The sequence below is a fragment of the Peromyscus leucopus genome, chromosome 7 (genome assembly GCF_004664715.2).
Source record: "Peromyscus leucopus breed LL Stock chromosome 7, UCI_PerLeu_2.1, whole genome shotgun sequence".
NCBI lineage: Eukaryota > Metazoa > Chordata > Mammalia > Rodentia > Cricetidae > Peromyscus > Peromyscus leucopus.
This window is the reverse complement of record NC_051069.1, coordinates 19,179,741-19,240,688: the sequence shown is the minus strand read 5'-3', so window position 1 is coordinate 19,240,688 and position 60,948 is coordinate 19,179,741. Positions and strand designations below refer to the sequence as shown.

The following is a 60,948-nucleotide window of genomic DNA, read 5'->3' as shown; positions in this document are numbered from 1 at the left end:
AACGAAGGCTTCACAGGCCCAGAAAACTGAGCATGCTACATGGATGAACCATGTAAAGCGAGAGGCTCTCCAATACCCGTGTGCTGCAGAAAGGGCGGTGAAGAGGATCCTGGTAACCGGGGCAGCTGTCTCTCTCTCCAAGGTCACTGTAGCTCTCCTAGGCAGGCTGGTGACAGGAAAGGTCACTACAAGGGCTTCCCGATAGGAACAGCAGCAGTGAAGCGCTAGTGACAGAGACTGTGTGACAGCACTTAGTGACCACATGGTTTCAGTCGTGTGTGTCAGGTTCAGAGGGCAGCCCCGGGTGACTGTTCTGCAGCTTTATAGAATGAGTGACACGACATGGTGTCTGTACCGGCTAGCGTTTAAAACTGAGTATTAGTTGAAAGGACTCTGGCCAGCCCAAACATGGCAAACGTGGCTCTGGCAGGCCTGGCCCTTCTCCCTCTCCTGCCCCATTCCGTCTGCCTTGCTAAAAACCATTGGATTACATTCCTAGAGTTAGTCACAAGATCTATGGCCCCCTTTTGGCCACTTTCTCCTCCTGAGGCTGACTACCAAGGCCCAGCAATCAAAAGCTCCCTTTTGGCTGCCCTAATTAACATGCCCAATCAACATTAAATAATTCATCCTAGCTAGAGGTCGGTGGCACATACCTTTAAACCCAGCACTGGGGAGGTAGAGACAGATGGATCTCTGTGAGTTTGAGGCCAGACTGATGTACAAAGTGAGTTCCATGGCAGTCTCCAAAACTACACAGAGAAACCCTGTCTCAAATGAAAAACCAAAAAAAAAAAAAAAAAAAAAAAAAAAAAAAAATTAAACAACAACAAAAAAAACCTACCTCTTCTAACGCGGGGTTTCCCTTTTTACCTTTAGAAACTGTCATTTGCCTATGTGCCACATCTGTCTCCTCTCTATGCAGAGGCAGTCCTTTGTCATGCCCCACCCTCTCCAGAACAAATGTCCCTTGTTCCCTTCCCCGATCCCTCTTCCTCTGTCTCCTGTCTTTGTCTCTTATTTCCTGCCCTTTGTCCCTCTGGGGCAAATAAATCTCCTTTGTACTGAGAACTTGGTCTTGGGTTGTCTTCAGCTAATACTGGTCCCTTCGTTGGTAAACTATATACATTTATGGGATACAAAGGGATGCCATGACATATGCACACAATGTGGAATTATTGAATGGACTTAATACACATATCCATCACTGTATTTATTGTTCAGTAAGTACTTACTGTTCATTCCTCTTATCTAATTGAATGATTGCATCTTTCGGTCAATAACTTCTCCAGAAACTCCAATAAGCTCCTGCCATTCCTAGCCATTCCTAGCCTCATCTCTGCTTTTAGAAGTTCTGTTGTTTTAGATTTCACATGTAAATAAGAACACTTTGTTTTACTAGGGTTGGGGTGGCTAGTTTAATGTGTCAACTTTGCTGAGCCATGACATCAATGATCATTCTAGATGTTTCTGTGCAACTGTATTTGGAGATCAGCTTTTGTTTGTTTGTTTGTTTGTTTGAGACAAGATCTCTACATAGCCCTGGCCATCCTGGAACTCACTATATAGACCAGGCTGGCCTCAAACTCACATAGATCCACCTGTCTCTGCCTCTTGAGTGCTGGGATTAAAGGCGTGCACCACCACCGCCCGGTTTGTGAGTGTCGTCTAATTCATTGAAGACTGAATAGAATGAAAAGGCTGGTTTGCTCTAAGCAAAGTGGAATTCTCCAGAAGCCTGCCTTTGGACTTCATTGGCAATACTGGCTTGTTTGTTTGTGTGTTTCTAGGCAGAATGACCTCTGCAGTCCAGGGACAGAATCAATTCTTCTGAGTCTGCAGCCTGAAGACTGGACTTGACCACCTCCATGACAGAAGTGAGGCTCACTGGCTATGTAATAAACACAACATAATAAATATCTTCATTTGTAAGCATCACATTGATTCTGTCTCTTTGAATCACCTTGGTTATAAAACAGGAAGATAACCAAATGGTTTACTTAATCTATGCAGTCAAAGGAGATGAAGTATGTGTGTATTTCAGTTTTCCGTCTCTAACAAAACATTTGAGTGATTCACTTGTTAAAAGGTTTATTTTAGTTCACACTTTTGAAGGCTTCTGTGACAATCTTCATTTTAAATCGGGTAGCATTAATGACATATATCAAGTTTACACTATATTTTATTTTTCTTGTCATTCTAGAAAAAAATACCAAGAGATTATGACAACAAAACATTTATTCTTCCATAGAATGTATTCGTTAAAATTGAATATGTGGAACTCAAATTTTAAAATGTGGAACTCACATTTAGAAGGCATAATTCAACACCATAACCACATTAGTAGTCATTGAATGTCACAGTTAAAACAAATGTATTAGGCACTATTTTAACAGGGACAAACATTTTACCCAGAGAGATAACAAGGTTACTTGTTACGTGTCTTTAAAAACTCTTTCGTTTTGTTTTTTAGCATGATTGTGTGCAGCAGGTGAACTAGAACGTGTGTAGTGATTGATTCAGATTGCCATAGCTCATGACCCAGGTCTCCTGGCTCCAGTTCCTGGTGTTATCAAGAAGTATGAAGTCACACAGCACTTCATTCAGGTTCAAGAGAACAGTTCATTTCTTTTTTTTTTTTTTTTTTTTTTTTTTTTTTTTTTTTTCTTTTTCGAGACAGGGTTTCTCTGTGTAGCTTTTGCGCCTTTCCTGGAGCCCACTTGGTAGCCCAGGCTGGCCTCGAACTCACAGAGATCCGCCTGGCTCTGCCTCCCGAGTGCTGGGATTAAAGGCGTGCGCCACCAACGCCCGGCGAGAACAGTTCATTTCTTATTTCACAGGTGAAGATTGGTTGCCCAGGAAAAGACGGGTGGAAACATTTGAGGTTCGGAGAGGTTCTGAAGCATAAATGGCAATTCATCAGCTGTGGGATTTCCAAGAGTAGCTCTGGTTGGACATATACTACTGTTGATGGACTGATAAGAGATTTTGCTCTGTAGTAGTGACCCTGCTTTCCCCACACCTGGCCCTGCTACTCTACTATTTTAAGATATAAATGATCTAGCTCTAAGTGATGTTCTCCTAGATACGATGTTTCCTCTGCATTTCCAATCTACCTCTTTCCCGGCAGCTATGAGGAAAGTGATGAGTCAGCTTATCAAATGGATCTTTAGTCTAGCTCATCCTTTTTGCTTGATCAGATCTAGGGAATTATTCAAATACAGGGCACTCTGAAGCTTCCAGAGGTATGCTCTTCACTGAACCAAGGGCAGTATAAAAACAGACAACATCATTCTTAAAATGACTTTAGTAATCTAGATCCAGTTTTTTAATGATGTAAGCTCAATAAAGAGATGTGTTCACAATACATGGCTGTTTTTGGTTGCTTGATGTGTTTGGAACCCTAAACCCTCAGGTTTCCAGGCTCAAAAACTCTCTCTTACTTGCTCCTATGATGATGCAAAGAACATAAAGACTACATTGAAAAGCATTCTGATTACTTGGAAATTTTGTTTAAGCTTATATACAGTGAACCACCACACCATTACATGTTCTGAAATTATTAGCACTGTAGATGAGCCGTTTTAAATCAGGTGCAAGTTTATTATACACTGGGTAGATTTTGTTCATTTAAAAAATTCTAATGACTTAAAATATTTGGTAATTAGCTACACCATCTAGTAGTATTAAATTTAAATAAGATTTAAAAATTTAAATGTAATATTAGTATAAAATAAAATATATCTTTTTTTGAAGATAGGGTCTTACCATGTAACTCTGGCTGTCCTGGAACTTGATCTGTAGACCAGGCTGACCTCAAATTCACAGAGATCCACCTATCTCTGCCTCCTGAGTGCTGGGATTAAAGGTGTATATCTGGTTTCTAAGAAACCTGGGCAGCAGCCAGGTAGTGGTGGCATATACCTTTAATCCCAGCACTTGGGAGAGAGAGGAAGGCAGATCTCTGTGAGTTCGAGGCTAGCCTGTCTACAGAGTGAGTTCCAGGACTGCCAGACAGAAAAACCCTGTCTTGAAAAAAACCTAAAGAAAAAAAGAAACCTGGGCAAAATCTTTTTTGCCTAGAGCAAATGCTGTTTTTGCATTCTCATCCACATCCTCTATAACAATGTATAAGAAATAGGTCAAATATAAATATATATGGATACACATGTATATACACATACACACACATCCAGTATATATATGGATAGATTTGGGGTTAAGGGTATTCACATTTGGCAGTCTTTTTTTGGTTTTTCGAGACAGGGTTTCTCTGTATAAGAGCTTTGGCTGTCTGGGAACTCACTTTGTAGACCAGGCTTGACATAGAACTCACAGAGATCCACCTGCCTCTGCCTCCCCAGTGCTGGGATTAAAGGTGTGCACCACCATGCCAAGTTTATCACTCACTGTTGATACCTCCTCTGTAAGAGCAGGGGGGTGGGAAATAACTCCTCTGTAAAGCAAAAGCACTTCAGCCTAGGTTTACTTGCCCTTTTACATTCCTCAATCATGAATGCGTGTACACACACACACACACACACACACACACACACACACACACGCACGCACGCACGCACGCACGCACGCACACGCACACGCACACCGGTAATCAAAGAGTTGGGAGCTGACTGTTTCTGCTCCTTCAAGTGTCAGCTTTTGGAGGCCCCACCTTCCCTTTTGTTCTCCCAGCTTCCTAATTCTGCTCTAGTATAGAACACACCTTATCCTTCAGACCAGACTTTAGTCTTCATCCAGCATTACTATTATGAAAGGGGTCCACCGAAAATGAAATCACACTTTAAATTTCAGTTGTTCCACTTGACAAGTGGACCAAACTGTTGGATATTCGGCATTTTAGGTCACACTGATAAGCTTTTGGCCTCCTGAAGGCCTCTCTGTCATCACAACAAACCAAATCAGACCAAAAGCCCAGGTTTAATGGGTAAAGTGCTCCCGGCGATTCCTCGGCACTCAGAGAGGAGGCAAGGAGGGAAACTGGAAGAACCACAGTCTGTTTTTGGGGATGCCGCTTACACGTCCCCTCTGGGAGTCATCCTAAGCCTCTCTGGGGGAAGAGCTGTGTTTGGCGGGCTTTGAAGGGGCAGGTTTAAGGAAAGAGACAGGGAAAGGAGCCGAGGTGGATCTTCCACCAAACTCCTTCCAAACATTCCAGACTCTTTGGGTATAGGGATGCCAGGGTGCCAGGGGTTGAGGTGGAGCTCCCACCCAAACACACACCATTTTGAATGTGATGGAAGATTGTAATGTAAAATTTAGAATTGTAACAGTAAAAATAGATTGCTTTGTGTGGGGAGGGGCAGTTTGAATTCATTCCCACAAAATACCCTGGGGATATGAAAATATTGACAATATAAATATTCAAAACTTTCATAGTGACATAATTTATATTCTCTTCATAAGCACTATTAAAAATACACAAACCTAGAAAATGTACAAGTGTTAATATTTTAAAATACAATTAAATGCCTACTTCAAAGATTCACAAAAACATTTTCAGATTGACTTTTTGATTGGATTAATTTTCCAAGGGCTTTCTTCTCTGTTTTTTATGCTTTAGAGAAACAGTGATTCAACAGTGGTTCAAAGTAAAAGGACAGAGGGCAATGCCAGCCAAGGACTCCCCTGGGTCCATTCAAACACACACCATCTTCTGGTACCTCCACACAGAAATAAAGAACACAAGAAAAAAAATTCTCATCAACTGTAAATATAATGGTATGTCCAGAGGCAGCTGCATAAGCAGCACACTTGTATAATACTTTCTGCATTCAAAGCTTTTTAACACCATCCATTTGGTTTTCAAAACAGTTCTATAAAATTGAATAAATGAGTCTAGTAGATTCATTTTATAAGCCAGAAAAATGATGTTCAAGAGATCATTGGACATTCTTATGGTCGAATACTAACTAGCAGAGCAAAGGCAAGCTCAGAGCTACATTCTCTGACTTCTTGCTTAATATTCTTTACACTAGGCCATTTTGGTTTTCAAACAAATGAAGTTACCATGGTTTAAGCATAAGAGTCTTATAATCTCAAAAAGGCAATTTCGCCGGGCAGTGGTGGCACATGCCTTTAATCCCAGCACTCGGGAGGCAGAGCCAGGTGGATCTCTGTGAGTTCGAGGCCAGCCTGGGCTACCAAGTGAGTTCCAGGAGAGGCACAAAGCTACACAGAGAAACCCTGTCTCGAAAAACCAAAAAAAAAAAAAAAAAAAAAAAAAAAAAAAGGCAATTTCATTGGTTAATTAGATACCCTTCTGTGATTTATAGCATAGAACAGGTATACATGTTATAAAATATTTAACACTGTGATCAAAATGTCCTTTCCATGCATGTTCAAGCAGTAAATTAAAAATTAGGCATGGTAAACTGCATGCCTTTTATCCCAGCACTCAGAGGCAGAGGCAGGCAGATCTCTGACTTCATATCCAGCCTAGTCTATGTGTCAAGTTTGAGGCCAACAAGGGCTACCAGAGTGAAACCCTGTCTCAACCTTCATGCCAAAAAAATTAAGGAGCTGTATTTGGGAGACTGAAGCAAATGGGTTTCAGCTATATATCAAAACTGTCTACAAAAAAGAAAAAAATAATAATGCTAGTTTTTAAAAAATTGAACTTGAACATCATTTTATTTACTTAACTGAGTATTTTACCTACCCTTCTATTGATGAGATTGTAAAATGAAATGTGAGTGCTAAATCGAGTGGCTAACACCATTTTTCTTGTTCAGAACATCTTGTCCACTTTTCTTTCACTGGAAATAGGATAATTTGGAAATCTGAAAAAAAATACTTTGTATGCATATTGATAATTTTGACAATAGTTCAAGGTAAACTGCATTTTTTTTTCCTTTGAAAACATCACTATTTTTTTCTTGGCTAAATTTGTTTTTGTTTTTCCTGGCTAAATTTTGACAGTGTACTATAATATCAAAGTATTTGTTACTGAGTGATCTTTTGTGTTTACTGTGAATATTGCATAAAATATCTCCTTTGAACACTTGCATACCTTATCAAAAGTGAAGATTTCAGTGACTCTTACAATACTTGTAAGCGATTAAACCCAGGAACAAAAAGGAATATAAAACTTATTTTATTATGTTCTGAGAAGTGCAAATCTGGTACTTTGAAAATTTTTATTTCAGTCCTAGTCAGCACATCTGAGACTGCTGACAAGTACTTTGCCTCCCTGCCCAACCCCCAGTTTTGATGCTGGGGATTGAACCTAGATTTTCAGAAGCTAAGGAAACGTTCTGCCACCGAGCTATGGCCGCAGCCTGCAAGGTGTACCTTATGCACTATTCACATTATTTGGTGTATGTCCCTGCACTCACTCATGTGTATTCCTGTGTGCACATGTATGGCAGGACGGCGTGTATATTGAAGTCAGGAGACAGCTTCAAGGGAAGTGGGTTCTTTCCTTCCACCCCAGAGGTTCCAGAGATCAAACTCAAGTCTACAGATGTGGTGGCAAGCTTTATCACTCACCGAGTCATCTTGCTGGCCCTTCGAGTGCACTGTACATTTAATACTAATTCACTCAGGAGTATAATCCTGATACATTTATTTCAGCCAGACTACGTGTATACAAAAAAAATCCATTTACAACTGTCAAGAAAGATGAATAATACTGACATATCTGGACACTAAGGTCTGCTATATGCTAAGAAAGTGAGAATGGATGTAATCTTGTAGACACACTGGTTTCAGGAAAAAAGTTGCCTTCTTTTCCTCATGGCTCAGCCAACTCCCCTAGCTGTTAGCACGTGACTGGTGAGCACAGAGCCCTGTATCCGGCAGCTAATGACGGTGCTACCGTGGGTCTGTGGGTCTGGATGTTTTGCAGATGTTCACTCCTTGCGCCATTCTGCTGTACATGGTGACTCTTATCCAGAAGCGTCATGGCCTGTCTGCGATAGTTCTTTGGCATGTTGAAGTCAGCAGACGCACTCTCTCCTGGGCTTCACGGCTTCCTCAGAAGAATGCACAGTATTTGGAACAAAACCACTTTTAACCCCTTCCCAGCCATCCTGAATACAAATCTCTCCCTTCTTAATAAGGTCATAGATGTCTCTTGTCAAGATTGTGAAGGACTCCTCCACATTTGTAGCGTCTTTGGCTGAGGTTTCTATGTACTTCATTCCACAGTCTGTTGACAGTTTCTCGGCTTCTTCCCTTGACACCTGGCGCCGTGAAGCTAAATCACACTTATGTCCCACCAGTAGGAAGATGATATGAAAAGGCTGTACGTGCATTTTCGCTTCTTCTAGCCAGTCTTTCACATGTTCAAAAGACCGTCGGTTAGTAATGTCAAATACTAAAAATCCACCAACTGAGTTGCGGTAATAGGATCGAGTTATGGATCTGAAAAATAAAGAAGGTTGTGTAAGGACAATGCTCTTTTCTCCTTTGAATGAAACGCCAAAATCAAATTTGAAGATAACGTAGTGTCATTTAAATAGAATTTAAAAATCCAATATGAAGAATCTTAGGTGAACTAAAATATCTGAGGTTAACACATAGGCCCATTTCATATATGGACAGAATATTGAAGCTGCATTTCTTAGACACATAAGGACTTTGGCAGTATATCATCTTGCAGTGATTTATGGGGTTTTATTTTTAAGTATTTGACAGAAGAGTTCTTACAAAATTGGGTTAAAAACAGATAGAAGACTGGGGATGTAAGTCAGTAGAGTGCCTAGCATGCAGGAAGCCCTGATCAATCGCTAGTACCAGATACGACCTGTATGGTGGCACAGCCCTGTAATCCCTTCACACAGGAGGTGAAGGGAAGAGAATGTTCAAGGTTGGGCTGAGACGCCAACTCATTTGGACAAGGACTTGCCATGCAAACATGAAGACCTGCGTTTGGTCCCTAGAACTCGTGGAAAAAGCCTGGTGTGGTGGCTCAAAACTGTAATCCTAGCACTGGGGAGGCAGAGACAGGCAGACCCCGGGAGCTGCTGTCCAGACAGCTAGCACACTTGATGAGTTCCAGGCCAGTGAGAGATTGGTCTCAAAAAACAAGGTAGACATGAAAGAGGAACTGCTGTGGGATGGTCTGTATGTCAAATTGCTCTGATTGGTCAATAAATAAAATACTGATTGGCCAGTGGCCAGGCAGAAAGTAGGTGGGACAAGGAGAGAGGAGAATTCTGGGAAGCGGAGGCGGAGAGACACTGCCAGCTGCCGCCATGACCAGCAGCATGTGAAGACACCGGTAAGCTACCAACCACATGGCAAGATATAGATTTATGGAAATGGACTCATTTAAGATATAAGAACAGGTAGCAAGAAGCCTGCCATGGCCATACAGTTTGTAAGCAATATAAGTCTCTGTGTTTACTTGGTTGGGTCTGAGCGGCTGTGGGACTGGCGGGTGACAAAGATTTGTCCTGACTGTGGGCAAGGCAGGAAAACTCTAGCTACAAGGAACACTACCTGAGACTGACTTCAGGCCTCCACACTCACCACACACATGTGCTTGGGGACCTGCGTGCACACATACACACACACACACACACACACACACACACACACACACACACACACACACACATTCAAGTCTTCTTTGCTGGCATAATGAGATTGAGGCCAGCCTGGGATACTTGAGACAGTCAGAAACAACTCCAGACACAAAACAAACAAATGGAGAGGATGTAAAGGGAAGGGTCATACAGTAAGGCAGACTTGGTGAGTCTTTCCTGGCCTGCAGTTCAGTGAGGCTCTGTTGTAACCGCTTAGGAAAGAAATCTGTTGCGCGTTCATTCCCTCTTTTCCTACCTGGATGTCGTCTATCCTTTCTCTGTCTTTCACACTCCTGTTTCTCCTCCAATAGTTGAAGAAAGGTACCACCTGAGAAGCCTTCCCCATCACCGAGTCCTTTCTCAAATAATCCCATCAAGTGGTTAGCACACTGCTATTACATTCACATCATTTTTATAATGTGACTGGATATTGTTAGCATTCAGACCCGCCCCTTGGGGACCCAGCCAATAAGTGGACAATACCTTGGCCCACCCAGTGTCCTGACAAGGTCATCCTAGGTAAAGAGCTCTTTAAGAAAAAACCCCTCCCCACTCCCTCTCTCTTCCCCTCCCCCTTCCTATCTTCTTTTCTCTCTCTTCCCACCAGGTCTCTCTGCACCTCCTCACTTCCTCTCTTCCTCCTTCTCTTCCTCTTCTCCTCTCCTCAGCCCTTGCCCACTTTCTCTCTTCCTCCTCTCTCTTTCCCTTAATAAAACTTTAAAACTTTCCACGTGAGTGCCACCTGTATGGTGTGTCTGTCCCCGAGGCTGCCACCCTCCGTGACCGCCACCTGCGGTGTCTGCATGGCTTGTCTCTTTCTCAGCCAGCTGTGGGGCCCCTCGGCTCCAACCCACCAAGGTCTCTCTCCCGCTGTTTCACAAAAGATATGTAGGTATGTTTCTGGCTCAATCCATGGTTCCTCGAAGGTCAAACATGTTTTATACATGTGTCTTGCATCATATTGGCTGGTACAATCTAGGTATCACAAAACATTTGCTATACAGAACTGACTGACTCATCAAAAGTGCAAGACGAAGTGCTGAATGCCGAGGACCTCCCAAGTGTCAGAATCCAAGTTGTTAACGCTCTACACTAAACTCATCTACTTGCCCAAGGTACAGAGACCTCTGTGAAGGGACAGTGGGACACCCCAGACCCTTGTGCTCACTACATTATCCTCATTCCTAAAGCTACAGTGGTTCGGTGACCCAACATTATGCCTGCCTTTGCTTTTAGGGCAGGTGTTTTCAGTCACCGAGGACTTGTCTAGCACTCACGAGGCCCCAGGTTCAATACTTAAAACTGCCAGGAAAGAAAAACAAAACAAAACAAAAACCCACTTTCACTTTCTGAGTGTGAGGAAGGTATCTACCTCCTCCCTACTCCGTTTCTTCACTTGCCTCCCAGTTTTTCCTCAAAATTCATAAAATACTCCCAAGAGACTCCCCTCCTTTCTCCTGTCCTTTCATCCATCTTTCTATTTTTGAGACATGGTTTTCCAAGCCCAGGCCAGCCTAGAACAGATATGTGGCCCAGCTGTCTTCCCAATTCTGCCTTCTGAGTCCGAGGATTGTAGGCACGCACTGTCATGCTAGGCTTCAAGTGACAGTTTCTGAGAACTATGTATGGTACAACATTGATAACAAGAAAAATTGCCCGCCATCTTTGGCAGGATACAAATAACCTAGTTCAATTAAGTTGCCACTGTCTTTTTTAATTCTGTTGGATAATAAATTTGTTACCGTTCTGCCACTCATCTCTCTGGATGTGTATGAATTCAGGCAGATGTGCAATATCGTAAGATAGATGTAATTAAGGTTATGTTGTCAGGCTGAAACTTCATCAGCACCAAATCTGCCTTGCTCTCTATAACTTTACCACCAGCGTAATTTTATTACACTTATTTATTTACTTTATGTGTGTGTGTATGTGTATGTTATACATGTATTTGGGGGGGGGGGTAGGGCTGGAGAGATAGCTCAGCGGTTAAGAGCACTGGTTGTTCTTCCAGAGGTCCTAAGCTTAATTCCCAGCAACCACATGGTGGCTCACAACCATCCGTAATGAGATCTGGTGCCCTCTTCTGGCCTGCAAGTATATATGTATTTGGGGACATGCATACCATGGCACACACGTGGAGATCAGAGGACAACTTTCAAGGGTTTGTTTTCTCCTTCCACCATGTGGGTTTCAAGATCTGGTTGGTTTGAAAGAAAATGGCCCCCAAAGGGAGTGGAATTAGGAGGCGTGGCTTTGTTGGAGTTATGGTATGTTTGTAGATATGTTCTTGTTGGAGGAAGTGTGTCGCTGTGGAGGCCAGCTTTGAGGGTTCATACATGTTCAAGCCATGCTCAGTGAGACAGTCCATGTCCTGTGGCCTCCTAATCAAGATGTAGCCAGCACCATGTCTTCCTGCACACCGCCATGCTCCTGGCCATGATGATAATGGATGGAACCTCTGAACTGTAAGCTGACACTTCAACTGAATGTTTTCCTTTCTAAGAGTTGCCATGGCTGTGGTGTCCCTTCACATCAACAGAAACCCTAAGACAAGATCGAACTCAGGTCCTCAGGCTTGGTAGGAAGTGCCTTTACCTGCTGAGCCATCTCACTGGTTTTGCCAGTATGATTTTTAAAAACAAGCCTTTTGTGGTTGAAAATGCAATGTTGAGAAGATTACTTAGTGCAAGTTTTTCAAGATTTTACCAGGATATGGGAACTTGGGAGAGAGCTCAGTGGTACAAGTGCATGCTGTTCTCTGAGGACCCAAATTAGGTTTCCAGCACCCATGTTGGCTCACAACTGCCTGTAATTCCAGCTCCAGGGGAATCAGATGTCTCTACCCTTGGAGGGCAACTGCATTCAAATATACACACTTACATGTAGACACAAGGATACGTAATTAAAAATAACAGAGCCTGAACAAGGACCACACCAACAGACATGCTGATGTGAAGCGGGGAAGTTAGTGTTCAACCCTAGACAAAGAATTCCAGGCAACTAAGGAATGCTGAGAGCGGGAGACGTGGGCTTCCCTAGGAACAACCATTCCGAGTGGTCAGCCCTGAAAACAAGCACACAAGTAACATTACCCGGACTGAGCAGGTTGTATTTATATGTTTAGGAACACACACACACACACACACACACACACACACACACACACACACACACCCCAGCAACAAAAATTAAAGAAAAAAAGACCCTGGGTTTGAAAGAGAGTAAGGTCAGGGGTCCATAGGAGGGCTTGGAGAGGGAAAGCGAAGGGGAAATGATGGAATGTTTAAAAAAGAACAGGAATAGATCTTTCAAATTACTGGGATGTAATACAAACAAATTAACCGCATGACCTCATTCAATCATCAAGATATTTAGAATTATGTTATTTCAGTGAATATTTACAAGTTAAAAAAATGAGCTACCATCCAAAAAGGGAAATTCAATTTTAAAATGGTTGCACATATATATGTATATATAAATATATATATACACACATACATGTATATACACAGAAGCATGCTTTACATTGTAGGAAACACCATGTTTTCTAGCAACTTGCGTATTTTTAAAAGAAAATCTTAATTTTGAATGTTAGAGGAGGAATTATTAATCCTCTGACCAGAATGCAAGGGTTGGGGGATGGGGGAATAGAAAACCCAAAGGGAAGATCCAGGTTTTGTTTGTCTTTATTTCTTTTGGGGTTGAGGATTAAATCCAAGGCCTAATCCATAAATGTGCACTCTGCCACTGAGCTATGTCCTCAGCCCCACTGCTTTTGAATGTAAAAGAAGCCTGCTGATCTTCCCCAGTTTGAAGGTGACACAATCTCACCCACTTTCAGAGGCATCTCCTCTGGCTTGACCTCAGTCCCCGCCCCCTGCTCCCCCCCCCCCCCCACTATCCCCTGCAATCTCACTGTAAACAAGTCCTCTGCTCCTTTGAGACTGAAGCCATCTGCTGGCATCTGTCAGCTCTGGGCCATTCTCCACAGCCTGGAGATTTTAGCACTTGGCTCTCTCTGTCTCAAGTTCTGTCGTTCTGCTGATATCAGCATCCACTCTGGTGGGTTGTTCAACAGCACCTGTTTTTAACATTTCCTCATCTCTCACAGCCTAGATTTGGGGCCCAGTGAGACGATTCAGTGCATGGGGGTGCTTGTTGCCATGCATGATGACCTGAGTTCAGTCTCAGGACCCACACAGTGGAAGGGAAGAACTTCCTCCTACAGGCTGTTCTTTGGTGTGTACCTGTCCCACACCCTCAAAAAAGTAAATGTAAAAATATTTTACCTGCAAATTTGGGCTGAGGAGATGGTTCAGGGATACATCAATTGAAGTCGCTATGAATTAATTATACCTAATCCCAGGTGGGCACTCAACAGTGCCAAGGAAGCGCTGACACTTTTGTACAGGGTCCTCTACCCTCCTTCCTACTTTCTGTATCTATGCTACAGGCTTGCTAACTAACAGGCAGGAAGAGTCATGTCTGTTTTGTTCACCATCAATACCCAGTGCTCTCCAAGTGTGTAGTACAGAATGATCACCCAGTGTCTTTGTGAATGAATGAATGGATGATCTGGTCAGGGTGACCAACACAGCTGATGAGGGAAACAGAGACATGACAGAATAATGAAGACAGGGCATGGAGATAAAAGCAGTAGAAAAAATGTTGTCTAACATGTCTTCTCTCAGCAGTTGGGCCTCGTGTTTGCTACATAAAAGCATCTGCTGTCTGTACTGGAGAGGCTGATTTAGACACAGCAGTCGGTGCTCTCGGTGAAGTTTTTCAGTGGTGGTAGGGTGACTTTTAAGCTGGAGACATGTTAATGAAACCAAAGAAAGTGAGTTGTAGTGTCTTTTGTTTGTTTGTTTTTGTTGGTTTTTTGAGACAGGGTTTCTCTGTGTAGCTTTGGTGCCTGTCCTGGATCTCGCTCTGTAGACCAGGCTGGCCTCCAACTCACAGAGATCTGCCTGGCTCTGCCTTCCAAGTGCTGGGATTAAAGGTGTGTGCCACCCTGCCTGGCAATTGTAATGTCTTTTAAAATTAATTAACTGGGCATGGTGGTGTGCGCTTTTAATGACACCACTCAAGCACAGGCAGGCAGCTATCTGTGAGTCCAGGGCCAGCCAAAAATACATAGTGAGATCCTATCGTTAATTTTTTTGTCTTTTTTTTTTTTTTTTTTTAGAGCTGAGGACCAAACCCAGGGCCTGGCGCTTGCTAGGCAAACGCTCTACCACTGAGCTAAATTCCCAACCCCCTTATCTTTAAAATTTATTAATAATTACCATCATTACTATTGTCTATGCATGATGTATGCTGTGAGGCCAGAGCACAGACTCACGGACTTAGTTCTTTCCTTCTACCTTTATATGGGTTCTGGGATTAAACTCAGGTACACTACCTTGTAGTTGTAGTTATATAGCTTATGCCCCTGTTAAGAAAAAAGATGGATTTTCTTAATCTTAGAGGAAATTTGTAAAGTATAATGTATTTCTCTGACCCATAAATGTGAGACCCAAAAAGTAGCAGCTTTAACAGGACTAAAGAAAGTACCTTTGATTGGTCTATGCTCAAACTGTGGGTTGACATTCCTTGAGGGGGTCAAATGACCTTTTCACAGGGGTTGCCTAAGAGCATCTGAAAACATAGATATTTACATCATATTTCATACCAGTAGCAAAATTACAGTTATAAAGTAGCAACGGAAATAATTTTATGATTGGGGTCACCACAACATGAGGAACTGTATTCAAAGGGCCACAGCATTAGGGAGGTTGAGAATCACTGCTCTATGATATAACACAAGCAACTTGACCACTTAGGCTATCAGATCTAATGGTAGCAGCCTCAAGTGTACACACAAGACTGAAATGTTCAATTAAGCCCAGGGAAGACTCCAGCGGACAATTATAGGAGTGACATTTTGGAACAGAGGCATGCTCTTCATCAAAGGCTGTTACACTTTTGAAAAACAGTTCTTGGCTCACAACCTGGCTTTGAAAGAGACTAAATGCCTATCTACAGAACACTAAATGACTGCGAGACTTGAATACTCACTGTGAGCGGGATATTCCTTGATGCACCAGGCTTGAGCTCCATCACCCCCACCCCAAACACACACACAGAGACTGAGAGAGAGAGAGAGAGAGAGAGAGAGAGAGAGAGAGAGAGAGAGAGAGAGAGAGATCAAGCAAGCACCAGTCAGCAGCACCAGTCAGCTCCACTCCTTGGAGAACTTAAAGCTAACTAGAAAAGGGAAATGCTCCCAGTTGGAAAGCTTCTGGTGGTACAACTCCCTGTCTACTTTTCCTAGAGGATAAATGTGGCTCAAGACACACAATTCATTAGCACAGGCTAAGGGTTTGTCATGAAAACTAAAACAAAGCCCACCATCTACTTATAAAGAGGTTTGAGGGGCATGCTGATGAACACATAACAAACAGTAGTAACAAACTCTTGTAGCTTACATGAGAGCCTACCGAAAGGACAGGAATTCTGATAATTAGCAAAACAAAACAGCCTGTCCTGTCATTGTAGGTAAAGCTTTCCTCTCTAGTTTGAATGGAAAGTGCTCATGAAAGCTGGGCTCTGGTTGGCTTGGATGGCCATTGTTTGCTACCCACATCTCCAGCAACTACTGATGTGAGAAGTTGGATGTTCTCACTGTAAAGGATTTACTCTGGAATCAGGACATCTTAGTAACCATCCATGAAATCACAGAATGCCTCATCCCTTGCTGTGGAATTGTATATAGGGCACCACTTAAAGTATTCAGTTAATTATGGTGAAGATGGGAACCGGGCTAATGTCAACCACGGGATTCCAAGAGCTTGCCACTATCATCGAGAGGCAGCTGGTCCTGTACAACTGTGGAATGTCCCGTGAGGATTTAGATGTGCCACATCCAGGAGATGTCACCTTGCAAGGTTTTGACATGGTTCTTCAGAATGCATACATCCTAAACGAATGAGTAGTAGAGGGTGGGTGTTTCCTCCGTGAGTCACAGTTGTTCTGTGGGAAGCAATGGATGAAGGTTGGGGATGAAGCCTTTCTCAATTGCATTTAATGAGTCACTAAATCTTATTTTATTTTCAAATTTCCTTTCCATTTTCTGCTAGTGACTCACACTGTAGCCCACTAGGCCTTGAACTCCAGGCAAATCTTCTGACATGTCCTCCCAAGAACTGGGATTATGAGTCACCATGTTGGGCTCCTGAGTCACTAAATATTTTTGATGGTTTTAATCCCTTTAAATTTTGCTGATAAACAAGCTTTTGCAGTCAGAGGGGGGAATGCTTTCACTGGAGAACACTATAATGCTCCTACTGAATTAGTCCAGGCTGCCAACTGGCTCCTTAGAGTGCCTGTGGCAGTGGCTGAACAGGTGGGAAAGGGGCAGACCATCATGAGAAGACTATAGGCTTCCTGTGGCTCTTGCTGCTCAAAGTTCATGGGCTGGATCTCCTGCTTCTTCTAAACTCGGTTCTCCAGCTTAGGAACTCTCTTATCCTAGCCTATCAAGGCAGCCTCAAAAGAGATCTGAGCAAATTTAACTTTTTATGAAGATCCTTAAGATACTTTTATCCAGGGTGTCCAGGATATATCTGATCCAGGAAATTTGCACAGACTTTTTCTCAGAAAAATGTTAGAAATCAAGGTCACAAGGTCATAACTTCCAACATGGTTTTATAAAGTGAAGGTTTGGGCCGGGCGGTGGTGACAAACGTCTTTAATCCCAGCACTTAGGAAGCAGAGGCAGGTGGATCTCTGAGTTCGAGGCCAGTCTGGTCTACAAAGTGAGTTCCAGGACAGCAAGGACTAAACAGATAAACCCTGTCTTGAAAAAACCAAAACAAACAAAACAAAACAGTACAGTGAAGGTTCAATTAAAAATTATATATATGGCCACTGATAATGATAATGTACTGTATAATTTTTTTAAAAGCCTACAGAAAAGAGTTTGTGTGTTTTCACCATAAAATGTTGTCTGAGGTAAATTAATGTAATCATATTTAAACATTAGACAACAAATATGTATATCAAAATGTCATGGCACCCTATAAACATGTACAATTTTGTTTGTATTACCAAAAAACAAATCTAATAAATTATAGAGAAATGAAGACTAGCGGGAGATCTTCCTCCATGTTAGTCAGTCAAACTATTTGTCACTATGACAAACACCTGAGAAAAGCAATTTAAGGGGAAAAGAAGATTTATTTTCGCTCACAGTTTCAGAGGTTTCTGCCCAAAGTCCCCCCCCCCCCCCCCCGTGATAAGGAAAAGCATCATGGCAGTCAGGGTGTGTGAGCAGAACTGCTCACCTCAGGGTGGTAGGGATGGAGAAGGTGAAGAGAGGGAGAGGGATGTAGGGCTAGAGAGGGAGACGAAAGTGGTAGGTAGAGGGACACCGACAGAGAGGAAGAACATTCACATTCCAGGGACAAGGCATATCTTCCAGTGATGTTTCCCAACCCTTCTCCAGATCTTCACATTGCTATCATATTGTGACACCATTGAGGATTAATCTATCAGTTAGGTCAGGATTCAGTCACTTCTCCCAAACTCATCGGCTGGCAACTATATGAGCTGTGGGGGACATCTCAGACTTGAGTCGTCACACCTCTTTAATTTTTAAGTGCATAGTACAGTACCGGTAAGTTTAAGGACAATACTGCTTAGATCTTCAGGTATCTAGACATCTATTCTATAGAACCATCATTCTATTCCCTGCTTCTTTAGGTTTGACAAGTTAAATGCTTCTAATAGTGGAATCATGCCTTCTCTGTCCTCCGATAACTCTCTTGTCTTTTTCCAAATAGCCCAGTCTATACTCAAACTCATAGTTATCCTTAGATTATAGGTGTACGCCACCATGTCCAGCATGGCTATAAGTTTGAATTTTCTTCTTTTTTATTCCCCCAGAGAGAATATATACACAAGTGATTGCTAGCAGCCTCGGAGGCCACTTGCATTTACAAAGACTTGCTTAATGTATGATTAATGTGAGGACTGGGAGCAAACTGCTGTGAGGGAACTTGAAGTCTTTTGGCACAAAGAACAATTATTGAGGTTCTAAAGAAATGATAAATGATATCTCAGGCAGCTACCTAGTTTTCTGGCAAGCACTAAAAACAAGATAATGTTGCTATTTGGAGGATAACACTCCATAGGCCCTGGAGTACTCAGGAATTATAGCAGTGACATTATCTAAATATTTCAGTGTAAGTGGTAAGATATATAGTGTTTGCATGTCATCATGAACTTTGCTAGATGGGCATCAGACCCTTTAAAATCCTGGGCACCTGCTGGCTTGGGTTAAAAGAGTCACATGCTCCCCCTGGAAATGCTCTTCTTGCGTCTTTGCCAACTGTAAAATAGGTATTCAGAAGACAGCAGGGCTTTGATGTTGAAGACTGTTGGCAGCTAGTAGCCCACAAATGCATTAGTCTCTCTTCCAGCCAGGGCTGTAGGTTCTGACTGCCCTTGTGGGAATAGGCCTTGTGTTGATGCTTCACTCTCCTGCTTCTTTTGTCTGGTGATACTGGCCCTCAGGATGATGTTCGGAACTCACAGAAAGTCTCCCCTTTCATTTTATCAGGACTCAGTCCCTGCCCTTGCCGAGGATTCTGACACTGTGAACTTAGCATAGTCTTTCTTCACCCAAACATTAATAATTCCAGCTTCCTCCCATTAAAAAAAAAAAAATCAGGCTGTGGTTACAGAGGCTCCAAGAAATAACAAGGAACTAATGGAGCCCATTTTCCCTTTGAACATGTCAGTCAGCTCCCTAGTGGACATCTTTTATCTCCCTTTCATGACACATCCCCCATGGTGACAGTGCTTCTTGCCATCCCCGATACTCTGTTTGCTATTTTTGTTCTTTTTCTCCATAGCAGTTAATACATTCTGGCATTCTATATCATTTCTCAGCTTATTTGATTATATCTCAACTCCCTGCCTCCATTATAAAATAAGGTCCACAGGGCTGGACAGATGGCTCAGCGGTTAAGAACACTGGCTGTTCTTCCAGAGGTCCTGAGTTCAATTCCCAGCAACCACATGGTGGCTCACAAGCATCTGTAATGAGATCTGGTGCCCTCTTCTGGCCTGCAAGGATACATACAGATATTACACTGTATATATAATAAATAAATAAATATTTAAAAAAAAAATAAGGTCCACAGAGCTAGTCATTTGGTGTATGGCTATAATCCCAAGATTGAGAGGCTGAGGCAGGAGGACCATGAGTTCAAAGCTAGCCTTGGCTATGTACTAAGACCCTCCACAAACAAACAAATACATACCATTTTACATGGGTGCTAGGGATCTGAACTCAGGCCCTTGTGCTTGAACAGTAAAGCTCTTTATCCACTGAGCCACTGAGCCATCTACCCAGCCCCTATTCCAGTGCTTTCTGGTATTTTTTTTTTTTTTTTTTTTTTTTTTTTTTTTTTTTTGCAGAAGAGTAATGTTCAGCCTCTCAACATTACTTTACTTTTCACTTTTTACTTTTTCATAATAAAAGGGATTAATCAGAGATAATTAAATACTACCCAATATAAGCAAAGAATAAATGTTCTTGGCTTAGAATTCTCCTATCATTTCTGCATCTACAATCTACTCCCATGTGGCTTTTTCTGTTGTGGAATATTACTTTAACTATGTAAAGATGTGTTACATTTGTTTATGTTGTGGAATATTACCTTAACTATGTAAAGATGTGCTATATTTGTTTTTGCTGCATTTATTTAATTATGTAAAAATGTATTGCTGTTTTACCTTGCCTGCCTAAGGCACCTGATTGGTCTAATAAAAAGCTGAATGGCCAATAGCCAGGCAGTAGAAGGACAGGTGGGGCTAGTGGGCAGAGAGAATAAAGAGGAGGAGGAATCTAGGCTGGAAAGAAGAAAAGAGAGAGAGAACAGGGAGAAAGAGAGGAAGACGCCCAGGGCCAGCTGGCCAGCCATGGAAGAAGTGGGAAAAGCAGGACCTACATAAGGAAAGAAAGGTAAAAAGCCCCAAGGCAAAAGCGTAGATGATGAGAAACGGTTTAAATTAAGATATAAGAGCTAGTGGACAAGCATAGATAAGGCCGAGCATTCACAATTAATAATAAGTCTCCATGTCCTGATTTGGGGGCTGGTGATCTGAGAAAGCCTGCTACATTTTTCTGTACTGCTTTGTGTCCTATGAGTTCATGTTCTGAAATGTATGGCACTCACCGTTTATCCTTTCATCATTTCAGCCTACTTCTAAAATGACTGTTTTTATTTCCAAGTCAATTGGACGAATGGGACTTTCCACAAGTAAATCACCATTCCTTCTCGGATTGGGGGTTGGGGAGAAGGTAGTATGTAAGGACTGAAAAGGTATTTCATAGTACTTATGAAACTTTAAGAGCCATACTCAGATGTGTTCTCAAGAACTCCCCTTATCTAAACAGACAGAACGCTTCAGAATCAGGGTGGCCAGTAAGATGGCTCAGCAGGAATAGGGTCTTGCCATCAAACCCTGATGACTTGAGTTCAATCCTTGGGACCCATATGGTGGAAGGAGAGAACTGACTCTCACTTTGTATATCATTATTATTATTATTAAAGTGTAATAGTACAGTCAGCAAGGGCTGCACAGAGGGGAAGGCTGCCATTCACTGATGCCACAAATACATGTTTTCATTTTGATATTGCAACCACTATGTAAAGCAGTTTTCCCCTTTCTTTCCTGAATATAGCAGTAAGTAAAACAATGGTTTGGATGGCTATTAATCTGGGTCCACTGGGGTGGGTGTTGTGTTGTTTGGAAACAAACACTTTCCAGGATAGAAACTGTGCATGCCATTACAGTTTGCTTCAACCATAACAAGCTGGACATAGAAAGCGCACTAGATATGATGTTAAGAGACCTGGGGGGCTGGGGAGATGGCTCAGAGGTAAAGAGCACTGGCTGCTCTTCCAGAGGACCCATGTTCAATTCCAAGCACCGACATGTTGACTCATAACCATCTGTAATTCCAGTCCCAGGGCATCTGATGCCCTCTTCTAGACTCCACGGGCACTACATACATGTGGTACACAGGGCATACATACACATAAAATAAAAATAAATAAAATCAAGAGAAGAGAACTGAGGGTTTATTTATTTATTTGTTTTGTTTTGTTTTTCTAGACAGAGTTTCTGTCCTGCAACTAGCTCTGTAGACCAGGCTGGCATTGACTCACAGAGATCCACCTGCTTCTGACTCCTGAGTGCTGAGATTAAAGGTGTGTGCCACCGCTGCCTGAAATCAACTTGCCTCTGCCTCCCAAGGGCTAGGATTAAAGGTGTGTGCCACCATTGCCCGGTGAAAACTGAGTTCTTACGAAAATCAGCTATGGGCTATAAGATCTTGGGCAAGTCAAAGATTCTCTATACATTAATTACATTACTTAGAAAATGCCATTTTTCCATTGGGAAGTGGAGACCGGAGGATCAGGAGTTCAGTTTTAAAGGAATAACTACAAAGTGAGTTTGAGCTGGATTTCATGAGACCATTTCTCAACAAAATTGTGTAAATTTAATTTAATAAAAAATAAGAAAGTCTTTTCTCTGGTGACACCTATTAATAGCACATTGAAAACTATTTCAAGGAAAAGTAGCAGGCAATACTTATAATTTGAGAATCTATAATCTTTTTTCATAATGCTTTTTTTTAACAGCTAGGGAAGTTCTGTTTGTTTGTTTTTTGTTTTGTTTTTAATTTTTTTTTCTTGAGACAGGATTTCTCTGTGTAACAGTCCTAGCTGTTCTGGAACTTTTTTTGTAGACCAGGCTGGCCTCCAACTCACAGAGATAGAAATCCACCTGCCTCTGCCTCCCAAGAGGCCACCACTGTCCAGCCCAGGTAGGGAAGTTTTTAGGAACCACCTAACTCCCCTTTGCAGCATTGTCTCTTGGTCTCATTTCTTGGTTTCAGTTTGGGTCACTTACTACACTTTGTACATCTGAGGCAGCATCTATATTTGAAGCTGTTCTTCGGCCGTATCTACATGACTCTATATCACACTAAACCCTGTAAAGAGGGATACATTGGGAGGGGCTAACGAATCAGAAAAAGAGGATGGGGAAATGGCTCAGTGGGTAAGGCACTTGCTTTGTGAGTATGAGGACCTATTTGGGTCCCAGCACCTGTGTAGAAAAGCCAGGCTTGGCAGCGTGCACTGTAACCTCAACACTGAGGCAGACAGGAGGAGCCCTGGAGTTAACTAACAGCCTTACAGCCTAAAGCCTTTTGCTAAGTTAATTAGCCAGCTAACTCATTCATGTAGGTCTGCTATTGCTTCAAATCTGAAAAAGATGAAAGCAACTTATCAAAGGAGCCTTTCCCCAAGCATACTCCTTGCACACCACTTATTCCTAATTGGTTATTTTGGAAATAGCCCAAGTAAATCTGTTAATTTAATCAAAGTTAAACACACATTTCTTTGCTGCAATGTTTCTTTGCAGCTTTCTTCCTCCAGTGCTGGGATCGAACCTAGGGTCTTGGGAATGGTAAACAAGTACTCTGCCACTGAGCTACAGCTTTAATCCTTGGTAGTTTGAGAAAAAGTCTTGCTATGTAGCCTATACTGGCTTCAAACTTACAATCCTGCCTCTGCTTCCCAGGTGTTTAGATCACAGGCATATACCATCATGCCTTGCTTCTTAGAGGCTTTGATAAGGTGTTTTAAGGGGATGTTATATGGGTAGAGATTTCTAAACACACGTAATTATGCAAGTCATCCTTTGAAAAGAATCACAGGAGATGAGTGTTCTACAGAGCACATCTTGAGAGCACCGAGGCAGACACTATTCTCTGAGCATTATAATTAGTGGCTATAATTGTACTACCCAAAGGTCAGACAATATGGAAAAAAAATGGCCAAATGTGGTTTGAAATCTGGAAGTCTTATGGTATGTGTGTATTCATTATTGCTACCATGCTTTTTCCACTTTATATTTTAGACCACTTTCTGCTACTCTGACAAAATACCCGAGGCTGGACACAGTAGAAAGGAAAATAGTTCATGTAGTTCAGTTTTGGAGGCTGAAAGTCCTAATAGCTTGACACTAGGTTTGGTGAGGGCCCCTTTGGCTGGTAGGTGACATCCTGGTGGCAGCATGTTGGAGAGGAAGACATCATACAGCCAGACAAGGTGCCAGAAAGCTGGGAGGGGCCGGGCTCATTCTTTTGTAAGAACTTACTTTCACAAAACTAATTGGGGTTCCATGAGAAATTATTTTTTAAAATGCTCTACCTTAAATTTTTCCTTTAAATTTTTATTTCATGAATTTATTTATGGGGGGGGGGGGAACCACAGTATACACATAGAAGTCAGAGGACAATTTGTAAGAGTCAATGCTTTCTTTATACCATGTGGATCCCAGGAATCAAACTTAGTTTACCAGGTTTGGCAGCAAGTACCTTTACCTACAGAGCCATCTTGCAGACCCTCCCTGAGAAATTACTTGATCCCTCTCAAGGATGATGTATCCAATGACCCAATAGAGCTCTCCTTTTAGAAATCCTGACACTTCTTACCAGTTACACTGGTAGAGCTGGTGGAAACTGGTGGTTTCAGCACAAGGAGACAGACCATAGCATTTTATATTACATAAATGCATTTTATGGAAAAACCGTCAAAATTCATATTCCTCTGCTTAACACCTTTTATATTTTTAATCCTTCCTATAAACTTACTAATGCTGTATGGCCCCCGGGTATGGTGGCACACACCTTCAATCCCAGCCCTTGGGAGGCAGAGCCAGGCGGATATCTGTAAATTCGAGGCCAGACTGGGCTACAGAGTGAGATCCAGGACAGGCACCCAAAGCTACACAGAGAAACCCTGTTTTGAAAAACCAAAAAAAAAAAAAAAAAAAAAAAAAAAAAAAGAAAGAAAAGAAAAGAAAAAGAAGAAGAAAAAAAAGAAAAAGAAAAAAAACAAACCAAAAACCCCCAAATGCTGGCATTAAAGGCTTGTATATGCCCAGTGTTGTTCCCTTTTGAGAGGGTCTGGTTGTGTAGCCTGGGCTGGCTACACAAGATCCTCCTGCTTCAACCTTTGAATGATAGGCAAGTGTTACCATGTCCAGCTGATCTTGTCCCTTTTTGTTTTGCAAGTAGTTAAAATCCACTAGAATGCTAATTTAAATACTGAATAGAAAACTAGTCATGATAATTACCAGCTGGTCATTTCATTGTTCTGTAATATATTTCTTGATGCTTTCAAGCTACACCATGAGCTCTCTGAGGTAAGCTCCTTTTTTGCTTTATGTCTAATCACCAATAAACCTTCTAATACAATATTTCCCACAAATTCCTCAGGGTGTGATTGTAATGACAGGCATATATCTCCAAGTACCCTTGAATGTAATAAAACGTGCCAGGAGATCCATGATTCAAAATAAACATCTGCATTTTCTAGAAGATGTGGGATGATTTAACAGTAATTGTTTTGAATGCAGTTTTATGGTGAAGCTTTCTGCTAAATGTTAGAAAGGCAAGTATTGTAGGTAGCTACTGAAATATGTATTTATGAATATATCATTGGTAAAGAGCCAAGCAAAACAAAGTATGACTCATTGTAAACATTCTCTAACTGTTCTTGCATTATTATGGGGCAGTTACTGGATGGTTTTAATAATGTATATATAAAATGAATTGCTATTTACATTCTTCTCAAAGGCATTACAAAACTGTCTTTAGCAAAGGTCTTTACATTCTAATAGATTAATTATCCTTTCTTTTCCTGTCACTAGGTGGAGGAATTACTTTTAAGTAAACAGAAACAGGAAAATTTTACTACCTTTAAAGGGCAGAGCAAGCACTCTCAGTAAATGTTTTTTTTTTCTGACCTTGAAATACCTCAAAGTTTAACCCCGACCAAGACCACAAATAGAAGAATCTGTAACTGATCTCAAGAGTGGTTGAACTAGAAGGAATCTTAGAAATCAAGAAGATATCTTCATTTTACACAAGTTTTAAAAACTGTTTCAATCAAAGGAGGTTGATTGAAAAGGGAACAAAAATGTCTTCATGGAATTCTAAACAAAATCGATGCCCCTTAACACCTCTGAAAGCTGACCCTACCATTTCTGTACTTCACACACAAAAGTAGGAAAACTACTCTACAAGCAAGCAAGGCAGTTAGTTCCCTTACTGTCTCCACAAATCAGTGTCAGGCCCAGGAACGGAAGCCAAAAATTTCAATGTTGAACACTCTACAGATGTCGGCTCCACTCATTCGGAACGGATGCTGGTTGGGAGTGAGGGGAAGCCATGTTTGGGAAGTTCCTTAATGGAGTTCTTTATTTCACAAGCAGAGTACTTGCTGAGAGACGTAAAAATGCTTGCCCGCAAGAGTTCCAATTGATCATGTGATTTTTAAGAAACAAAACAGTACATTACCAGTTTCTTACCATCCTCTAAAAGTACTCTTCGAACCCAGAAACTGGAAATACGCTTTAAATGTGATTTGGTCTCAAATATCCAAGGAATTCAGTTTCATTTACATTTTTTTTTTTTTATTTCCGTAACGTTAGTCGTCTTTGTACAATTTAGAAAAGTATTTTCTCTTGTTATCACGCCGGAACGTTAAGTACGGATCAATGAAATAAAGGGAAAGTTGCAGACAAACCTCAATATTATCTTTCTCACGTCAAAGCACCAAAGAAGACAAACTTTAAAAGGCAACTCCACCCTTTAAACACAAACACACACACCCTCAGTTGTGTCAGTGACTCCGATGTTGCATTTAGTGGTTTTCCAGGACCTACTCCCCAGGGTCATGGCCCAGTATTTTCTGATGACCGCACTTGGTGCTGTCAGATGTTCCAACCAATTACCGCCTGCATCTCGCTGTGAACCGTTCCGAGGGAGCCCAGGCCATAACCCCAGCTGGAGTTACGCTTGCTGAGAACTAAAGATTTATCACAGACCAGGGAACCCCACTTGGCATTTCTCCCGGCCCGAAAGAGGCTTGGTTAAGGCTGAAGACGGGACGCTAGGAGGAAGGTCGTTGAGTCAAGTGTGTGTGAGAAGTCGAGATTGGGGTGAAGGCAGCGGGGGAGCTAAAGGGACCCACATGCTCAGAAGAGCAGATAGAGCTAGGGAAGACTGGGCGACCCTGGTTCGGACGGGAAAGGAGACAGAAAGGGGGCGCAGGAATCCGCGCTAAAGAAAGGAGAAACTGCGGAGGAGGAAGTAGCCCCTGGAAGGGGAGGGGCGAAGGGGAAGCGAGCACCGAGCGCGAGCACTTTCGAGAGCTCGTAGCGGGTGCCTCCCTACCTGAAGCGCTCCTGCCCCGCCGTGTCCCAGAGCTGCAGCTTGATCCTCTTGCCCGGCTCAATCTCCAGCAGGCGCGAGAAGAAGTCGACGCCAACCGTGGGGTCGCAGGCGGGGGAGTGCAGCCCTGGGAAGCGGCCCTGGGTGAAGCGGTGCAGGAGGCACGACTTGCCCACCGTGGAGTCCCCGATCACGATGAGGCGGAACTGGTAGATCCAGATAGTCTCCATCGCTTTTGTGCCCCACGCGCTCAGGGGCAAGTTCTGCCGCGGGAACTGTCCCTTCAGCACCTCTGCGGCGCGCGCCCCGCCGCTTCCAGCATCTTCCTGCGGCTACGGCCGCCGCCTTCTGGGGAGGGAGGGGCGGGTCCGCGGGCAAGGGGCGGGGACCTGTCTTGCCCGGGGCGGGGCTTGAGCATAGGGGCGGGACCACAAATTAGGGCGGCACCGCAGGTAGGGGTGCGATCATGAGCTGGGGGCGGGGATCTAACTTTCCGAGGCGGTGTCTCGGGCTGGGGGCGGGGCTCCAACCATAAGGGGTGGGAACTGATGGTCTGGGGGCGGGCCCTCGAGCATACAGGGGCGGGGCAAGAGCCTCCGCCTAGTGTATGGGGAAATGGAAGAACCCCAGACTACCGTACCGCACTCTGGTCCTGCCCTTGCTGGAAGCGGACCAGGAAGTGGGTGTGGCGAAAAGACGTGACAGCAATAGGAACCAATGAAAATGTATTAGAGGACCAAACTGAAAGTTCAGCCAATGGGAAGTGAGAGTCATTTTCTCGCTCATGTGTCTCCTTACATCAGGACTCTTGATCTGGGAAGTCGCCCTACCGCTAGTGTGATTCTATGTGTGGATTCGTGGTGTCCGAGTTTTCAGAAGAGTCCAGCTGGCGGCTTTCTGCTGAAGGAAACAAATCTGCAGAACTAGTTCTGATTGTTTCTGTTAAGGACTGCCTGTTGCTTTTTGCCATAGCGTTTTCAAGATTACACAAGCAAGAGAAATGTCCAGTTCTTGTCCTATGCTCTGTGGGGCCCTCCAGCCTGGGAAAAAGTTGAAATGTTGAGAAGCCCATACATGTCATCACTATTCTCGGTCTACAGCTTCTCTCTGCTTGCCTATGGCCCATGATCTATTAAACCAAGCAGAACTTAAATTTTGGTGAGATCTTAGCCGGGCGGTGGTGGCACACGCCTTTAATCCCAGCACTCGGGAGGCAGAGCCAGGCGGATCTCTGTGAGCTCGAGGCCAGCCTGGTCTACAGAGTGAGTTCCAGGAAAGCGCAAAGCTACACAGAGAAACCCTGTTTCGAAAAAAGAAAAAAGAAAAATTTTGGTGAGAGCTTATGTTTTCATCCCTTCCCTGAAATTTGATGGTAACTAATTCAAAAATTCTCTTCTTGCTTGGGGATGTAGCTCAGTTGGTAGAGTTGTTGAGCAACATAAAGTCCTGGGTTCATAGGCCAAACAGCTTTATTTATCAACCAATCAGCGCAACACATATTCACAGCAAGACATCCTACAGCAGCCCCCAGATCCGTATAAACCAGGTGTGGAGTTCCACAGTTATAACTCCAGCAGGTGGTGGCATGAGGATCAGAAGTTTAAGATTATCTTCGGCTACACAGCGAGTTATAGGACGATTTAGCTTTCAATGGTCAAATCAAAGTTCAACAGCTTTAAGGTGTGCATTTATAAAACCAAAATTTGTGACCAGAGCTCTATAGCTCAATGGTAGTACTCAGCAATGGTAGCCCAGCATGCATGAAACCCTAGGTTCGATCCTCAGTACTGTAATATTTTTTCCACAACCATTTCATTCTTTTCTTGCATATGTCTAACAATTGCTACTCATCCAGCCCCCTCTTTTTCTCCCAGGGTACTCTAGAGCAGGGAGAAACGAGAAGTATGTAGATGGAAATATAGAGGAGAGAAACAGTTAGAAACACAGGATAGCTTGGGAGGGCCTGGGTCAAAACCCACCAGCCCCTTCTGTCTCTGGTAAAGGGCTTTTCAAGGAATGCCAAGAGGTGGAGCAAGAGACCTCCCCCCAGCACAGCGAAGTGCAGTCCATCCCAGACACCTAGTGACCATGCACGTGGGGGGACTAAAGGCTTGTGCCACCATACCCGGCTGGACTTTCTTTCGTACAAACAGTCCACTTTCATTTCTTGACTTCCACAAAGCATTGTCTCCTCATTTTGTTCTTTTTAACCCTCTTCACTCACTCACTCTTCTTTCGTTGATCCCCAAGAGCTTCGCCTTTCATCTCCTCCCCTCTCCACTTACCCCCTTCATCTCTTTGGACTTCTTCTGGCAACTGCATCTACCCCAGCATCTTCAGTTACTTCCTTACCCTCTGGTCTGTGCTCAGACCTGTATTCACAATCTCCCCACAGATGTTGAATACACATTTCAGACTCAATGCATTTGTATTAGTTGGTATTCTTAGAAACAAACTTGAGGGTGATAAAAAGATGAATATACTTATACCAAAGATAAAAGATATAAAATTGGTTTATTTTTTTCTTACCCCTCCTCCTCTTGTTGTCCCTTGTTCTTCCAGCAGAATCCATAGGTAGGAATGCTGCTGGTGTCTGAAAGGCATTAGGCTGTAGCTGCTGCAGCACACTGTTAGGTGTCTCGACACATAACAGACTGATTTCTATTTCTCTATAGAAATAATTTAGTTGGTTTGGTCCAGAACAGGTGTTCATACATGCTATAATTGGACCTTGGATGAACCTCAGAACTCCATATATTAAAGTTTTGGTTCCCAGCTTGGCACTGCTGGGAGGTGATGGAAGGTCTTTAGGTCACCAGGGGACATGGATTCAGACAGTTGTGGTGAAACCAGGGAAATGGCTCAGTGGGTAAGTGCTTATTGCTTGAATAAGGACCTGAGTTCGGATCTCCAAATGGGTATGACAACATATACCTGTAACCAGTGTGAATGGAGCTAAGGGTGGTGTATGTGTGTGTGTGTGTGTGTGTGTGTGTGTGTGTGTGTGCTGGAGTGCTGGAGACAGGCCATGTGTGATTACATCTACAACCTAGCCAGGAGAGGCTGATTGATACAAGACATCCTGTTCTTCCTATTATATGTATTTTAGATTTATTTAATTTTATGTGTATGACTGTTTTGCCTTCATTTATATATGGCACTTTGTAGATGCCAGGTGCTCACAGAGGTCAGAAAAGGGTGTCAGATCCCCTGGAACTGACGTTAGAGATGGCTGTGAGCCACCAAACGGGTGCTGAGGCTCAAGCCTGGGTCCTTTACAAGAGCAACAAATGCTTTTAGCCACAGAGCCAACTCTCCAGACCCATGTTGTATCTTTAATGTCAAAACACTTACTTGTTATTTATTATTGTGTGGGTGTGTCATGCCAGAAGTCTGCTCTCTCCTGTGGGATCTGAGAGTTGAACTCAAGCTTTCTGATTTACATGGCCGTTCTTTACCCACTGAGCAATCCCATCAGCCCTCAGTAGTGTTTCCTTTTTGAGACATTTTCTAGAGGCTTTTTATACATTGAAGTACATGGATTAACTTGGTCATGGATTTGCGGTCAAAGCTGGAACTTTCTGCAGTGGCACCTGCCGAGAATCTGGAGGGATCTGTGTGAGGTGCTTGTAGCCTCCTGTTCCTCACAGACGCAGAGTAAGCTAGAGCCAAAGCTCTGATTTAAGCTGGTTCTGGGTCTCATCTGACTACCTAGTGTTTGACAGAGAGCTTGTCTAAAGTTTGCTAAATAGAGGAAACAAATAATTTCATAAAATTAAAGTCATTTTAGAATGTGCTCATGTTCTTTGAAATATTTGTGAAAATTATAATTGTTTTCTGGATAGGATTTTCTTTTCTCTTGTTCTTTTAAAAATTGTTTATTACTGGGAGGTGATGGCACATGCCTCTAATCCTAGCACCTGGGAGGCAGAGGCAGGTGGATCTCTGTGAGTTCAAGGCCAGCCTGGTTTACAGAGAGAATACTAGGACAGCCAAAGATACACAGTGTAGCTAGAGTTTTCCTGCCCTGCCCACAGTCAGGACAAATCTTTGTCACCCGCCAGTCCCACAGCCGCTCAGACCCAACCAAGTAAACACAGAGACTTATATTGCTTACAAACTGTATGGCCGTGGCAGGCTTCTTGCTAACTGTTCTTATATCTTAAAGTAACCCATTTCTAGAAATCTATACCTTGCCACGTGGCTCGTGGCTTAGCAGCATCTTCACATGCTTCTTGTGCTGGCGGCATCTGGCAGTCAGTCCTTCTGCCTTCCTGTCCTTTTATTTCTCCTCTCTGTTAGTCCCGCCTATCCTTCCTGCCTAGCCACAGCCGATCAGGTTTTATTTATTGATCAATCAGAACAACTTGACATACAGACCATCCCCCAGCACAGCCAAGTGCAGACCATCTCAGACACCTGCACTCAGGCCCATGGTCCTAATCATCCTCTATGCGGACCTGCTGGGTAACGCCACAAAGAACCCAAGAAGGGCTCCCACAGGACATACAGAACATCCCACAGCAACACAGAGAAATCCTGTCTCAAGAAACCAAAAACCCGGGGGGTGGGCTGGAGGGAAGGGGAGGGGGGCAGGAAGGGAGAGAACAAGGGAATCTGTGGCTATTATGTAGAACTGAATAGTATTGTAAAATAAAAAAATATAAAATATATAAAAAAAAAGAAAAAAAGAAACCAAAAACCCAAACAAAACAAAACAAAAATTATTTATTAAGCCTTGTAGTGGTGATGCATGCCTTTAATCCCAGCACTCGGGAGGCAGAGGCAGGTGGATGTCAGAGTTTGAGGTCAGCCTGGTCTACAGAGGGAGTTCCAGGACAAAGAAACCCTGTCTTGAAAATCAATAGGTTTGTTTGTTTGTTTGTTTTATTTATTTAGAAACAGGCTTTTATTATGTTTCCCTGGTTAGCTGCCTACTTGCTGGGATTAAAGGTGTATGCTGCCACATTTGGCTTGGAATGAGATTTACTAATTCAAAAGTGAATGAGAAAATGTAAACACTAGTTTAAATGGTTTCTAGCCAATGTTGTTTTATTTTGTGATGTGCACCAAGGGGCATCTGAGTGATGGGATTTCCTCTATTGACTCCTCTGTGCTTAAATGCGAAAAACTAATCTGCAGCCCATGCCTAGAATCCTAACACTTGGAAGGCTGAGGCAAGAGGGTTAACACAAGAGCTGGGCTAGTCTAAGCTATGTAGCAAAACCATGTCCCTCAAACAAAAGAGAAAAAAATTCAAGATCCTTCAGCCCTTGCGTTGAGAAGGCCTTTGTCCCCTCTCAGCTTCTCTTCCCCGCGCAAATCTTTTTTGTTGTTGGTTTTTCCAAGACAGGGCTTCTCTGTGTAGCCCTGGTAGTTGTGGGACTTGCTCTATAGACCAGGCTGGCCTCAAACTCAGGGATCCACCTGTTAAGGTTAAAGGCATGCACCACCATGCCTGGCCCCATTGCCAATCTAATGTGATCCTATAACTATCCAGGTATTTGGATAATCTGAACAAGTATGGGGAAGAGGGAATCCTGAACTGGCAATTTATATCTACAACAATATTGAAAAAAAAAAATCTTAAGTATCATCAGTGGAGTGGGATCTCAGGACGACTACCACACTGAATTGTAGGCAGAAGTTACAGCTCATTTCCACACCTGTGGCAGTAAACTGAAAGTATCTTGCCTACTACAAGAAGAAGAACTGATACAAATGATAACTGACATGTCAGAGTGATTTAAATGGGTGTGCATGCCAACAAACGCTTCACATTTGTTCAGACAGGACATGCAAAGGAGTCTTGGAGCTTTGATGAGATCTATGTGTGTGGGTGACTGCTCAACCTCCGTCCCATTATCTTTCTGGAATGCTCCTGCTTTGAGTTTTAAGTTTTTCAATTAATTTTAAAAAATGTATTTATTTACTAAGATCTATTTTTATTTTATGTGTATTAGTATCTCCTCTGTCTGTGTGAGGGTGTTGTATCCCTTGGAACTAGAGTTACAGAGAGAGAGAGAGAGAGAGAGAGAGAGAGAGAGAGAGAGAGAGAGAGAGAGCTGGGATGTGTAGATGCTGGGAATTGAACCTAGGTCCTCTGGAAGAGCAGCTAGTGCTCTTAACTGCTGAGCCATCTCTCCAGCCAGAGCTTTCCAGTTAATTCTTAAGGCTGTGGTCTGAACTAAAGAGTTTCATCATAGTGTTTTCAGAGCTCTGCTCTGGCTGCTTCTTTCTTCTCCTCCCAGTTAGTGCCCCTTTGTGTGTTCCTAGTATATGAATTCCATGACTCCCTTCCCCACCTCCTTTAAGGTCTCCTCTCTCTCTCTCTCTCTCTCTCTCTCTCTCTCTCTCTCTCTCTCATGATCCCCTTTCTAGTTTCATATCACACACACACCACACACCCCCCCCCCACACACACTTTTTTTGTTTTTGTTTTTTGTTTTTGTTTTTCAAGACAGGGTCTCTCTGTGTAGTTTTGGTGCCTGTCTTGGAACTCACTCTGTAGCCCAGGCTGGCCTCGAACTCACAGAGATCCGCCTGGCTCTGCCTCCCAAGTGCTGGGATTAAAGGCATGCGCCACCACCACCCGGCTACACACAGTTTTAAATCTAGCTTCCACATACAGGAGAAAATTCATGTTTGCCTTGTTTTATTTAGTGCTTTCCAGCCCCTCCTTCTCCTGCAGTCATCATGACTTCATGTTCTTTCTGACTGTGTCAGATTCCACTGTGTGTGTGTACCGCACTTACTCTATCCATCGATGGATATGTAGGCCGGTTCCGTTTTCTGGCTATTGTGTAATTACATGGCTGTTGTGTAATCAACATGGATGTGCAAGTATCTCTACTGTACACTTAAGAGTCCTTTGGATATGTGCTAGCTAGTTTTTACGTCAACTTGACACAAGCTAAAGTCATTGGAGAGGAAGAAACCTCAGTTGAAAAAAATGTCTCCATAAGATCTGGCAGCAGGGGCTGGAGAGATGGCTAAGCATTTAAGAACACTGGTTGTCCTTCCAGAGGTCCTGAGTTCAATTTCCAGCACCCACATGGTGGCTCACAACTGTCTATGACTGTAGTCTCAGGAGATCTGATGCCCTTTTCTGGTGTGCATGCTTGCAGACAAAATACCCATATATATAAAGTACATAAACAAACCTTTAAAAAAATCTGGCTGCAGGCAAGCCTATAGGGCATTTTTCTTAATTAGTGATTGATGTGGAAGGGCCCAGCTCATTGTAGGTAGGGACATTTCTAGGCTGGCAGTCCTGGGTGCTGTAAGAAAGCAGGCTGAGCAAGCCATGAGGTATAGCAGGTTTTCTTGGACTGCCAGCCCCCAAATCATGACTTATTATTAATTATGAATACTTGGCCTAAGCTTTAGGCTTTTTTATAGCTAGTTTTTTTCCTTTAACTTAAATTAACCTATTTCTATTTATCCGTATCCTGCTCTGAGGCTCGTTTACCTCATCTACATACTGTCTATCCTACTTTCTGCTTCCTCTGTGCCTGGCTGGCTCACTCCTGCCTGGCTGGCTCCCCTTTTCTCTCTGCTTGCCAACCCCACCTACCCCTCCTCTGCCTAGCTATTGGCCATTCAGCTTTTTATTAGACCAATTAAGTGCCTTAGGCAGGCAAGGCAAAAGAGCAACACATCTGTACATAGTTAAACAAATGCAGCATAAACAAATGCGACACATCTTTACATAGTTAAACAATTATTCTGCAACACAAACAAATGTAACACGTCTTTACTTAGTTAAATAAATATTCTGTTCCACAACAATGAGGAGCAAGCCAGTAAGCAGCACCCCTCCATGGCCTCTGCAACAACTCCTGCCTCCAGGTCCCTGCCTTGAGTTTGTACTCTGACTGCCCTCCATGATGGACTGTGATATGGAAGAGTAAGCAAAATAAACCTTCTCCTCTTCAAGTTGCTTTTGGTCATGTTGTTTCATCACAGCAATAGAAACCCTAGCTAAGACAAGGTATATACCCAAGAATGATATAGAGCTTGGTCTTGGTTATATTGTAGTTTCTTCAGGTTTTTGAGGAGCCTCCATACTGACAACTTCTGATCCCTTGTGTCAAACTCTAACCTTGAATTAAAAAAATTAAAAATTTAAATTTGTGTGTTTATTTTTTAAAATTGTGTGTGTGTGTGTGTGTGTGTTCTTGTGGGGGATTAATTTTCCTCCACCAGGTATGCTCCAGGGATTAAACTCAGCCCTCAGGCTTGGCAGGTGCCTTTACTTATTGATTTATCTCACTGACCCTTACCGTTGGATTTATAAATCACATGCGTGACTATAAATATAGCCCTTAACACTTGTGACGAATAAGGAGGGAAGACATAAGTGGAACCTTGGTAGAATGAAGGTGGGCCAACAGACAGATGCGCTGGATGACACTGAAGAGCAGGCTGCGAGCGATCCGAGCAAAGGAGTTGGACGGACTGCTCGAAGGGTGAGACACGTGATCTGTCACTTGGGAAGTGCAACAGTCTAGTGATGATTGTTTTTTGTTTGTTTGTTTGTTTTTTGTTTTGTTTTTTTTGTTTTGTTTTGTTTTTGTTTTTGTTTTTGGAGACAGGGTTTCTCTGTGTAGCTTTGCACCTTTCCTGGAACTCACTTTGTAGCCCAGGCTGGCCTCGAACTCACAGAGATCCACCTGCCTCTGCCTCCCAAATGCTGGGATTAAAGGCGTGCGCCACCACCGCCCGACGTGATGATTGTATTTTAATATGTGACCTTGGATAATAGGAATCTCAGGTGGTTCTGATGAAAAGCATCCATGAAGGTGGGAAATAAAGACACTAAAAGACCAGTGAGTCTGATATATATCCCCTTAATGCAGGACAGTGGCATTTTACCTGAGTGTACTTCAGCAAGAACAGCCGAGGAGGGATAAGGTCCAGCTTTCATCTAGTTTGGTCCTTCCTAGGGATATCTCTGAACATAAATGAGGGGAATAAACTATTCCTTCTTATGTCCATAAGTATTATATATTACTTGGACAAAGATTATGAATTAAATGTCAGTGCCAGGAGTGTAGTTAAAGGCAGAGCCATGACATTGAGTAGTCCCTTTGGTTTGGGATAAGACAGATAACCTCCTTGGAAGAGGGAAATGTCTTAGAAGGGATGGAGCAGCCTTAGAGGAAAAATACATCACTCCATGATGTCCTTTGGGATGAAAGAGCCTCTCAGATCCCAAAGATGTATATAATGGAGCCTAACTTTAGCAACTCAGTTCGGGGCAATTTTAAGTCGTCTATAACTAAATGCACATTCCAACCATTCAAGATGAGATACATGTAGCTAACCTGACCATTAAACATGTAGGAGTTTATAACTGGTAAGAAAATGAAACTTTAGTCTATGCCTTTCAAATGTAAGACTTTTTATATAATATTTTTAATTTTTAGAGAATTTTGTACAACATATCTTGGTCGTATTCACTCCCCCCCCCACACTCCAGTTCCTCTCGGATCCACCCCCACACTCCCCGTGTCCTCTCTCCCTTAGTTATCTTTGGGAAGACACTCTCTCACAGCAGTTGACCTGGTGCTCTGGCTCTCACAGTCTTCCCATCCCTCTTCTGCAATTCCCGGAGCCTCAAGTGTACGAATTGAATTGTAAATTATTAAGTAGGGCAGGCATCCCAAGGCCCCAAAGCAACAATATTTAAACAGATGGCTTTACATGTACTTATTTATTTTTGTTTGTTTTGAGACAGGGTTTCTCTGTGTAGCAGTCCTGGCTGTCCTGGAATTTGCTTTGTAGCCCAGGCTGACTTCAAATTCACAGAGATCTACCTGCCTCTGCCTCCCGAGTGCTGGGATTAAGTGCTTGCACCTCCATATATGGCTCATATTTATTTATTTATTTGTTTGTTTGTTTTTTTGAAAGACTTAGATTCTTATTTTATGTATGTGAGATAAGCATGTATGTCTACATGTTTATCTGTGCACTGCATGTATGCATTTCCCAAGGAGGCCAGAAGAGGGCACTGTAGAGTTATAGATGGTTATGAGTCGGTATGTGGATGCTGGGAATTGAACTAGGGTCCTCTGGAAGAGCAGTCAGAGCTCACTTCCCCCTACCCTGACAGCCAGAGCCATCTCTTCAACCTTATTTCTAAGATATATTTCTTATCTAAAAATAGAGGTTGGATTATGTGATGGTTATTCTTGGGTGTCAGCTTGACTATATCTGGAATTAATTAAAACCCAAGCTGCTGGGACACCTGTGAAGGATTGTTCTTCATTGGAACATTTGAGGTAGAAGACCCACCCTAAGTCCAGATCATCTGAGGTGGGAAGACCTACGTTAAATCTAGACCTTACCTTTCGTGCAGCCTATTTAAAGGACTTGAGAGAAGGAAGCTCTTGCTTTTGCCTGCTCAACCCCACTCTCGCTGGCAAGTTCATTCCCCCGAAGTAGGTATTAGAGCCTACTTCTTTGGGAGTCTGATGCATACTGAAGACCAGCTGAGACATCCAGCCTCGTGGACCAAACAACTGTTGGATTCTTGAACTTTCCCTCAGGGGATAGCCATTTGTCAGAAGCCTGTAAACCACCCTGATAAATCATATATAAAATCATATGTATCTGCATATATATATATATAAAATAATTAAAGCCTGTACCACTCTTATAAACCCTATTTATATATATTTATAAAAATATATAATCTTATATATATATAATCCTGTTTATATATATCTACAAAATAATCAAAGCCTGTAAACCACCCTGATAAACCCTATGTATATATGTATAAATCAAAGCCTGTAAACCACTCTGTTTATATATATAACATATATATAATCCTGTTTATATATATATATATATATAATAAAATCCTGTAAACCACTCTGATAAATCATATTTATATATAATATATAATCTCATTTATAAATATATAAAATAATCAAAGCCTATAGACCACACTGATAATAATATATATTCCTGTATATATATAAAATAATCAAAACCTATAAAACACTCTGATAAATCTATATATATATATATGTACTCCTGTATATATCTATATATGTAATTGATAAATACACACACACATATATTAATTCTCTCAGTTCTGTTTCTCTAGAGAACTCTGGCTGAAACAGATTGTTAGGTAGCTCGGTTAGGTATTAACAGGTTCTCAGAACATGGGGACTGTACCGCTTTCTTGTAAGCAAAAGCCTAATAAAACTAAGGACTATGATTACTGGTCAGCAGAATGGGGCCCCAGTCATCTCTTTGCCCCTGGAAGGAGATATGACATCTGAACTTCTTGGAAGGTTGTTAATAAATAACTGTGCAAGCTCAGTTCCGGGATCCCTAAACTTTATGATTACTGGAGAGCAGAAGGCTTTGTGCCTTTGAGCCATACCTGCAGGAGGTTTTCTGGTAAAGAACAGAGACTTCCCTTGCCCATCCGTGAGAATCAAACCAAATGGGTCTGCCAATCACCTGGATAGGACAAAGTCCCTCAGAAAGAGCTTCTTGTTCTAGCCACTTAAGGAATAGTATAAAGCCTCCCATCATCATGGTCTTATGATGGCTATTTTTTTTTTTTGAGACAGGATCTCATGTAGCCCAGGCTGGTCTTGAACTCAGTATGTAGCTAAGGATATCCTTGGACTTCTTATCCTCCCGTCTCTACCTCCCAAGTGCTGAGGTTACAGGCAGGCTTGCACCGTAATTTTGTTGGCTAACCTAATGGGATTTAGAGTGACCTAGGAGACAAACCTCTGAGCATGTCTGTGAGGGTGTTTCCATAGAGGTTTAACTGAGGTGGACAAATCTACCCTTTTGTTGGCAGTTTCATCCCATGGGCTGGAGTCCCAGACTGAATACAAAGGAGAAAATGGGGGCTGGAGAGATGTTTCAGTGGTTAAGAATATATATATATAAGCTATCCTTGACAAAACCTGAGTTTGGTCACCAGCACCCATGCTGAGGGGCTCACATTTACCTGTAACTCGAGCTCCAGGGACCCAGCCAGCCTCTTCTGGACTCTGAGGATGCCTGCACTCATGTGCACATACCTCACTCCTACCCCACATAGACATAATTGTTAAAAGCTCATAAGAATAAATCTTTATAAGGAGAAGAAAGTGGGTGGAGCACCAGCATCCATCATTCTCTGCTTCTCAATTGTGGACAAAATGTGACCTGCTGGCATCAGAGGGAGGTGCTCCTCCAAGTCAAAAAGTGCAGAGCAAGAGAAGGGGGGAACAATGAGAGAAGACAGGGACAGAGGAGGGGAGAGAAGGATGGAGGGGAGGAAGGAGGGAGGGGGAGGGAAAGAGAGAGGAGGGGAGGGGAGGGAGAGGGGGAGGAGGGGAGGGAAGGAGGGAGGGGAAAAAGCAAGAGAGGCTAGTCTCAGACTCCCTCAGCCATGATCATTTTTTTTTTTTTTTTGGTTTTTGGTTTTTCAAGACAGGGTTTCCCTGTGTAGCTTTGCGCCTTTCCTGGAACTCACTCTGTAGACCAGGCTGGCCTCGAACTCACAGAGATCCGCCTGCCTCTGCCTCCTGAGTGCTGGGATTAAAGGCGTGCGCCACCACCGCCCGGCCCATGATCATTTTATACTATATGATACTTGAGTTTTCTTGTGCTTAGTCCCTCTAGTTCCTCCCAGATAAAAAGATGTAAAGGTGTCCAAAGGGACACCCTGTACAGCTCTCCTAAAACGGCTTGCAAACATGCCCACATCTGGGATGCTGAGGTGGCCTAGTGTCACTTGGTGACAAGCCTGACAACCTGAGTGTGATCCCGGGACTGGCAGAGCAGAAGCTGGGAACCAACTCCTGTTGGTTGCCCTCTGACCTCCATATGGATAAAATAAATAAATAAATAAATAAATAAATAAATAAATAAATAAATGTAATAAAAATGTGACCTTCTGTCGCAGTTCCTGCTGTCATCCCTCCCTACAGTAAAGCACTAGCCTCTCAAAAATGAGCCAAAACAAGCCCGTTTTTCCTTGCTACTTTTTAAACTAGGTATTTTGTCATAGCAGTGAGAAATGCAGCTAACACGGTCCCTTTAGCCCTTGTCCACTCCCACTCTTGAGAATTCTTTATCTTCCCCTGTAATAAACCCTTTACACTAAGTTCTGTGTCTCCTGAGAACATTTGACTTGGGATCACAAGGACCAGTGAAATATCCCTCTGACAAAATTCAGTGATTGCAAAAACATTAATAACATCAATAAGTTCATGTTTAAGATTTTGCTTTCTAAAAAAATACTTATTTGAGCTGGATGATGATGGCACATGTCTTTAATCCCAGCAGAAGAGGCAGAAGCAGGCAGATCTCTGTGAGTTCGAGGCCAGCTGAGGCTACACAAAGGAAACCTGTCTTGAAAAACAAAAGAAAATTACGTTTTTCTTTTTAAAAATATTTCAATTAATTAACTTCTATGTATATAATTATTTTGCCTGCAATGTGTACTACTATATGCAGTGGCCAGAAGGGGGCATCATGGAGTTTTGATGACTGTGAGCACAGGTCCTGTGGTCTTCTGTGAGAGCAGCCGGTGTTCTTAACCGCTGAGCCATCTTCCAGTCCCAGATGCTGTCTTTGCTGTCTTTGCTGCTGCTGCTGCTGCTGCTGCTGCTGCTGCTGCTGCTGTCTTTGCTGCTGCTGCTGCTGCTGTCTTTGCTGCTGCTGCTGCTGTTCTTATTTTGTAGGCAGGAGCCTGTAATCCATTTGTCCAAAGCCAGTATTATGCCACGAAGGTACGATTTTTTAAAAGGAGGCAAAAGCAGGTCTATCTGCTCTACCGGGAGGTTATATGATCTGTCGACAGACCTTTCATACCTGGGAGAGGGTCGTTCCCAAATAAAGCATACAGATGCCCATTAAGTGCTGAAAAAGTGCCCAGCTGCACTAGCAATCATAGAAATGAAATGTAAATCGACACGCAGTTTTTACCTATCTCACTGACAGTTTTGCTGAGGGCCGTGAACTCGGGTGATTGATCACTCTCATTCTCCTTACCTCACTTTTCCCGTCACTGGAAATGAAATAACTCAAAGCTTAAGGTATACATCATTGCAGTGAATTTCATGATCATAAAGGAAGCTGTTTTGTTGGAACTTCTAAACTGTGAAAAGTAGGTTCAAATTTTACTGTAGTTTCAAACCTATGATTTTACTTTACAAAGATGTTAGGTAATTAGTATTATTGAGAGGAATGAGGAAGATTGGCTTTCTTCCAACACCGAGCCTTCTCCAATGCCATGTATTTCAGATTGGAAGCCCATCAAGGAGTATGGGCTGGGTTCTTGGCTATGACTGACACCTTAAGAACACACTTTCTAGGTGAGCAGTGGAGGAGCACACCTTTAATCCTAGCAGGGGAAGGAGAGGCAGGCAAATATCTGAGTTCAAGGCCAGCCTGGTCTACCAAGTGAGTTCAGTACCCTGTCTCTGACATAGTTAAGTATTCAGTACTTAATTTATTGGATGAAGGGACAAGTGGAAGGTTCGTGGCCGTGTACTTTAGAGTCACCCTTACTTAGGACAACTTCTGTAAGTAATGGTTGGAGAAAAGCATGTAGACATTTTTTTAAAAAAATCCTTTTATTTTATTTTTTATTGATTCTTTGAGAATTTCACATCATGCACCCAGTCCCACCCATCTCCCAGTCCCTCCACATCCACCTCTCACCCTTGTAGTGGCCCCCACAAAGGAAAACTAAAAAAGAAATAAAAATAAGATAAAGATCAAAAAGAAGAAATGATAATAAATAAATAAAAAATTAAAAATACAAATAAGAATATACATTTCAATTAAAAAGCAAACAAACCAATGAAACAAACAAGCAAACAAAACAAAACAACAACAACCGGGGCTGGGGATTTAGCTCAGTGGTAAAGCGCTTGCCTAGGAAGTGCAAGGGCCTGGGTTCGGTCCTCAGCTCCAGAAAAACAAAACAAAACAAAAACAACAACAATCAAAAAAATAAAAAGATCCATCTTTGCCTCTCTACCATCTCTTCATTTGTCTTAGAGGCTTTGGGAGCTGCTGGGTGTCATGCAGTAGACCCTTTTGTCCAAATAGCTTTCCTTGCAAATGTTCATTGTATAATGTGTTGTCGGTCAGGTTCAAGGCCTCTGGCCTCGGGCACACCATCAACATTGGACCCCCACAGAAACTCCCTAGACATCCCATGTTGCCCCAGTCATGAAGACCATTCGGCCATGGCTCTGCAGGACCAGTCCCTTCACATACTCCAGCAGGTCATAGACGGGAGAGATGTTGGGGTGTGTCAGCTCAAAGTCCTGGTTGTGTACCTGGATGGCTTTTCAGTTGGTCAGTCTGGGCCCCTGGGACCACTCCCCTCAGGTGAGGGGCAGTGCCATCTCTCCCATGTCTGTGATGAGGGGTGGGGACATGTTTTCCAAATGTGGGGACCCAGCTCTCCTATTAGGGGTGAGGCCAGCTTTCCCATGCCAGGGTTATCAGGGTCCATTATCCCAGGGCCAGTGAAGGATGGGGGTCAACTCTTCAGTGGGGAGGGCAGCTTTCCTTGGGCCAATGAGGGGCAGGCCAGCTCAGCAAAGCCCTCTCTCGTACTTCAAACACGTGATCCAACACATAGTCCAGCACATCATTCACATGGGCCCCTGTGGTAACATGGGCGACAGATATCAACACAGACCTCAGATGTGGCAGGACCATGGACCCAGACATGGCCAGCAGCAGCAGCAGCTTGGGCCCGGATGTCACCATGGCCCCAGGTGTCAGCTTAGGCCTCTCAGATCAGCATGGGCCCTGGACTATGGTCCCAGGTGACAGTAGAGACCCTGTGCAGGCACACAGCCCCCAATGGCAGCAGGAGCCACAGACCTCAACACAGACCCAGACATGACCCGGCAGCAACAAGATCCTCGGGCACCTACATGGTCTTAGATGTTGGCCCAGACCTGGGCATCAGCACTGCCTTTGGTGGTAACCTGAGCCAGGTATGTAGACATTTTGACTAGGGTTTTCAGATGATTACATGCAACTGTCTTTAATTAATTAATTAATTAATTAATTTTGAGACAGGCTCTCGCTATGTAACTTGGGCTGTCCTAGAACTCATTATGTAGACCAGGCTGGCCTTGAACTCAGAGATCTGCCTGCCTTTGCCTTCCAATCATTGGGATTAAAGGTGTATGCCACTTTGCCCAGCCGAACTGTCCTTATCCATAGGCAGAAAATAGGGTAATTGAGAACATGGAATTTCTCAGGAGGCACTCGGGGGCAGAGGCAGGTGGATCTCTGTGAGTTTGAGGCCAGCCTGGGCTACAGAGTGAGTTCCAGGAGAGGCGCAAAGCTACACAGAGAAACCCTGTCTCGAACCTCCGCCCCCCCCCCAAAAAAAAAGAACATGGAATTTGCAGACAGAGGCACCTTCTGGTACTCGGCCCCCAAATCCCAGTGACCTCCTTTACCAGCTCTGCAACTCTGCCTCCTTTTCAAGTCTTAGGGAAGAGCCTGACTTTTAAAGTCACAAAACAAAACTGTTTTTCCCGTTTCTCCCTCCATCTGTCTTCTCCTTTGCAGTATTATGGAGTCTGCTTTTGAAGAAAGGAGTTATCTCTTCTATGTGCATGGCTAAGTGCTCAAAATATCCCAAGGATTTGTTTGTGTCAATGCTCCCAAAGCTTACGGAAGTCATTCTTCATTGTCTTGGTGTTTTCCTCTAAATCTTTTTGGTTGTGGTGGTGGTGGGTTTTTTTTGTTTGTTTGTTTATTTTTTTTTTTCTGAGACAGGGTTTCACTGTTTAGCCCTAGCTGTCCTGGAACTCGATTTGTAGACCTTGAAGTCATAGAGATCTGCCTGCCTCTGCCTCCCGAGTGCTGGGATTAAAGGTGTGCACCACCACTGCCCAGCTTCCTCCTAATCTTAAGACCATGACACCCAACAATGCTTTTATTCTTGTTGATGCTGGACAGAAAGGTAGATTTCTACTACTTCTGACTAATGCTTATAGGAAGTATTCACATTTTTCTTCTGCCCCTTTTTATTCTTATTCTTTAAAAAGATTTGTGTGTGTGTGTGTGTGTGTGTGTGTGTGTGTGTGTGTGTGTGTGTGAGAGAGAGAGAGAGAGAGAGAGAGAGAGAGAGAGAGAGAGAGAGAGAGAGAGAATCTGTATGAATGTATGTACACAAGTGTGTACATGAGTACATGTGCCTGAGTGTGCAAGGGGCCAGAAAGGGGCAGCAGGCATCCTTTTGAACCACTCTCTACCTAATCCTTTGAGGCAGGGTCTCTGGAGTTCACATCTCAGCTAGGTTGGAAATGATGAAGCCCAAGCAAATTTTGTGTCTTTGGCTCCCTCAGAACTGGGGTACAGTGTTAATTTATAGGGGTTCCTGGGATATGAACTCTGATCCTCACGGCTGTGGAACAAGCACTCTTAACCATTGGACCATCTCTTCAGACCCTAGCTCTTCTTTCTAACTTGTCTGTTTCTCCTTTCTAACCCAAAAAGCTAAACATTGAGTAATTTCAGACTTCTGAGTAAGTCTTCCATTTTAACTTTTGCTTTATGTGTATGGATGTTTTGCCTGCATTTATGTTTGTGTTTTACATGTATGCCTGATGCCCATGGAGGCCAAAAGAGGGCATTGGATCCCCTCAAACTGGAATTACGGATGGTTGTGAGCTGTCATGTGTATGCTGGGAATTCCAACACAGGTCTTCTGGAAGAGCAGCCAGTGCTCTTAACCACAGAGCCTTCTCTCCTGCCCTGAATAATTATTTCATATGTCATATAGAAATTATCATTGACAGCTAAGGTTTAATGTGGGGGAACCCACCCTCACCTTTTCCTCAGAGTACTCTTAAGGAAAGAGGAATAAGAGATATTAGGAAGAAAGATAGAGAGAAACAGATAGAAACACAGGATACCCTGGATCCTTATCCACTGGCCCCTCCTGTATCTTGTAAAGGCCTTTTTATAGGAATGCCAAGGGGTGGAGCAAAAGACCTCCCCCTAGTACAGCCAAGTGCAGACCCTTCCAATCACCTGGTAACCACACACGTGCTCAAGAAATCCTCTAATGCAGCCCTACTGGGTAAAGCAAGCTCAGATCTTACTAGGAAACCTTTGTGGGCCTTCACAGTTTAAATCAGAGAAAAATCAGGCTAGAAAATAGCTTATAAAAAGTTTCCTAAATGGTCACATAAGCTGAGAATCTGTTGGGTTACTTTTGGCTCCCGAGTGTGAATGCGGACAACGCTAGCCTAAAGGAACGGAGTGGGTGATTTAGCTTTTGCTTTGCTATGGCAACTTGGATACACACGGAGGCAGTGCGATGTAATGGATGGAATCCAAAATTAAGTGTCAGTCTGACATTTAGAGGCAGGATCTGTTGGCTAAGTATATGATGATGGCCACTGGCATACACTAATACAATTATGTCTTTGTGTCTCTATATATAAAAGGATGTTTTGTAAATTAATAAAAAAAAAGACCTCTGTTTACTAACAACAGATACTAAGACATCACTTCTAAGTGACAGATGATTTTTTTAAAAAATAATTTCTTTGTCGCATTGGTATTTTGCCTACATGTAGGTCTGTGTGAGGGTGTCAGATCCCCTGGAACCTGCTATAGACAGTTGTGGGCTGCTATGTAGGTGCTGGGAATTGAACCCGGGTCCTTTGGAAGAGGAACCAGTGCTCTTAACCACTGAGCCATCTCTCCAGCCCATGGCAGATGATTTTAACACCTTGCTATGCATTTCCATTAGGATGTCTCAGAGGCATCCCAGACACAAAGTCCAACCAAGTCTAGGTTTGAAATGATCACTTATTAATTATGTGACACATTGGACAATTTATCTGATTTCTCTAGAAGACAGGGTCTTCTTGCATAAAATGAGGATAATATTTGACATGTGGTAAGTGCTTAATAGTGATGATGGTTTAATACTTTATTTTTGACTAATTGATGTGCGTATTTGTTTGGTGGGGTGTTGAGATGGGATCTTTTCCTGTGGCATAGACTAGCCCTGAACTCACAATAATCCATCCTCAGCCTCCTAGTCTGTGGGGATCACAGCATGAGCCACCACATCTGGCTCTTAAACTCTGTTTTCTTTGGTGACTTCTATATCCGGCTTCCTTTGCTGTCTATAAGAATCCAAGGTCAGAATTTCATTAGCCTTTATATACACCATTAATTAATCACATATATGCATATCTCCATTCATGTCAACTTAGTAGCGTTCTTTTGGGTCTAAGTTTTCCTAACCTCCAAATCTATTGCCATTATACCATCCAGCCTCCAGGTTTTAATATCAACTTTTTGCCGTGGATATCGATCGCTTTGTATGCTGTGAATGTATTGCTCTGATTTGGTTGATAAATAAAATGCTGATTGGCCAGTAGCCAGGCAGGAAGTATAGTGTAGGCAGGACAAGCAGAGAGGAGAATTCTGGGAACAGGAAGGCTGAGTCAGGAGACGCTGCCAGCCACCACCATGAGAAGTAAGATGTAAAGTACCAGAAAACCACAAGCCACGTGGCAACTTATAGATTAATAGAAATGGGTAAATTTAAGATATAAGAACTAGATAGCAAGAAGCCTGAGCCATTAGGCCAAACAGTTTAAATAATATAAGTGTCTATGTGTTTATTTGGGTCTGAGTGGCTGAGGGCCCAGGTGGGACTGGAGATAACTCCAGCTACAACTTTTCAAATTCTTCTAATAATTTGGTGGTGCCATAAAAATTCACCAACATGGTGGATGTATAGTGATGCATAGTGGTAGGCAAGAGTTTACCCACAATAGGCTCATGCTTATACAAGGTGATAATTCCAAACATAATTATTGCTTGAAATAATACAGAAATGGGCCAATTCAATTAGAATTAAGAGGCCCTGTAATGTGTTAAGTGAATAATTAGAAGTCATCTATATAATGTTTTTGTTTGTTGGTTTGAGACAGTGTCTCAGTATGAAGCTCAAACTGGCTTTAACCTTGGTAATCCTCCTGCTTCACCCTCCCAAACGCTGGGATTAAACGTTGGCTTCCACGCTGAGATGCATCCTGTGCTTGAATGCTTGGCTCTGACTGATCTCACAGTTCTAAAACAATCAAATATAGGAATTCAATTAATGAATTAATCAAAACCATTTTATTTTTATTTTGGTTTTGGTTTCTCCAGGCAGGGTTTCTCTGTGTAGTTCTGGCTGTCCTGGAGCTCACTTTGTAGACCAGCCTGGTCTCAAACTTGGAGATCCGCCTGCCTCTGCCTCCCAAGTGCTGGGGTTAAAGGCGTGTGCCACCACCGCCCGACTCAAAATCTATTTTATTTTCCCTTATGCGTATAGTGTGTGGTTGTGTGTATATGTGGGTTCATGCATGTGTGAATGCAGTGCCCTCAGAGTCCAGAAGAGGGTGTTGAATTCCCTGGAGCTGGAGTTAAAGGCAGCTGTGAACCATCCAACATGAGTGCTGGGAACAGAATTTGGCTCCTTTGAAAAAGCAATATGAGCTCTTAACCACTGAGCCATCTCTCCTGCTCTAATTAAATTGATTTTCTTTAAAGATGCAGTTATGTAATTGGTTCAGGCTACTAGCACAGGTGATTTAGCCATTGTATACAATTTTATATTATTCTTTCTGGAAATTCTTTGTTCATTACTAATTGAAAGATTAGTGAATTTATATTTTATTAGCCTTCATCTCTCTTAGATGAGCTGAATGCATTTAGTTAGAAAGCACCTGGACATTTACCTATCTCTGCCTCCTAATGTGTAAACTCACACATACAAACTCAGCACTTGGAGGCTGGGGCGGGAGGAACTTGGGTTTGAGTCCTTGTCTCAGTTAATCAAAGAGGAAAAAGTTTCTGATATCACTCTTGCCTCTTCGTTCTTGTCCAGGGAAATTTAAATATCTTCGTCTGCGAGGTGGCTCAGTGGGTGAAGGCCCAGCTGCGCAGCCTGACAACCCCACCTCGGTCCCTGGGCCCACATGGGGGAGGGGAGAACTGACTCAGGCAAGCTGTCCTCTGAATGCCACACAGATTAATAAATAATTGTAGAAAAAATGCTCTTGTTTTCTTTCTTTCTTTTTTTAAGATTTATTTATTTATTATGTATACAGAAGAGGGCACCAAATCTCATTACAGATGTTTGTGAGCCACCATGTGGTTGCTGGGAATTGAACTCAGGACCTCTGGAAGAACAGCCAGTGCTCTTAACCTCTGAGCCATCTCTCCAGCCCGCTCTTGTTTTCTTGAACAATACCCAAGGACAGAATTCTAAAATAATATGTTGTCTTCATTCATGTCACATACTTCTGTCTGCTACCTTGACATCTTTGAAATATTTTAGCCTCCAAAATGGTCTTTCTCCTCCTTCTTGTGCTGCATTAAGGGATTTTTTTTGGAGTTGGTTCTCGTCTATTTACATCCCTCAGGGGACATATAATTTCATTGTTTTAACCCCCCTTTCCCTTTCTCGGTAGATTGTTTGGCTTTTCATTGCTATGACAAAGTGTCTACTATACATTTAAAGAGTGAAAGGTGAATTCTGGCTCAGGTTTCAGAGGTTCTGGTCCACCACTGGCTGGCTTTGTTGTTTCTGCACCACAGTGAAGCTGGGTGTCATCATGGAAGAGTGAGGCAGAGTAAGGATGCTTATGTGATGGTGACCAGGACACAGAGAGGACAGGAAGGGCCAGAAATAAGGTAGACTTCCCAGGACACACCTTCAGCGACCTACTCATCCCAAGATGGCTCTGCCTTCCAGTTTTCCACCACCTCCCAGTAATGTGACCAGATTACAAATCCATCAAGGGATTAATCCATTTATTAGGCCAGAGGCCCCAGGTCCCCAAAATTTCCTAAAATCCCATCAGCTGACAACCAGACCTTTAATACACCAGCCTTTCGGGGTACACTTGGTATCTGAACTGTAACACTAGGCAAATGGACCCCAGCTCTTTCTCTCCAGTTTTGTCTTTTCTTCTTGTCATGATAGTCGCTGATCTGACCCTGCAAACCTAGCTGCTCCTTGAAATGCAGCATCCTGGGAATTCAAGTCCTTCTTCCTTACAGGCGGACATGTCCTGACTTTCTCTGTCAATAGTCCCACCATTTCCTCAGTCACTCCCAAAGACTTCAGGATAAGGATACGATATTTTCTCCTCCTTCCTGTCTGCCTGTTCTTCCTCCCTCCCTCCATCCATCCATCTCTCTGTCTCTCTCTCTCTCTTTTTTTTTTTTTTTTTTTTTTGGAGCTGAGGATCGAACTCATGGCCTTGTGCTTGCTAGGCAAGCGCTCTACCACTGAGCTAAATCCCCAAGCCCTCTCCTCTCTCTTATCCATGCTGTAGATCTCACATTCAGTATTCTTACCATCATAAAGAAAACAAACCCAAATCCTGCAGTTATCTTTCATCCCGTCCTCCTCCTTACCAAGCCTGAACCCAGGTCAATAGACTGTGTAGACACTTCCTTTGTTTTGGTTTATCCTTTGGACTCCTACACTCCCACACGGGCCCTGCTTACCACCGAAATTCCTTTTCTGCTTGTTTTTCTACAGAGTGACATTCTTAGATATTTACTGCTAAAAAAAAACATAGAAACTTCTAAACTCCCAGCCACTGTCTGCAGAAAGAGACGCAAACTCCTTGACTTGTCATTTGAGGCCTTTGCAATCTGGCCCAGATCTATCCTTGCTCATCTTCTATTTCCCACCACTGAGCCCTGATCTCGCAGCCAGAGGGTTTTGCTTAATCTTCAGTTAACATACAACATTCTGCTCTTTATCCGGCTGGCTAAGTCTCTATTACTCACTGTTCAAGTACTAATCATAATTTAGTTCTCAGGAAAAAGGCTGAAGCACTTTAAACTAGATGTCCCACATATTCTCAGGCACCGGAATACTTGAGAACCCAATTGGTAACCCTGGGGAGGTTTAGGGGGAGGGGACTTTCTGGAAGAAGTGTATCATTGGGGTGGGCTTTGGTCACAGTGTTTTGTCACAACAATGAAACAGTAACTAAGACGGGCCACTTCCACCTCCATCCCAGCCCAGGGTTCTGATCAAACCCACAACAATCTTACTCGTGGTTCTAAATCCATGTGTCATTTATAGCAGTCAGTGTTTAATACTCTGTTTTGTCAGTCAGCTTGTAATACATACGCTTTAATAAATTCCTAACTTGTTCTCTGTGTGTCTATTTGGTGTGTGAGTTTGTGTATGTATATATATATACACACACATGTGCAGGTTCACATGCCTGTACATGCATGTGTGAAGGACAGACAGACATTGACATCAGGTGTCCTCCTCTACTGCTCCCCACCTTCCTTCTTTTTTTTTTTTAAATTTTAATTTTAATTTTTTTTATTTTTAGACTAGGTTTCTTTAGCCCCGGCTGTTCTGGAACTCACTCTATAGACGAGGCTGGCCTTGAACTCAGAGATCCACCTCCCTCTGCCTTCCGAGTTCTGGGATTAAAGGTGTGCACCACCACCATCCGGCATCCGACCTTACATTTTGAGACAGGCTCTTTCCCCAGACCTGGAGCTCACTGAATGACTAGACTGACTGGCTATTGAGCCGCTGGAATTCTCCTGTTTCTGCCACCCAGTGCTAGGATTGCACTGTGCACTGTATGCTTTTTGCATGTCCACTGTGGATCTGAACATGGACCCGCATGCTTTCTGGGCAAACTATATAGACTGAGCCATCTGTACAGCCTGTGAATTGCCATTATAATTTCTTTTGCTAAAATGAGTTATTTTAATTATGCGTGTGTGTGTGTGTGTGTGTGTGTGTGTGTGTGTGGTTTTTGCACATGAGTGCAGAGGCCAGAGGCATCAGATTCCCTGGAGCAGGAGCTACAAGTGGTTATGAGCCTCCTGACATAGGTGCTGGGAACTGAACTCAGCTCCTCTGCCCAGCCCAGTAATTTCTTGATACTAAGACTACATATACTAATCTATTAATGCATTTAATAGCTGGGGTATAATGTGGTGATATTTTATCTGTGTCCCCCAATAAAGCTTATCTGAGGATCAGAGGAAAAAGCCAGCCACTGTATACACTACACACACACACACACACACACACACACACACACACACACACACACACACGGTTTTTCTAGACAGGGTCTCTCTGTGTAGCTTTGGCGCCTTTCCTGAAACTCATTGTTAGTGCTGCCTATTTGTACAGATGGGTGGCTCCATCTACTGGAGCATGCGTAGTCTTTCAGGGTCTACATCTCTGAAGAAAATTGACTTTTCCTTCCTTAGCAGCCACCGTTTGTCAGTATATCCTCAAACAGGGGTGGGACTTCATGAGCCCCTCCTATTTTGATGCTGGGACTTTGGGTGGCTTGGTTTTGTGCATTGATATGTGCTCCGAACAGCCGTGAGTTCATGTTCCCAACTACATTGCATGACTTCTTAATGTCCTATAGCTAGAGCCAGTGAGGAAAAGTATGAGTGTATGTGTGTACTTTATGTATGTGTGTGTGTGTGTGTGTAGTCTATGAGTTCAGATTAAGATCTCTATCAGCTGAGATTTAAAAATGTAGGCTTCATGAATGGGGGGAATGGCTTTACAGGTAGAACGCTTGCTTGATCTGTGTAAGGCCATAGGTCTGATCCCCAGCACTGCAAAGGAAGAAACAAACAAACAACTGCGTATCTTCGTGATGATGACTTTTGAGCTGTGTTCGAAGAATTGGTAGCCTTTAAAAAGTTTTTTTTTAATTACACTTGTGTGTGTGTGTGTATATGTACACACACACACACACACACACACACACACACACATGCACACTTCTTCAGTCATCCTCACACTTGCATGCATGGGCAGAGATCAGAGGATAAAGTTGTCAGAGTTGATTCTCTTCTTCTACCATACGGGTTCTAGGAATCCAGCTCTGTTCTTCAGACTTGGCAGCAAGTGCCAAGGGAATGATGCCAACCACAGTGGGTTGGGTTTTCCCACTTAATTCAGATAATCCTGCACAGATTTGTGTGGAGTCCAAACCAGGGTATACAATCCCCAAATTGAGACTGTCTTCCTAGTGATTCTAGGTTGGGTCAAGTTGACAATTAAAGCTAACCATCACAAAATATTTAAGATCTCAACTCTTAGGTGTTTTCAGGTATTAGCATTAACCATAGTGTGTATGCTGCACAATAAGTTCTAGCATTTTCTCAGAATCCCCAAGAAACTTTGTGCCATTTAATTGTATCTTCCCAGGTTTTTTCTTTCTCTCCATTTTTTTTTTTTTTTTTTTTTTTCGAGACAGGGTTTCTTTGTGTAACATTGGTGCCTATCCTGGATCTTGCTCTGTAGACCAGGCTGGCCTCGAACTCACAGAGATCCGCCTGGCTCTGCCTCCCAAGTGCTGAGATTAAAGGCATGCACCACCGCCTGTCTCCTCATTTTTATAGTTCCTGGCTATTACCATTCTACTTTCTGCTTCTGTAAGAACAATTACTTTATATTTCACAAGTAAGTAAAATCAGACAGTATATCTTTTTCCATGTTTGGCTTTTATTTTCTTAGAATAATATGCTCCAGATTAATCTGTATTGTTAAAACTCACAGGATTCAAGTGAAGGACCTGTATGATAAGAACTTTAAGTCTCTAAAGAAAGAAATTGAAGAAGATATCAGAAAATAGAAAGATCTTCCATGCTCATGGATAGGCAGAATTAACATAGCAAAAATGTCAATCTTACCAAAAGCAATCTACAGATTCAATGCAATCCCCATCAAAATCCCAATACAATTCTTTGAAGACTTGGAAAGAAAAATACTCAACTTCATATGGAAAAACAAAAGACCCAGGATAACTAAAAGAATTCTGTATAATAAAGCAACTTCTGGAGGCATCACCATTCCTGACCTAAAGCTCTACTATAAAGCTATAGTAATAAAAACAGTTTGGTACTGGTATAAAAACTGACTTACAGACCAATGGAATCAAATTGAAGACCCTGATATTAATCCACACACATATGAACACCTGATTTTTTTTTTTTTCGAGACAGGGTTTCTCTGTGTAGCTTTGCACTTTTCCTGGAACTCACCTTGTAGACCAGGCTGGCCTCGAACTCACAGAGATCCACCTGCCTCTGCCTCCCGAGTGCTGGGATTAAAGGTGTGCACCACCACCACCCGACTGAACACCTGATTTTTGACAAAGAAGCCAAAACTATACAACAGAAAAAAGAAAGTATCTTCAACAAATGGTGCTGGCATAACTGGATGTCAATATATAAAAGATTACAAATAGATCCATATCTGTCACCATGCACAAAACTCAAGTTCAAGTGGATCAAAGACCTCAACATAAATCCAGTTACACTAAACTTAATAGAAGAGAAAGTAGGAAGTAGTCTTGAACACATTGGCACAGGAGATCACTTCCTAAATATAACACCAACAGCACAGACACTAAGCTCAACAATTAATAAATGGGACCTCTTGAAACTGAGAAGCTTTTGTAGGGCAAAAGACACTGTCAATAAGACAAAAAGACAGCCTACAGAATGGGAAAAGACCTTTACCAACCCCACATCTGACAGAGGACTGATCTCCAAAGTATATAAAGAACTCAAGAAACTAGACATCAAAATACTGAACAATCCAATTAAAAAATGGGCTAAAGAGCTAAACAGAGAATTCTCAAAAGAAGAATCACAAATGGCTGAAAGACATTTAAAGAAATACTCAATATCCTTAATCATCAGAGAAATGCAAATCAAAACGACTCTGAGATACCACCTTACACCTGTCAGAATGGCAATGATCAAAAACACTAATGACAGTCAATGTTGGAGAGGATGTGGAGCAAAGGGAACACTCCTCCACTGTTGGTGGGAATGCAAACTTGTACAACCACTATGGAAATCAGTATGGCGGTTTCTCAGAAAATTGGGAATCAATCTACCTCAAGACCCAGCCATCCCACTCTTGGGCATATACCCAAGGAATGCTCAATCATACCCTAAAGATACATGCTCAGCTATGTTCATAGCAGCACTATTTGTAATAACCAGAACCTGGAAACAACCTAGATGCCCACCAACTGAAGAATGGATTAAGAAAATGTGGTACATATACACAATGGAGTACTACTCAGCAGAGAAAAACAATGACAGCATGAAATTTGCAGGCAAATGGATGGAACTAGAAAATATCATCTAGAGTGAGGTAACCCAAACCCAGAAGGACAAACATGGTATGTACTCACTCATAAGTGGATTCCAGATATCAAGCAAAGAACAATCAGACTGCAACCCACAGAACCAGGGAGGCTATATGGCAGGGGGGACCCTAGGATGACTGTGGCTTAGAATAAGTTTTGATTTTATTCAAAATAAACAAACAAACAAACAAATAAATAAAGAGAAGAGGAGAAGGAGGAGGAAGGTAAAAATAGGAGAAGGGAGGGAGGTAAAGAATATGGTATCTGCCGGGGGACTGTGGTGCACGCCTTTAATCCCAGCATTTGGGAGACAGAGCCAGGTGGATCTTTGTGAGTTCGAGGCCAGCCTGGTCTACAGAGCGAGATCCAGGACAGGCACCAAAACTGCACAGAGAAACCCTATCTCGAAAAAACAACAACAAAAACAAAAAAAACAAAAAAAAGAAAAAAAAGAAATAAAGAAAGAAAAGAATATGGATATCTGAAAAAACATAAGGAATTGTATTATTATCTATCTAAAAAAAAAGAAAAAACCTATAATGCATGACACTCAGTGTATAAATAATAAATATACATATATAGTTTTAATGAACTTTCCTCATCTGAGCTGAAAGCACTTCCCTCCAGGAGCCAGAGACCAGAGGGATAGCTTCCAGTAATTCTGAGATTTGTTGACTATTTCAAATATGTTGGCCAAAGGAAGTCATAAATCCACCTTTGCCACCACAGACTGCCATAGTCCCGTACCACTCCAAATGTTCAGCGACTGCCTGTATAAATGTTGGTTCTCTTGTTTCCTGCTAAAAGGCACACTCTAGCTGAGGCTGTGAGTTCAGCCATCTGAGTAGATGGTTTAATCTACTCAGTAGTAGTAGTTTAATCCCAGTGAGCAACTCTCAATTATATCAAGAGGGGAGGTAACTGCACATCCTCCCCGAAAATGCCCTTGTTCGTCTGGTGAATAAGAACCATCAGTAAATAAAATCAATTCTGCACTTTTGATAGATGTTTCCAATATGTCTTTTCTAAAGGCAAGAGGTCCATTTGAGTACAGCCACGTTCAACCTCTTCTAGTTCACGTGGGAGTGAGACAGCAGGTCGGACTGAGAGTCACAGCAGGGAGACACTGGGAGACACCGGGAGACGGAAGCAGAAGTTTCCCACAGGAAGTCAGGCTGGGTAAGGCTGGGTAAGGCTGGGAGGGGGAATTAGCAAAAGTTCTAAGGAATGAAGCTCACACATGGCGGGAGGAGAGCCTCAGGTGACTTCTGCTGTTTCGAGTCCAGCTGCAGAGGCAAAGGACACTCGTGTAGGGCAGTGTCCTCTGGCTACTGGATCTAATTGCTGACTGAAGTCCCGCAGGGGTCTGTGTCTTTCCTCACCTTTCTGAGTCAGCATACCCAATGCATTCCTTCCCTTTTCATGCATGAACAGGACGAAGAAGGGTTAGGATTGCAGTTTGGTTGTCCTGGGGCGGGGGCCTGGTTTAGTCTTTGGGTGTTAATTGCTGCCTGTTCCTCCAGGCCTAGTCAGCTGGTATCTGGTGGGTCCTGTTTAAGTTTCTTATATAGTGACTTGGAAATTAAAGAGTAGTTTAGAATGCAGTTTCAATAATAGTTAGTCGTAAAACTCCTCTTAATTGTTTTGTTTGTTTGTTTGTTTTAGGGATAGGAAAACTCCCTACAGTAGAAATATGGTCAGGATTTTTGAGCAATCTTGGCACATAGCTGTATGACAAAGACATTCAACTTCCTGCTTGCAAAGTTGCATTTTGTCTTTTGATACTTCGTGGCCCTTTTTAGCTGGTTGCTGTAATAAGAGGACCATACGAGAGAGAACACAATAGTAGGCCAGCCACATATTGGATTAAAGTAGCCTCATGAAAAGAATCATACATCTTGTAAATCAAATTTAGGAATCTGAGGAAAATATCCGGGACTTTCAGTGTCTCCCTGTGGCATCAAAATCCAAGTATATTGCCATTTCTCCTGAGTGAACGAAACAAAACTTGGCTATTTGATGTATCAGGAATGTTAAAGGGTGGGGGTGGGCACCGAGATGCTGATTATACTCAGCAGGGGGTGGGGATTAGGCACCTCTGGTGCGGAGGGCTGACTGCACAAATCCGCATCTTCCTCCCTTTGGCTTCTTTATGGGCAACATGGAGGTACTGCAAGAACCGGGGCGGGGTTATACGCCCGCCCCTTTCTGGGTACTCTCCCCTGGGCTTGATTTCCGGTGCGGCGTCTTGCCTCAGAAGGTGTTGGCTACATCAGGCAAGGGTCTGCTCTCGCCTATGGGCATCTCAGTTGGAGCAGGTGATCTCAGTTGTCCTGTGCCTGTAGTTTCCCTGCTTGTCATTTTCCTCTGGTGGGGTCTTCTGACTCTCACAAGTGTCCTGGAGACAGTGTCGGCCGGGGCTTGAGGTTCCCACTGTCACCTAAGTTTACGATCACTGCTCCCCATTAGGGGATGAAGACATGAGCGTTTTGTGTTTCTAAAAAGTCATCCTAACCCGTGAACAGGGGCACAATTCACCAGTGGAAAACGTGTCCCAGGCTTACTCAAGGTGACTTGAGTAAGAGCACTGGCTGCTCTTCCAGGGGACCCAAGTTCAATTCATTCCCAACAGCCACATGGGGGCTCACACCCTCTATGATTCCAGTTCCAGGGGATCCGCTGCCCTCTTCTGGTCTATTCGGGCACTACATGCAGGCAAAACATCCTTGTGCAGAGGAGGGGGAGGGAGGGGGGAGGGGGAGAGAGAAAGAGAGGGAGAGGGAGAGGGGGAGGGAAGGAGGGAGAGGGGGAGAGAGAAGAGAATGTGGTGCCCTATAGTTTTCCCACCAAGTTAATTTTATTTTACTTTGAGGTATCACACAGCAGAGGCGCTCCCTAATTCCTAGAAGGCATTTTTATCATCAGCATCTTTTATTTTATTTTTATTAAAGTCCTTAAGGCAGTTTTCCCATTCTGCCAAATGAAACTGTTCCTCTCCTTGCTTCCTGAAGCCAATAACTGAATCAATTGGTCAGGAAACTTAGGTTCATATGTCAATAGGGTGATCTGAAATTCTTTAGCAAAACCTAGAAGGCCCTAATATGGGTCAGGGAACCCCATAATCAAAGACTTTAGCTCACATTTTGTTCAGGGAGTATAAGCAGTATATGGGCCCTCCCCTCCATGAGGCATAAGAATTTTTTCTTTTAGTAGAGAATTTTGTTCCCCTTGGGCACAGGGTAAAGGGGAAGGAAGCTGGATTTCTTCAGAGAGAAAAGGGAAGGGAAGGAGAGGACCGGTGGGAACAGAGGGCCAAGAAGAGTTAAGTTCTTCAGCATCTACCTTTAGTGTGAACACAATTTATGACATTTTTGTTAACCTCCTGTCCTTCAGTATCAGTCTTTAATTCTGAGAGTTTCTAAAAGCCCCTTATTCATTGTCCCACGTTGTCTGCCTGGTATCAGCTCAAGACACCCCAAGACTTGAGTTCTCAGCACAAAGATGATTTATTTGCCCCAGAGGGACAGAGGGCAGGGAATAAGAGTCAAAGTCGGAAGACATGGGAAGAGGAAGAAGGGGGGAGGAACCAGGGAGCAGGGGAAGGGAGGGAGGGGGCAGGAGTGGGGAGTGGGGGTCGGAGGGTGGGGTTGAGACTGCCTCTGGATAGAGAGGAGACTTTGGTCCATAATCAAATGACAGTTTATAGAGGTAAAAGGGGAAACCCCGTGTTAGGATGTGTTTAATTTTAATTGGACGTGTTAATTAGTGCAGCCTAAAGGGGGCTTTTGATTGCTGGACTTGAGTACTTTGATAGCTGGACCTTGGTGGTCAGCCTCAGGAGGAGGAAGTGGCCACATAAAGGAACAGACCGTGGTGGCTAGCTTTAGGATGGAATCTAAGCTTTTCAGCAAGGCAGAGGGGATGGGGGAGAAGGGCCAGGCCTGCCAGAGCCATGTTTGCCATGTTCGGGCTGGCCAGAGTCCCTTTATTCATTTCCTGTAAGCTACCAGTTTTATCATTTCTTCTCTTAAATGCTTCTAAATTCCAATTAAAGTATGTTGCCCATTTATGACTTTTGTTTTATTGCCAGTTTTCTGCACAAAAATATATCAGTTTTGGAACAGCAAATGTTCCATGTTGAAGAAACTGTAAAGCTAAGTTATCTTTGGTTAGATCTCCCCATTTTTTTCAAATACTTGCAAGTTGAATGTCCATAATTATTATATATGAAGCTGCCTGGAGCACCAGATGGTGGCTTATCATCTAACAATTCCTCCCTTTTGGAAGCCTGGTTACTCTCTTTCTTTCTCTTAAAAAGATGCAAGCCTCTCTAGGGGACTTTTGTCTTGGATCAGGTTTGTATGCTGCTTTTGGGGTAGGCTTTCTCACCCCAAGAGCTCTCTCTCCCACTGGGTCTCAGGGTTATCCCAAGTGTTTATGGAAATGTGGGGGTTCTCAAGACACTGGGTGATCAAACTTTCATGTGTGTCTTCTCCAGGCAAGCTAATGACCCAGGAACAGGGCATATTTGTTGAGTTTCCCTACGATATCATTACATGTTGTGGGGAGTTCTCCTGAACACTTCCTCCCTGTTGGGTTGGCGGGAACAGTGCTTCTTATCTGAAAGTTTTTTTTTTTTTTTTTTTTAAACGATCAGGCACTCAAAAATCATTTTTTAAAGATTTATTTATTTTTAATTTATGTGTATGAATGTTTTGCTTGCATGTCTGTGCACCACAGATGTGCCTTGTGCATGCAGGGTTCAGAAGATTTACAGATGGCTGGGAACCTCCATGTAGGGCCTGAGAACCCCACCTGGGTCTTCTGCAAGGGCAACAAGTGCTCTTAACCACTGAGTCATCTCTCCAGCACCACTCAGGAAATTCTTAAAAGTAGCAAGATTGTACCAGGCAGTGGTGGCACACTCCTTTAATCCCAGCGCTAGGGAGGTAGAGGCAGGCAGATCTCTGTGAGTTCGAGGCCAGCCTGGGTTACAGAGTGAGCTGCAGGACAGCCAGGAATACACAGAGAAACCCTGTCTTGCGGGGAGCAGGGGAAGTAGCAAGGTTGCAATATGCTAGAGGAGCCACAGAGAAGCGTAGAACTGGGTACTGAAGAAGTATCAAGAAACAAAGGCCAACTGCATTATAAACCGAAGGTCCCCAAGGCAAACAAAATCAAGACAAACCAGAACAGAAACCAAAACACCCTCAAAGATCTAAAAGAAAACAAAGCTGAACAAACCAATCAGAAACCAAACTACTTCTGAGGCAAACACAACTGGGTACTTTGAAGCAAAGGCCTTGAAAGCCAAGAAATAAACAAAGTATCAAACACATAGCCTGAAAACCTCAGGTCAGACTAATTCAAGAAGGTCTGAGCTCCAAGAAAAAAACTCACTGGTTTTCTTTTTCTTTTCTTTTCTGAGAAGGTCTCTCCTACATTGCCCTGGCTGTACTCACTATATAGGCCAGGCTGGCCTTGAACTCACAGAGATCTGCCGGCCTCTGCCTCCCAAGTGCTGGTGAAGCGATGCCAGATGGTAGGCAACAAAGTAGCCCCAACCTGATCCCTGGTGCCAATCCGCTTGATTCCTTTGGTGAAAAGTGACTTGTTCCTGGGCCCCACATTTGGGCACCAAGAACTGATGATGAAAGAAACAGATCTCACCCCAAAGGAATAAAAAAGATCGTTTATTCTGGATCCAAATATGAGTGACCAATGTCCTGGTCACATAGACTTAGGTCTCCCCTAACAGTGTACCAATGTGGTGGCAATTTTATTATTTATAGTCTGTCCATACATTCCAGAGGATTTTTTATCTGTTAGTCACAGGATGTTAGATCTGACACGAGGGTGGACTACTACTAAGTAGTAAGGAATGACTACTTTGGAGGCTAAAGCTAGCCCAATATAAATCGTAATTAGGCTATGGAGCTGCAACATTCCAACCTCTCCACATCCCTGATGTCCTACCTATCAGTCAACGAGCCTTTGCAGACACAGCTCTTTCCCAGGGGTTACTTACAGGAACAGAGGTGAATCAAAAGCAGCTGAAAAGCCCAGCTAATACCAGTGAAGACTCAGAGCCCTCTGCATAACATCTGGGTTCCTCAAAAGGTCCAGGAGATCCTTGGAAAGCTCAGTTGGTGAGTCTCCTTCCTTAGCAGCGTTTACACATTTTACAAACCCTGGGATGAACCTTCCAGAAAGAATCTTTCAAACCCCCCCCCCCCCCTTCCCAGACACATGACATTGTGTTTACATTCCAAGTTCCTTTTCCCTCGTGGAGAGAATTCTTCAATTGGGTGGAAACTGCTATACAACAAAGGCCAGCCTTGGCTACTTTGTGAGACCCTGTTGCAAAAGCCAAAGTAAAGGGGGGTGGGCATGTATGTATCTTAGTGGAAGAATGCTGCTTGAGGTCCTGGCTCAGTTCTCAGCGCCTCAACAACAACGAACATTCTGATTTGGAAAAAGGACTTTCTGGCCGTCTTTTGTTACGAGTTGACCGTGTGCATTGGCTTCCCTGGCACTTGCCTGGGGCTGAGGGAGACCGCTGCCAAGCGAGCAGATCAAAGGCCTTGAGGTCACCAGGCTGTGAGGAGGTCCAAATTAATCCCCAGAGAGGTGACATGGAGAGCCTCTAAACTAGGCGGACGGGAGAGTTGCGGTTTAGGTACTAGATGATCTTTCTCTATCTCCTCCTCCTTCTGCTCCGACTACCTTCTCACTGTGAAGGCCAGAGACAGCTCCAGCCCATACCTTCCCCCAAATCCTGGGCCACAGAAACCACAAGGCATAAAAAAAGGATGAAACCACAGGCATTTGGGCTGACTTGATACATACAATAAATAATACTAGGTACATG

At 43.1% G+C, this 60,948-nt stretch overlaps 1 protein-coding gene across 1 annotated transcript; it reads right to left on the bottom strand.

Moving 5' to 3' along the window:
• Positions 1 to 7,098: 7,098 nt before the first annotated feature.
• Positions 7,099 to 27,199, bottom strand: Rab39a (RAB39A, member RAS oncogene family). Its single transcript, XM_028864969.2, has 2 exons — positions 26,863 to 27,199; positions 7,099 to 8,385 (listed from the first exon to the last, which is right to left on the bottom strand). The coding sequence occupies exons 1-2, from the start codon at positions 27,087 to 27,089 to the stop codon at positions 7,959 to 7,961; spliced, it is 654 nt and encodes a 217-aa protein (XP_028720802.1). The 5' UTR covers positions 27,090 to 27,199; the 3' UTR covers positions 7,099 to 7,958.
• Positions 27,200 to 60,948: the final 33,749 nt, after the last annotated feature.

What these genes read in the sequence shown, in the direction of transcription:
- Rab39a (XM_028864969.2), bottom strand. Translation starts at nt 27,089, where the DNA reads ATGGAGACTATCTGGATCTACCAGTTCCGCCTCATCGTGATCGGGGAC. An exon ending in GCGGGGCAGGAGCGCTTCAG is followed by an intron (nt 8,386 to 26,862) that starts GTAGGGAGGCAC and finishes TTTATTTTTCAG; the next exon opens with ATCCATAACTCGATCCTATT.